At 37.2% G+C, this 62,585-nt stretch overlaps 2 protein-coding genes across 6 annotated transcripts; one reads left to right on the forward strand and one right to left on the reverse strand.

Moving 5' to 3' along the window:
* The first annotated feature begins 14,763 nt into the window (after window positions 1-14,763).
* Window positions 14,764-53,532, forward strand: CIBAR1 (CBY1 interacting BAR domain containing 1). 3 transcript variants are annotated; one of them, XM_033125849.1, is made up of 10 exons: window positions 14,767-15,030; window positions 15,535-15,769; window positions 18,023-18,091; window positions 19,204-19,305; window positions 21,884-21,889; window positions 22,849-22,953; window positions 31,134-31,247; window positions 36,318-36,437; window positions 37,988-38,079; window positions 40,239-40,362. In XM_033125849.1, exons 1-9 carry the CDS (start codon window positions 15,005-15,007, stop codon window positions 38,066-38,068), a joined length of 858 nt encoding a protein of 285 aa, XP_032981740.1. In that variant the 5' UTR covers window positions 14,767-15,004; the 3' UTR covers window positions 38,069-38,079; window positions 40,239-40,362. The 3 variants fall into 3 exon arrangements, 2 of the variants coding, with proteins under 2 accessions (XP_032981741.1, XP_032981740.1); XR_004424938.1 differs by adding an exon at window positions 53,437-53,532 and having other exon boundaries at window positions 14,768-15,030; window positions 37,988-40,306; XM_033125850.1 differs by lacking the exons at window positions 31,134-31,247; window positions 40,239-40,362 and having other exon boundaries at window positions 14,764-15,030; window positions 37,988-38,577.
* RBM12B (RNA binding motif protein 12B) lies at window positions 41,162-49,318 on the reverse strand. 3 transcript variants are annotated; one of them, XM_033125848.1, is made up of 2 exons: window positions 48,985-49,318; window positions 41,162-44,650 (listed from the first exon to the last, which is right to left on the reverse strand). In XM_033125848.1, the coding sequence occupies exon 2, from the start codon at window positions 44,620-44,622 to the stop codon at window positions 41,785-41,787; it is 2,838 nt and encodes a 945-aa protein (XP_032981739.1). In that variant the 5' UTR covers window positions 44,623-44,650; window positions 48,985-49,318; the 3' UTR covers window positions 41,162-41,784. The 3 variants fall into 3 exon arrangements, with proteins under 3 accessions (XP_032981739.1, XP_032981737.1, XP_032981738.1); XM_033125846.1 differs by lacking the exon at window positions 48,985-49,318 and adding an exon at window positions 46,758-46,841; XM_033125847.1 differs by lacking the exon at window positions 48,985-49,318 and adding an exon at window positions 48,740-48,841 and having other exon boundaries at window positions 41,163-44,650.
* Window positions 53,533-62,585: the final 9,053 nt, after the last annotated feature.

The raw sequence follows: 62,585 nt of genomic DNA on the forward strand, positions 1-62,585 counted from the left end.
ATAAAGACCTTTGCAGACACACAGAAGCTGAGGGAATTTTCTAATACATGACCTGCACTACAAGAAATACTAAAGGAGGCTATTCGACCGCCAACAACAGGGACAATTTGTGGCAACCAAAACATAAAAAGGGGGAGAGTAAAGGTCTGAACCGGAATATGGGAATGGAGAAAGTAAGCTTGCTGAAGAAAATGGAATACTCTAAATATAAAACTTTCTTTTACATAAACTTAATAGTAACCGCTCAAAAAATATCCAGAACTGTTATAAATACTGTAAATAAAGAAGAAACAGAGGGAAACATCATAGAATACCACCACACAGAAATAATAGACAATGACAGAAAGGCAAAGAAACAATAGAGACACAGTCTTACAAGAAAACTAAAGACAGAATGATAGGAAATCTTCACATATCAATAATCACCCTAAATGTAAAAAACTGAACTCACCAATAAAAAGGCACAGAGTAGAAGACTGGATCAAAAAACTAAACCCAACCATATGCTGTCTCCAAGAGACACATCTCAGCTACAAGGACAAACATAGACTCAAAGTGAAAGGTTGGAAATTGACAATTCAAGCAAATGGTATCCACAGAAAATCAGGTGTATACACACTGATATCAGATGAAAAGGTTTCAGGGTGAAAAAGGTAACAAGAGACAAAGATGGACATTTCATAATGGTAAAGTGGGCTATACAACAAGAAGACATAACAGTCATCAATATTTATGCCCCCATTCAGGGAGCACCAAAATATACCAAGCAGCTACTAACAGAACTAAAGGGAGAAATTGACCAAAACACAATTATACTAAGGGACCTAAATACATCATTGACAGCTATGGATAGATCATCCAAACAGAAAATAAATAATGAAATAGCAGCCCTAAATGACACATTAGATGAAATGGACATAATTGACATATGTAGAGCACTTCATCCTAAAACATCAGACTATACCTTTTTTGGTAGTGTATATGGAACATTGTCAAGGATAGATCATACAATGGGGCATAATACTAGCCTCAGCAAATTTAAGAAGATTGAAATCATACCAAGCATATTCTCTGGTCACAAGGCTTTGAAATTCGATATCAACTGAAAAAAGAAAGCAGGAAAAACCACAAATACTTGGAGATTAAACAACATACTATGAAACAGCGACAGAGTCAAAGAAGAAATTAGAGTAGAGATCAAAAGATAAATAGAAACAAATGACAAAGAAAATACATCCTATCAATATTTTTGGGATGCAGCTAAAGCAGTTTTAAGAGGGAAATTTAATCATTACAGGCCTATCTCAAGAAACAAGAAAAATTCCAAATAAATAACCTCATGTTACACCTTAAAGAACCTGAAATAGAAGAACAACTGAAACCCAAGTTCAGCAGAAGAAAGAAAATAATAAAATCAGAGTAGAACTAAATGAAATAGAGAACAAAAGGACAGTAGGAAAAATGAATGTGACAAAGAGCTGGTTCTTTGAAAAGATTAACAAATTGACAAACTCTTGGCTAGACTCACTAAGATAAAAAGAGAGAAGAAACTAGCAAACAAAATTGGAAATAAAAAAGGGGAAGTTATAACGGATGCCACAGAAATACAAAGGATCATCCAAAAATACCATGAAGGACTATATGCCACCAAATTCAATAACCTAGAAGAAATGGACAAGTTCTTAGAAACATATAGCCTTCCTAGGCTGAACCAGGAAGAATTGGAAAATCTAACCAGACCGATCATCAGTAAGGAAATTGAATCAGTCATCCAAAACCTTCCCAAAAGCAAAGGTCCGGGACCAGGTGGCTTCACTAGTGAATTCTACCGAACCTTCAAAAAAGATCTAATACCAATCCTGCTCAAACTCTTCCAAAAAATTGAAGAAGAGACAGTACTCCCTAACTCATTTTATGAGGCCAATATTACCCTGATACCAAAACCTGGTAAGGACAACACAAAAAAAGAAAACTACAGACCAATATCTCTCATGAATACAGATGCAAAAATCCAAAACAAAATTCTAGCAAATCGAATGCAACAATGCATTAAAAAGATTATTCATCACGACCAGGTGGGGTTCATTCCAGGGCACAAGGATGGTTCAACATCCGCAAATCCATCAATGTGATCCATCACATAAACAAAATAAAGGACAAAAATCATATGATTATATTAATTGATGCAGAAAAACCATTTGACAAGATACAACATCTATTTATGATTAAAACACTTAATAAAATAGGTATAGAAGGAAAATACCTTAACATAATAAAGGCCATATATGACAAACCCTCAGCTAATCTCATAATTAATGGTGAAAAACTGAAGCCCTTTGCTCTACGTTCAGGAACATGACAGGGCTGTCCCCTATCACCTCTGCTTTTCAACATAGTGTTGCAAGTTCTCGCCAGAGCAATCAGGCAAGAGAAAGAAATAAAAGGCATCCAAATTGGGAATGAAGAAGTTAAATTGTCACTCGTTGCAGATGACATGATGCTATATATAGAAAACCCTAAAGACTCCACCAAAAAGCTATTAGAAACAATCAACAAATACAGTAAAGTTGCTGGGTACAAAATCAACGTACAAAAGTCCATGGCATTCCTGTATTTTAACAATGAAATCTCAGAAAAAGAAATTTAAAAAAAAAATACCTTTTGCAATTGCAGCAAATAGAATAAAATACCTAGGAATAAACTTAACCAAGGATGTGAGAGACCTATATGCCGAAAACTATAAGAAATTTTTTAAAGAAATTGAAAGAGACACAAAGAAATGGAAAGACATTCCATGCTTATGGATTGGAAGAATCAACATAGTTAAAATGGCCATATTACCCAAAGCAATATACAGATTTAATGCAATCTCCATCAAAATACTAATAACATTTTTAAAAGAAATAGAACAAAAAATCATCAGGTTTGTTTGGAACCACAAAAGACCCCGAATAGCCAAAGCAATCTTAAGAAAAAAGGACAGTGCTGGAGGTATCACACTCCCTGATTTTAGCTTGTACTACAAGGCAACAATAATCAAAACAGCACGGTATTGGCAGAAAAACAGACACATAGACAAATGGAATAGAATTGAGAACGCAGAAATAAAACCACATAAATATGGACAGATAATTTTTGACAAAGAAGCAGAAAACATACAATGGAGAAAAGACAGCCTATTCAATAAATGGTGCTGGCAGAATTGGAAAGCCACGTGCAAAAGAATGAAACTGGACTGCTGCTATCACGATGTACTAAAATTAATTCAAAGTTGATCAAAGACTTAATTAAGCATAAGACCTGAAACAATCAACTGCATAGAAGAAAATATAGGTACTAAACTTATGGACCTTGGGTTCAAAGAGCATTTTATGAATTTGCCTCCAAAGGCAAGGGAAGCAAAAGCTAAAATAAATGAATGGGACTGTATCAAACTTAAAAGCTTCTGCACAGCAAAAGAAACCATCGACAAAATAAAGAGGCAACCAACTGAAAGGGAGAATATTTTTGCAAAAGGTGCCTCCGACAAGGGGCTAATATTCAAAATATGCCAGGAACTCATGAAACTCAACAACAAAAAAACAAACAACCCAATTGAAAAATGGGCAGAGAACCTCAAGAGACATTTCTCCAAAGAGGACATACAAAGGGCAAATAGACATGAAAAAATGCTCAACATCACTAATCATCAGAGAATGTAAATAAAAACCACAATGAGCTATCACCTCACCCCAGTTAGAATGGCTATCATTAACAATATAAACAGTAACAAGTGTTGGAGAGGCTGTGGAGAAAAAGGAACCCTAATACACTGTTGGTGGGAATGCAGACTGGTGCAGCCGCTATGGAAGGCAGTATGGAGGATCCTCAAAAAATTAAAAATAGAATTAGCATATGGCTGCAATCCCTCTCCTGGGTATCTACCCAAAAATTCTGAAAACATTTATACACAAAGACACCTGTGCTCCAATGTTCATTGCAGCTTTATTTATGGTGGCCAAGACATGGAAACAACCAAAATGTCTTTCAATAGATGAATGGATAAAGAAGTTGTGGTATATATACACAATGGAATCCATTTGGCAGTAAGAAAAAATGAAATAGGACCATTTGTGACAACATGGATGGATCTTGAGATTATAATACTAAGCGCAGTAAGTCAGACAGAAAAAGCGGAGAACTGTATGATTTCACTGATATATGGTATATGAACCAAAAACAACAAAAGAACAAGACAAACAAATGAGAAACAAAAACTCATAGACACAGACAATAGTTTAGTGGTTACCAGAGGGTAAGGGGGGATGGGGTTGGTAGATGAGGGTAAAGGGGATCAAATATATGGTGATGGAAGGAGAACTGACACTGGTTCGTGAACACACGATGGGATTTATAGATGATGTAATACAGAATTGTACACCTCAAATCTATGTAACTTTACTAACAATAGTCACCCCAATAAACTTTAATTAAAAAAAAAAGTCTACCTCATTTCTTGATTTTTTTCAAATTAGAAAACACTGGTGCATCTATGATATTAATAACAACAAACTTTTGTGGAGCACTTACTGTGTTAGGTACTGTGGGGACAGAGCCCTGGAGGGCAGTTTCCAGGCTCTGGGCCTCACGTGGAGGGGTGCTGGCTCGGGTAGTAGATGGCTGTAGGCTGTGGCTAGTTGGCCATCAGCTGTAGCCAGTGAGCCAATTGGCCACTGATATAACTGCTGTGGCTACGCTAGTAGGAAAAATGGGGGCTAGCAACAAGATGGTGGCTGAGCTAGCAAGAGCGGATTGCAGTTAGCACTGCGGATTACAGCTAGCAAGTGAGGTTGGTTGGCAGAGAAAAGTGGACAGCAGGTCGCATGTCGTGTGAATCCAGCCTCCAGTGAGACTGTAGTGGTATGAATCCCCTACCTATGGCTCCGTGGGTGTTCCTTTTTGGCCTAGCCATATCCTTCATTCTTATGTGGGGAGCAGGAGCTGAGACCCCGCAGGCCACCCCACAGGACACATGGCACAGCGAGCAGGGTGTGGTGTCGGCCGAAACTCTCCGGAAAGTACTGGAGCAATTTATACACATAAAAGCTCAGTTTCGAAAGCAGGGTACGATGTCAGCCAAAACCTACCGAAGCATGGTGGAGCGGTTTGTGCATGTGAGAGCTCAGCTTCAGGAGGCCCATGAGGAGCGACACCGGGATCGGGAGGCGAGGTCTGCCTGGGAGACTCAAGCCTCCAGCTGACACACCACCCTCTTGGCCATGGAAGGCGTTGCCTTCATTTTGGTAATCTGCTGCGGCCTTAGGCTCCCTCGGTTGTGGACATCTTACACGGAGGCCTCCACCCACTCAGACACCTGGCTCGGTGAGCAAGATTCCAACCAGGGTGGAATGGAGTATGACTCTGGGCAGGAGGACGTGTGGCCCCCGCACAGTGTGTGGTGTCCGGTGGCCACTGTTCTCAGGAGTTGGACACCCAAGGAGGGGTGAGAGGACATGGATGGCTCTCCGGCCCAGCGTGGAGAGGGCCCTGCAGGCTCTGGCTGAGCGGTTGCCGGACGAGGCGAAGGGTACAGCCGGCCGCATGGGCTGGATGTTCCTCACGGCCTTGAGTCTCAACACGGAAAATGCGCCTAATGAAATGGCCCAGGTGCTGGACCAAGTGTCCTGGTTGGAAGCGCTGGAAGCCCGGGTCCGCCTGTTAGAAGAGGGGCTCCACAGAGACTCTGATGCAGACTCTGAGACTCTGATGCAGAGGTGGAGGAAGCAAGTGGAGACAATGTAGCTCCCAACCCCCAAGCCCGGCCAATCTTGAAGCAAAGGGTTAAAACGTGAGCAACCTTTGGGCCCCGGGGGCGGGGGCGTTGCTCCAGGCAACCCAGCTGTGACTGAATTTACAACCTACACCCTTTACACTCCCACTGAGTTGCAGGAGCTGGGGAGGCGGTACTGACAGCACCCTGGAGAGCCAGTCTCAGCTTGGCTATTACGTTTATGGGATGAGGGAGCAGACAACATTCTCTGCTCCCCAGGTGAGATGGAAAAGCTAGCCTTTGTGACAGTGCATCTGTCCCTGAGACAAAGGTTACAGAACTGCCATAGGTTGGCCCAAAACCAGGGCAACCATTCTCTAATGGAGTGGCTCACTGCTGTGGTACGCACAGTATCGGGACAGGCTGGCAAACTGCCAGACACTGTGAGTCAATGGCAGTCATATACGGAACTTACTCAAATCATCCGTGAAATGGGTATGAGACACGCTATTTTCAACCTTAATATGCAGGGGCCAGATGACGAACTTTTTACAGCTAGCATGAGAGATCTGGTTTTGGATACTGCATCTGCGAGTGCTGTTGGATCCTTGGTTGCCATTCTTACACCCTATGTGGGGAGGCAGATCCATGAAGTTACAACTGCCATGGCCACCTTAGGGGATGTTGAAAGCTGGAGGCGAAGGAAGTTAAGACAGGAGGTCTGCGCAGTTGAGACCTAGAAGCCAAAATCAAAAGTAAAGAGGTGATGTCGCAGGCCTCAGAGAGTAACACGTGCACAGATGTGGCGTGATCTCGGGGCAGCAGGGGTCGATCAGGAGAAAAATAGACTGACAACCCAATGCACTGTTGTTGGAAATTTGGAAACAGTTGTGTCTGGAACAGCATTCCGGAGAAGCCTAAAGGAGAAGTCTGGGAAAGCACTACCCATGTCCCTCCAGGACTTCATGAGGCCGCTTGAGGCCGACTCCTTTCAGCTTGATTAGGGGTGGGGCGAAGATACCCAGTCAGAGGGGACAAGTAGAGACCAGAGGCCCCATGTGGAACTGTCCATACATTGGTCCCCTTCTAATGTGCAGAGGGTTTTAGCCCTAGTTGTCACTGGCGCAGACTGCAGTCTTGTTTATGGGAACCAAGAACTGTTCTCCAGATCAGTAATCTGCATTGATGGCTACGGGGGAAAGACTGTGACTATAAAAGCTGTTTCCTTACCACTGGGTATAGGAAGGCTTCCCCCTCGTACCTACAAGGTTTATGTCTCCCCCGTTCCGGAGTATATTCTAGGGGTGGACGTGCTACATGGCCTCAGCTTCCAGACGTCGATAAGAGAGTTCCGTCTCCGGATCCGGTTGGTGAAAGCAGTGACATGCAGGCATGCTCATCACCCTCCTCAAGTGTTGCCACAGCCCTGGCACGTGGTTATAGTGCAACTATACTGTCTGCCAGGAGGGCAAGAGGAGATTGATCGTACAATATTGGAATTGGAGAAGGCACATATTGTGAGGCCAGCGCACAGTCCCTTTAACTCCCCAGTATGGCCTGTCAAGAAGCCAGATGGGACCTGGCAAATGACTGTGAACTACAGGGAGTTAAATAAGGTGACGCCACCTTTGCACGCTGCAGTGCTTTCAATTCACGATTTGATGGATCGTCTGAGTGTCTGCCTGGGGACGTATCATTATGTAGTGGACTTGGCCCTGGCAGGTCAAAACCCCCCACTGTCAATGATTGGGCCTGATAGCCCCATGGGGGGCCAGTTTGACTCATGATTTGCAAGTGACGCCAGGGGTGGTGGCTGAGTGGCCACCGCAAGTGACTGTAGTATACGGAGGTCCCGATACCGGGATGATTTTGCGGGGAACCTATGTGCTCTCACTATGGCCTATTATGGGGTCCCCTGTTCTGTTACATGTTGAAACTATGCAAGGGACCCCAAGCACTGCCATAAAGGTCTGGTACCACAAACCAGGAAAGGTGCCAGTGGCAGCAACCCTCCTTTCCCAGGACAAAAACCTAGCATGTATCCTCCCAGATGGAAGGGATTTGCCATTGTTGGTTCCTAAGACTACTGTCTCTTTTCGTCTGTAGGTGCCTGTAGGCTAATATGGCACAAGGACCCTCGCAGAAGACGCTTGTGGTGTAGATTGTGAGGCAAGACTCTGTAGGGATGGAGTGTGGGGACAGAGCCCTGGAGAGCAGTTTCCAGGCTCTTGGACTCATGTGGAGGGATGCTGGCTCGGCTAGTAGATGGCTGTCGGCTGTGCCTAGTTGGCCGTCAGCTGTAGCCGGTTAGCCAATTGGTCACTGATATAACTGTCGCGGCTGCGCTGGAGAGTCGAGTTGAGTCGAGGGGAGTCAGTCGGTTAGCAGAAAATCAGACAGCAAGTCGCATGTCGTGTGAATCCAGCCTCCAGTGAGACTCTAGTGGTATGACTCTCCTACCTATGGCTCCGTGGGTGTTCCTTTTTGGCCTAGCCACATCCTGCGTTCTTATGTGGGGAGCAGGAACTGAGACCGCGCGGGGCGCCCCGCACGACAGGTACGATGTTAAGCCCACAACGTCTACTGTTCCATTCAATCCCCACAACAACCCTATCGCTAAACTTTGAGGAATATAAGGCTTAGTTTCATCACTCTAGGAATCAAGGACAGTGCTTCTCGAAGTGTGGTTCCTGGACCAGCAGCGTCAGTATCACCTGAGAATTTGTTATAAATGCATATTCTTGCTCTCACTCCAGACTTCTTGAATCAGAAACTCTTAGGCTGGGGCCTAGAGAGATGTGTTTTAACATGCCCTTCAGTTGATTCCGATGCATTCTAAGAACTTTTGAGACAGTGGTGGAGCCAGACTTTAAATCCAGGTGTAAGACCTTGGAGTCCACCAAAGCCATGTGCTTTGTTACTTAATGATACTCCCTATATAACAATAATAAAACCAATTATAAGTAATTTCTACTTAAAAACTGGTCATAAAATATAGGAGTCTGGCACAGTTTCATTCTGTCTGCTTGGCTTCTAGTGCTTGACCAAATAATTTTACTTACTAAATTCACCACTAGAGGGAATACCTATATCCCCTCAAACCCTGAATCTTTAAAGAACAAAAGCTAAAAACCAAACAAAAAACTAAATCTTTTGCTGGAGAGAGGTTTTATTTCTATTATTAGCATTAAAACAGTTTACTTAAGCTACTTAACATGGAACAGATTATTGTATAAGATGTATTTGAAGTTATATTGTTTAGGTATAATCAATAGTAAATAAATACGATATATCATAGTTATTCACTTAACATCTATCTTCATTTCCAAAATGGGACAAAGGGGGAGGGGAGGAGAAAGCTAAGAATGACAAAATAATAACCTAATTTAAATAAAATAATCTAATTTAAACTACATTATTACCTGTAAAATTCCAAATAAGATTGGAAATTTTTTCCCAAAGTAATCCAGTTGTGTATCTGCTTCCACTCTATGCAGAGCACTTAGATTAAAGAATGGTAAATCCAGCACTTAGTACATGACAAGTTCTCAGTAAGTAGTGCTGAATAAAGGAATGAATGAAGTTAATGTGATTCTTTGCCTCTACTGGATCTCTCTTAAACTATTCTAAATAAATTTGAATTCATTTAATGTGATGCAAAATAAGATTATGCTGTTTTTACAATAAATGTACAAATATGTAGCAGTTTAAGAAAACTCACTAGTAATTTAAGAAACGTCATTGAAAAATCAGGTTATACTGTTTATAACTTGGAACAATAATTCCCAGAGATTTTGAAATATTACACCCAATGATTGATTGATCATGGACACACAATTTCCTTATTACAAATAGGGAATGGCACTCACTGACTACTTAAAGTAATTTATTTATGTTTACATTTGTTTAAGAACTTTGCAAAAAATCACGAGAGATAGAGTGGGAAGAGCATTGGAGAAGGAAGACAAAAGGTTTAATTCCAGACCCCCTGCTATCTCATCATGTAACCTAGGCCAAGGCACTTGGCCTCCCCATACCCCAGCTCCTACTCTTTGAGATGATGTGTCTTAGGAGAAAGCATAGCCTATAAGTAAGTGCCTCCAAGCAGTGAAGATTTGAGAATAGTTGTGCTCATGCATGTTTTGAAATGTCTGTTGTAAGGAAAATAAAAGCCCAGACCTCAGCAGAAGGGTTCCTAGAACACATTCATTCCATATATTGGGTTGAGACTGAATAAGTGCAATTCAATAAATATTTGTTCAACAATTACTGTCCTATACATGACACATTTGCTAAAAGATTTAAGTTACATGATGAATAAAGTCATCCTTGCTATAACACATCTATACCTTCACATTGATACTAAGAAAAGGACTATGACATTTAATTTGTGTCGACTGGACCACAGGATGCTCTGACATTTGGCTGAGCATTATTCTGGGTGTGTTTATGAAGGTGTTTCTGGATGTGATTAACATTTGAATTGGTAGACTGAGTAAAATAGATTGCCCTCCCTAAGGAAGGTGGGCGTCATCCAATCAGTTGAAGACCTGACCAGAAGGAAAATGCTGAGAAAGAAGGAACTCCTCCTGCCTGACTATGTAAGCTGAGATTTTGTTTGTTTGTTTGTGTTTGTTTGTTTGTTTGTTCCAGCCTTCAAACTCAGCGAGAAATACCCATTTTTCTTGGGTCTTGAGCCTGTTAGCTTTTGGATTGGAATTTGTACCATCAGTATTCCTGGATCTCTAGCTTGCTGACTGCATATGTTGGGACTCAATAACCTGTAATGATGAGCAGGGAAAAGAGAGAGGAGGAAAACACTAGAGAGGAGCTCACTGATTTATTTAGCAACATATAATCTATTTATTTAGCAATATGTAATAGCAAAAGACAAAGGCCCTTAAAAGAATGTGCTAATCACAGAATGTAAAGGTGGTTAAAACTAAACAATATATATTGATAACAATGTCACGTCAAAGGAGTGTACATACATATTATTAAGTTTAAGAGATCTCAACATGTTTACTATTGATCAAAAATCACCTGGCTAAATACACAAATAACATCAATAAGGAATACACAAAAGCAGTAATAAACTTTATAGGATAGCAACTATTACAGTAGATGCCAAAAGCTCATCAAACCATATGAAAAACAACACTGGGACAGTCAGGAATCAAAACCTTGCCAGGTCTGCAGCTGAGAGAAACTCAGGTGTCTTCCACTGCTGCTTGCTAGTTCCCCAGAATGTTGCTGCTGTTGCCATTGCTGTTGTAAGTTGGGGCGTCTTCTGATGCTGCAAGCTGCATACAAGTTTCCAAAATGCTGACAAGTTCTTAAGAAGGCTAACCGTGGGGAACAACACTGGAGAGGTTGGAAACCAGCCAGACCTCACCAGGTCCATGGCTGGAAGTCAGGGTGTCTCCAGGTGTTGTAAGCTGCATATTGTATACGAGTTTTTCAAAATGTTAGAATGATGAAGAATCACCAATGACAAATGACAAAATTACGAAATTTTTTCACTGCCAACTGAGGTCTCTTATACATTTTTTCAGATGTACCCTAGAGTCAAGCTCCTCGTTCCTGCCTTCCCCTCCAGGAATGGCCAGTTCTGGGAGCATGAGGCAGTTACTGTGATAAGAATATTGTTTATCTGGCTGAAGAGCCAATTCATTCGAACAAACAACACCTGTTGTTCTTGCCTGGGACCATCAGCCCAAGGCCTTCCAAAGCCTGGCAACATGCCTGTTATGTCATTCTGATATAACTTAGTTACTTCTCCCCCTCGTCTGCTGATGCGGGCAAAACAGACAGAAAGCAGCATCCTCCCACATCTCTCCTGCTGGGAACGAAACAAGGGAGAAATTTTCCTAACCCTAAGCAAACCAATAGCTCACGTGCAGTCTCTCATGTGAGGGAACAAAAACTAACCTCAATCTGACCAACCACTCAAATGGGGGAGACTAACATCACCCCACAAGAGGGAAACAGACAAACAGAAAAAAAAAAAAACTAACGTCAGCCAATGAAAGAGACTTTTCCATCTTCCATACATAATCACACAGCCAATTCTTTATAATAAAACCATATATTATATATATTTATATATATAAACCATATATATATATTTCTATTGGTTCTGTTTCTCTGGACAATTGTGACTAATAACAAGGACGAAACTCCTTAGCATGGCCAAAATGCCCTATGTGACCTGGCCCCTACCTACCCCTCCAACTACATCACGTCATGACGCCCACCTTCTCCACTCCAGCCTCTTTGGTTTTCTCCCATTTCCTCATACACACAATGCTTTCTGTCATGGGGTTTTCACCCATTTACTCATTCATTCACTGATAAACTCAACTAATTATTGAGTTTGTACTGTGAGTCAAAGACTGTGATGGTAGGGGAATAAAATGTGAACAAGATAGCCAAATGCTAGTTTCATGCAGACTATATTCTAGTCATCGGAGACAGAAATGGCATTTAAACAGTTTAATTTCAGAGTGTGACATGTGCTTCAGAGAAAACAAAACAGTGTGATATGGCAATAAGGTGATCAGAGAAAGGCCTACTCTGTAGGTGCCTTTTAAGCAGAATTCTATGTTATAAGAAGGTGTTAGCCATGTGACAAGGAAGGCGTATTCTAGGCAGAGAAAATAACACAAAACTGACTCTGAAATGAGCTTGATATATGCTAGGAATAGAAAGAAATATATTGTAGCTATAGCACAGTGTGGCAGTGAGAGAAGGTAGATGGGTAGGCAAGGATGAGATAGAGCCTTAATAGCCAGAGTAAGGATTTAAAATTTTACTGGGAGTGTGTCTTAGTCCATTTGAATTGCTATAACAAAAATACTATTAACTGGGTGGCTTATGGAAAACAGAAATTTATTTCTCATAATTCTGGAGATTTTGAAGTCCAAGATCTGGACTGGCAAATTTGATGTCTGGTGAGAGCCTCTTCCTCACTTGATGGCTATGTTCTTAGTGTAACACAGCAGAATAACCTAGGGAGTTCTCTGGGGTCTCTATTTATAAGAGCATTAATCCCATTCATGAGGTCTCCACTCTCATAACCTCAATAGCTACCAAAGGCCCCATTTTCTAATACCTTAGGTGTTAGGATTCCAATATAAAAATTTGGGGGAGACACAAACAATCAGACCAATCAGCAGAGGCTTTGAAAGGTTGGCATGATCTGATCTATATTTTTTTATTTTGCACTGTAACACGTAACTGTAGACATGGAGAGAACAGTAAGGAGGTTTGTAATAAAGGTGAATGATGATAGTAGTTTGTATTATGCTAATGTAGAAGAAGTGAAGAAGGAATGATTCAGGACATGTTTTGGAGGTGCAACAAATAGGACTTGTCAATATGCCTAGGGAAAAGAAAGAATGACTCCTAGGTTTTTGACTTGAACAATCAGCTGGAGGGTGTTACCATTTTCTGAGAGGTGGAAGTTGGGTAGAACTAGGAATGTGGTTGGGGAGGGTAATTTGTCTATACTGTCCCTCTCTCTGGACTGGTTTTCCCTTTATCTTCACCTACTTAAGCTCCTCCCAATCTTTGGATCTCAGCTCAAATGTTACTTGCTTGTTTTTTAGTTTTCAAATGTCACTTTCTTAATGAAATCCTTTCCTCGACTACACAGTTCAAACCAAATTTCTATATTAAATACATACTCTCTTGGTGCCATGTATTTTTCTTTAGTACTTGTGCTATGTTGCAAAAGTGGACACTAACATGCTGTCTCTGTTGTTTCTGTGAGTGAGGACATCCTAGCTCATCCAGCCACCAAGCAGACCCTCCAGCTGACCAGAAAGGTATGAAAGATCCCAGCTGAGTAGATCCAAAGTAGAATGACCCAGACCACTCACAGAATGCTGAATTAGCTAAAAGATTGTAAGCCACAAGGTTTTGTGGTGGTTTGTTATACACCAAAAGCTGATACAGTAGCACATACCTCAGTTGCAATTTCACATGTATTTGTCTATTCCTCCAAGAGACTGTGAGCTCTATAGGAGAAAATATCACACTCTTCTGATGTTAGATTACCACTCCATGCTCAGAGCTCAGAATAATATCTGGAATATACCAGGCATTCAATAGATAACTTGTGAAATGAATGGAAGGGGAGAAGAGAAAGGTATACACTGTAACATGATAGAATAAGAGTTCTATAAAAAAGGCAAAAAAAAAAAAAAAAAAAAAAAAAGACTTGGGACATACATTTGTCCAAAACAAACTTTTATCAGTACAAGGTGCTGAGAAATATATGACAAAAATTAAATTTCCTCTGCCTCCAAGAGCTCAAAGTCTAGGCTACAGGAGACAGTACAAGATCAACAGAATATACTGCAGAGGAAGGGGCCTTCTCACTGTCTGGAAGTGTGGGAGTTGTCAAGGGAGGTTTCTTGAGAGAGACAAAGCTTGAATTTCGTCCTAACGGTATTTACTTGGAAGAGCAGCATAAATGCAGGCCAAGAGGGCCGAAAGGACATGGATGTTCAAAGCTAAGAAAAGTCTCCCATTTATTTTTCTCAGGGAACTGCTATGGTTTAAATGCTACTCCTAGTCAAACACTAAGGCCCTTCAGGGTGGGGAACCCTTCTTCTTATCTTTGAATTATTCCCAGTGTACAACGTAATCTTTTCTACGAAATAGGAACTCAATAAATAGTATTTGCCGAATAAATGAAAAGTTAAAGATGAGGCGGTAAGCACTGCTCCTCCCAAAGGCAGCTTCTAAGAGCCCACATTTTCAGATTTGACACGGAGAATCCGACAAGTTGAGCCTATGTTCTAAGACCAAAAGTCTCATAAACAGAGACTGGACCCCACTGGTCTTTAATTTTGCGTTTCCATTTTAGAGACTGGTGGATTGGCTTGGAATTGTCCTTTGTTCACAGCCCAGCGGGTCAGCCTAAAGACCCGCGCTGGGTCAGCGCTGCTCTCCAGATGGATGAAAGGCGGGGCAGAGGCCACTGGCGTCCACGAGGTGCAGATACAGGATACCCGCAGGAGCGCGCGGCAGTGGACGCCACCGCCCCTGGCTGGCCCTAGCCAAGCGGCCCTCCTGGCGCCCGGGGCGCGCGCAGGGTTGCCATAGAAACACCAGGAAGGCGTGGCGGCGCGTGGGGCGGGCTCTCGGGCTCCGGCAGCAGCCGCTCGCGCCCAGCGCGCGCCGCTGCGTTTCAGCGCTCCGTCGTTGGGCCCCAGTCCAGGGTCTCCCCGGTGGGCGAGGCAAAAGATGTTGAGGCGCAGCTTGGAAAACCGGTAAAAGCCACGGGCCCCCAGTTCCCCTGGGTGCCCCACACGCGAGGTCTCGGTGGAGGGAAGCGGAGCCTCTCTTCGTGGGGCCTCCAGCGCCGAATTCCGACCCCGGGCCTGCTGCTGCGCTCTGGGGCCTACCTCCCCGGGCTGCAGCGGGCCCTGGAGGCTGCGGGGAGACCGGGAACGGGCCGCCTGTCTCCGCGTTCAGGCTCCCCGGGCTCCGGTCCCCGCATTGCCGCGGCGGTGCAGATGCCCGGGAAGCAGCCGGACACCCTGCCTGAACTAGCAGCCGCCACCCCGCAACGACGCGGCGGCGAGGACCAGGCCTCTTCGTGTGCCTACACGGTCGGGATATTAAGGCCAGGCCCGATTGGGGACTAAGAGGAGGGAATCCGCCTCACAAGAAGCTGCAAAATGCCCCGGAACGTTTGCATATCAAATTAACGTGAAGATGAAGCCATCTCGTCCCTAATAATGATTTGCTTTTTGTGTCACCTTTTTCTCTAGGGACGCTCAAACCAGACAACTGCAAGATGCTGTCACAAATGTGGAGAAGCATTTTGGAGAGCTGTGCCAAATCTTTGCTGCTTATGTGCGGAAAACTGCCAGACTGCGAGACAAAGCAGACCTCCTGGTGAATGAAATTAACGTGTATGCCTCTACAGAGACCCCAAATTTAAAGCAGGGCCTGAAAAACTTTGCTGATGAGTTTGCCAAACTTCAGGATTATCGACAAGCAGAGGTATGGAACGAGGTCAGAGTGTCATTGTTATGAATGAGCCCTGAAGTAGTGGATGAAGGAACCATGAAGACTCACTTGTCATCTGCAGTGGTGAACACACTTGATAAACCTACCTTTTCATGTCTGTAACACTGTGAGTCTATTAAAGGCAAGCTTCCTGTGATTTTACTGTTTTCAGATTAAACTTGAGGATGTCTTGTGGTCCTGAATTTCCCCATTTCATTTCCCAAATTTTGGCCAAGAGGTGGCTATTTACAGGGGGTAGTCAACATAGTGCTCATGTAGAAGAAAAGGAACATGATTTGTTTTGTGTGTATGTAAGTATATTTTAAAGTATGTCTGAAGATGGAAAATGTTGGGAATGATAATGTGAGTGAATATATAATGAATAGGCAAGAGATCTTTGCTGCTTCTGTGCTCTGAAAAGTTGACCAATGTTTCATTGGGGGGAAAAACCATTTATGAATTATGGATGCAAACCAGTAGTGAGGCTTTGTGGAGATTTTTTTTCCTTGGTTGGAGGGAAGAAGGTGGTGGTGTAACTGTTTTCTTTCTAAACGCCCAATTTATTCCTTTAATACCTCATAAGCATTTTCACTTGTATCCGTATTAGGTTTCAAGATACAGGTTAACTTGTCAGAAGTTGCCCAATTAAAGCTGCATTGCTTCTTTGGCACTTTTCTCATCAGTGCTTTTGGTCCTTTCTTAAAGCCTAAAATAAAAATTTCAATTATCAAAAAAACCTACATAAACAAAATGAGTATAATGATCTTTGAAATTACAAGTGCTATTCATTTAGTAGTAATTACATTTGGGTGTACTTTTTGGAAAAGGTTCTTGTCATATTTTTTCTGTAATAAGCAACTCATATATAACTGGGTGTGCTTACTATTTCAGAAATAATTTATACTCACAGATAATCCTAAAATCTCACCTTAGTCAGTAATTTCAGTACCCGTTTCTAGAAAACCTTTATGCTGTTTATCAAATAGCAAGGTGAATTGATTTACATTTGTTCTCCTTTTTATTTCCCTTGTTTACCAAATGGTGGAGGTGCTAATGAACAATGAATAAAAGGTACATGACAAAAAGAACAGAAATAAGACTTGGATAATCCTTACACTGTAATCAGTGTAAGGATTATTGAAAGTGGTATCGATTAAACTATCCTGAATATTTATGATTTTAATTTAGTATTTCTAATATTTAAATGCTCAATAAGAATTATTTTGTTTTCCTAAAAATCTTTTAAAATGAACAGTCATATACATTTTATTTGTAGAGGCTAGAGAAAAATCAATGAAATGTACTTACTGTTACATCATCAAATGTACTCACAAACATGTATCATCAGAAAAGCCTTTTTTCCTGCTACAAAAATAATACATATTCATTTTAAACAGGTAAATACATGTCATCTTGCATTATACCTATCCTGAAAAATTTTAACGTCCAAGAATTATTTTTCTTATGCTATATACTTGCTTTAAAACGAAATCCATTTCTTTAGTGCCTTCCCCTAGTGCTATTAGTAAAAGAAGTAGCTACTCAAAATATGGTAAAAATTGTAATGTTTAAGAAAATCTGTTTAATTCTAAATAAGAGATCAGTCATACAGTTTGACAGCTTAGCAATACTTGAAACAATTTATCATGTTTTCTAAGCATTGATAATTTACAAATGGCTTCCCAGCGGGAAAAAAAAAAAAAAACACAGCTAATACTGTAGTATTAAGCTTTCTTCTTTTTGAGGATGGTGTTGCTTTAAATGTTTCCAATATGCTGTATCTTTCAGCTTTGATTTTCTTATCTGGAAGTTAGGCTGTTAACATTTTGGCTATAATGTATATAAAGTATCCCATACAGGTGAAACACACTAAAAGTGGTAGCTATATTAAAATTTGAAATATCTTAAATCTTACCCCAAAGCTACTACTTTGAGATAGAAAAGTAATACAGAGATGATGGTGTGGCAAGGATGAACTCCTTGGAAACCTGAGACATTTTCTTGTCATATTGCATACCAGGTGCTTTTCTGCTTTTATTGTCACTGTACAGCTTAACTGTACAGTAATATGTTTTTAATATGTTTGAGTTTATATTTGGAATCTTATAAATTTCTGGTGATTATTCTTTTATTTATGAAGGTAAGTTGAATGGTGACCTTCAGGTTAAACAGCATAGGTTTTATTTCAGAATTAAATTTTGACATGTCTGTTTCTTTTCAGTTATATTTTATAATAATTTTCAATAGGTTGAAAGACTTGAAGCCAAAGTAGTTGAACCACTGAAAGCTTATGGAACCATTGTAAAAATGAAACGAGTAAGTAAATTCATTATTTTTCTATTATTATTAGGTATTCTGGCAAAGAATGTAAGGTTACCAATAGTTGTCCTTTCAATAAAAAGTACAAAGTAATGTTTAGTCATTTTTACAGTCTAAAGCTTACTAAGTATACTGTATACTGCAACATAAAGCATTTTATTATGGCAGCTTTAAAATATTTAATATTTATAGTCATGAAGAATATATAAACAGAAATTATTTTACTAAATAAATATAAGTTTATACTTTTGTTTCAAAGCAGCCAATAGCATGTAGACTAAAACTGAGTGTGACAAAGTTTTTTTATTGAGGTATAGTTGACATAGCATATTAGTTTTAAGTGTACAACATAATGATTCGATATTTGTATATACTGTAAAATGATCATAAGTCTAGTTAACATCCTTCACTATACATAATTACAAAAGTATTTTTTGTGATGAGGGATTTAAGACCTCTCTTAGCAACTTTCAAATATGCAATACAGTACTATTAACTATAGTCATCATGCTATACATTACATCCCCAAAGTTCTATTTTTTAAATCAACTTTATTGAGATATAACTTACATGTAATAAAATTCTCCCTTTTTAAGTGTTCATTGAGTTTTGACAAATGTGTATGTTATGTATATATATGCACATGTGTTTAAGTGTATATATCTTTACATATACATATATATACACACACAGAGGGTGCCAAAAAAATGTATACACATTTTAAGAAAGGAAAACTATTAAAATTGTAATACTCAATATATACCAATAACAAAAGATGAATACAAGTCATGTATATACATTTTTTTGGCACCCCCGGTATACATATACATACATAATATGTAACTACCACAATAAAAAATTTACATATATATTTATATTTATATGGTTATAGTTTTGCATTGAAATTATCTTGTCTGTGTCATCATTTTGAGAGGACACTAAAGAAACACATATGTGTGCACACACACACTAATTATGCAATAGTAATAATTCCTTTGGTAATGATGCCTGGATCAAACAAGGACCACTCTTCAATTCTTAAAACAGAGTGTGTGTATTTTATTTCTTAAATTACAGATTTTTGTTAACAAAATAATGCCTATTTGTAGGATGACCTCAAAGCAACATTAACAGCAAGGAATCGAGAAGCTAAACAGTTAACACAGTTAGAAAGAACACGTCAGCGAAACCCATCGGATCGACATGTTATTGTATCCTTTGAATTTTGGTCTTTAAAAAAACATTTTGTAAGGTATGCAGTACAAAAGTAAATGTGTATGGAAATTATGCATTTCTACTTTTAAATATGCGGAGAATTTGAAGATAAACGTTGAAAGAAACGCATGCATTTATGAATTCTCACTATAGAAATTATTTTAAAGAGAATACACTACCTAATTCAGTCCCCTTATATTATTTTCCATGATATTCAAAAAATAAAATTCATAAATGTAGATGTTTTTATAAAGAATAAATTCAAACTTCTGAATTTTTTTACATAATGACTAAATATTAATTCTAAAACTTAAAAATCTGTCATTTTTCATAATACATACATCAGTGCTGTCTGCCCTGCTTTTAAGAAAAGGAAAAATATTGTTTCCCCATTATAATTCCCTTCATCTTTGAAACCACAATAAATAACTTCCAGCCAAGACCCTCAGGAGACTCAAGAGTATAGTTGATGTCCATAGCTGGACACAAAGAGATCTAGATGGGAGTGTCTACTGTAACATGGTTCTGTTAAGAATGACTATTGCTTAAACTGGAATGTACCTTGTTCTTGACTAAAGAATAAAAAATAGTGTCTGGTAAATTGCCAGCAACTGGGATAGGTACAATTGTATAGAAAGTACTAACTGATCCTGCTGCCTCTTTTTCCCATTCCTATGTCTCCTTCCTACTTCCTTAAGGTTTTTACTGCCCAGCTCAGCCAGAAACCACATGAGGAGTGGCTCTTTGGGGGCATTTGAGGTTCCAGAACACCTCCATTCCTGAGGGGAATCCCTTGAGCAGTGATTTGGGGCTACGCCAGTTGCCTGGTCCTCCTTCCTTTGGACCAAAGGTACATATGCCCAACCTTGTAATAAAAATGGGCAGCCACAAGGCTGGGACTACCCGTTGGAGGCTGGGACAGGAACATCTAGACAGTAGTTGAGGCTTAAGATCTACGAACTGGAGATTAGAGAGTCTGGGTTTTAAGCAAGTCAGACCAACCAGAGAATGCTGCAAAATTTATGATTGACAAATAGGGACTAAGGCAGAGGCCAGGGAAAGTCACTAGTTTTTAAGAAGTAAGCCAGAGGTCAAAATTTTGTTGTTTTGTTGTTTGGAGGAGAGTATATGAAGGCAGAAAAATGTCACATCTGGAATCTCAAGCAGTTGGCCAGGTGGAATCGGGAATTAGTATGGACACTCAATACGGAAATGAATTTATTCTTAAAACAAAGGTGTTTCTGACTTAGATGTTCTTTAAACACTGCTGTGAAGGATATAGTTTTGTGCTGTAGATGAAGCAGATCTGTAGGTTCACATGGAATAGAAAATGCAACAGCTGAATAGATTAGTGCAATAGGTGAATTGCTATGTTCATTGGAAAAGATCTGTGAATCCAGTGAATTCTGACAACCCGAGACAAGTAAATAAAGGCCAATCTACATATAAATGTTATATGTGGGTGTGGGTGTATTCAATCATAAATCATGGGATATTTACCAAGATAGACCCTTAAAATTCATTGCACTATTTAAAAGAAGGATGTTAAAGTTCAATAAATAAAATAAAATGGAGTGGCTCTGGTACAAGAGGATGGGGTAAAGAAGAATCCCAGGGCTCTGCCTACTCACCTCCAAGGTCTCTAGTGGCTTCTAACATGCTGCCTGTGGCACAATTTGTAAAACACCAATCTGGCTCATCCTTTTATAAGCCATTTTGCACTCATGAGTACTTTTATTAAATATACTGATATTCACAGAGTCTTCTTATAGTATTTTAATCAAAACCATTTCCTACACAAATTGGTACATTATAGGATTTTGAAGAATTTTCAAAAGGAAGAAATCTGTGTCCTCTTTGATAAAAATAGCTGTGTGACTTTAGTTAAGTTGCTGGAATAAGAGGATTTGAGACTTTAGAAAATGAATAATAGTTCCTGGAGGGTGGTAGATTAAGATTCTGATGTTCTAGCTTTGGCTTCTGCTTCCCCACTCTTTTCTAGTTTAGCCAAATATACCTACCCTTCCAAATTTTAAAATTGTCAATAAATGGGGAGGGGAAGACATAAGTCAAAAGGAAGTAGTCACAACAATTGCATGAGTTACATGTAGTAAACAGTATTAGTCTTCTTGAATATGCTCATTAGTAAAAGGTTAACCTGCATCTAACTGTTAGACATTTTTTCAACCTGGTAAATCTTCAAAGGTGCTTCTAGTTTATTCTTGAATTTCCTGTGATGAAGTTATATTTTTTAAAATCCCAAACCCAGTAATATAATTATTTTTGATTACTGGTTATGATTAAAGTTAAAAGTTTTTATGGTTTAAAAAACTTTACACCCTATATGGCAAGCATACACACACACAGGTATAAATGAATATATTTTTAAATGCTTAGTATCTTGAAATTGTGTTTGAATTTACATTATTGTAAGTGTATATAACCAATATAAAGTTACAATTAATGTAGAATCTAATTGCAAGAGTATATAATTCTATAAAAGTATATGGTTTTAATTTATTGAAAATAATTGTTCTCTTTGAAATGTATTTTTTCCTTTATGAAAAATTTCAGTCACAGGTGGGTAATAAAGTGGTGTGTCGAGATGGAGCCTTTATAGTAAACCCTTTTACTTGTTTCAATTTATACATTTTCTTGAAAAAAACAAAGCAAGGGCTAAATGTCAGAATATTATGTGTCACAAAACATTGATGATAGATGCAAATTTTTACCATGGATTAACTATTAATGATCATATGTGATACTTTGAGCAAATATAATACTAGTATAGGAAACAAAACTTTATTAGAAAGAATTTAAACAGAAAATTGTGCTGTCTTTTCAAATCTCTCTGTTACTGTTTAACAAAAAATCTTAAACATTTTTGGGCAACTACTGTCCTAAAGGAAGTGATACTTTAAGAGATATACATGATCAAATTGGAAAAGTGCATGTTATAGTACTGTAGCCAATAGCTATATATGGCTATTGAGCTCTTGAAATGTGACTAAAATAACTGAGAAATCAGATAAATTTTAATTTTAATTAAATATAAATGGCTGCATGTGGCTGGTGCATATTACAGAAATAGAAACATTTAATACATTTGGAGAACTAGAAAACTGAAAATAAATCACAGGACCTTTGTATCTTGGGGAGACAAGGTTAAAGGAGAGAGAGAGTGAAGAGAAAAAGAATAGTATGATAGATGGCACAGTGAGACAGGTGAAAGCAGTAGAAAATGAAGCAAATAATTTTATAGTAAATTATTCAAGGGTGATTTAGGGGAAAAATCGTTTTGTAGAAAGTGAGTTTTGTTTTGTTTGCGATCATGAATCATTTAACTTAATAGATTTAAAGTTCTTTATTCTGCATGTGCTTATTACATATTTTGTTTTATGTGGCAAAACATATCATTGAACATTTACACTGTTATGCCAAAAAAATCAATACTGCAATGGTAGCATTTACAAATAGATTCAAAAGAAGGGATTCTGACTTAATTTTTTTCATTTTTTTTGTTGGGTAATACTGTGTAGGCAGAAACTGAATTACAGAGAGCTACAATGGATGCTACCCGAACAACTCGTCATCTGGAGGAAACTATTGACAATTTTGAAAAGCAGAAAATAAAGGATATAAAGGTAATGAAGTAACTGTTAAGGTCCAGTACATGTTTTTTAGTCTTTTTATTTCAATTTATGAAAAATTTAAATTACTCTGATTTTTTTTTAGCCTATAGTCTGTATGAAGATAGTATAAATAAAAATGCATCAAATGTTATTTTCTTGTGGAAACAGTGGTATATAAACGGGCAGAGTGAGTGAGTGCAGAATTCTCAATTCCAATTCCTACTACCTGGGATTTCCTGAAGCAATAGAACATGGAGTGAGGGACTGCACAGTGGAGGGTACACAGAGAAAAGGGCTTCCAAGTTTTTCTCTTTACCTGTTACATCTTGCCCCTGGAAAAGGGAAGTCTCCTGGTGGTCACAAAAAAAGAAAGATAGGAAGAAACCCACTTTTTAAAATACTGATATATAATTCATATGCCATACAGTTTACCCATTTAAAATGTACAACTCAGTAGTTGTTAGTGTGTTGATATATGCAAACATCACCACTCAATTTTAGAACACTCTCATCACCTCAAAGACCTAGTACACTTTAGCTTTTACCTCCCTGCTCCTTTCACACCCCTACTCCAGCCCTAAAGCAACCACCTCTAATCTCATGTCTCTGTGAATTAGGCTATTCCAGACATTTCATATAAATGGAATCCTAAAATACATGGTTTTTGTAACTGGTTTGCTTCACTTAGCATACTTCTTCCAAGGTCCATCCATATTATATAGCATGTATCAGTACTTCATTCCTCTTTACAGCCGAATAATATTCCATTGTATAGATATTGTCACATTTTGTTTATCTGTTCATCAGCTGCTGGACATTTGGGTTATTTCTACCTTTTGGCCATTATGAGTAATGATATAAACATACATGTACAAGTTTTTGTATGGACGTATATTTTCATTTCTCTTGAGTATACAACTAATTGAATTGCTGGATCATATGGTAACTATCTTTAATCATTTGAGAAACTGCCACAGTTTTCCAAAGTGGCTGCACCAGAAGTATATGAGGGTTCCAAATTTATCTGCATCCTCACTAATATTTGCTGTTCATTGGACTTTTTCATTATAGTCATCCTAGTGAGTGTGACGTAGTATCTCATTCTGGTTTTGACTTACATTTCCCTGCTGATGCTTATTGGCCATTTGTATGTCTTCCTTGAAGAAATGTCTATTCAAATTTTGTCCAATTTTATTTTAGTTGGGTTGTCTTTTTATTACTGGGTTGTAAGAATTCTTCATATATTCTGATATGAGTCCCTTATCAGATGTATGATTTACATTATTTTTTCCCATTCCGTAGATTCTTTTTACTATCTTGATAGTGTTCCTTGAAGCATAACTTTTGAATTAAGGTCCAGTGTATCTATTTTTTCTTTTGCTGCTTGTGTTTTTAGTGTCATATCTAAGAATCTACTGCCAAATCTGAGATCATGAAGATTTATCCCTGTGTTTTCTTAACAGTTTTTGTTGTTTCATGTCTTTGATCCATTTAATTTTTGTATATGGTGTGAGCTAAAGGTTAAACTTCATTTCTTTGCACATGACTATGCAGTTGTCCCAGCACCATTTGTTGAAGGGACTATTCTTTCTCCATTGAATAGTTTCAGCACCCTTGTTGATTTTTTATTATTTTAAATATTTGTATCAGTTGATATGATTTTGTTTCTGGACCCTCCTTTTCTTTCATTGACCTATGTCTATCCTTATGCCACTACCACACTATCTTGATTAATTAGCAATGCTTTATAGTAAATTTTAAAATCAGGGTGTGTGTTTTTAACGTTTTGCTCTTTTTTATGATTGTTGTGGCTACTCTGGATCTGTTGCAACTCAGTATGAATTTTAGAATCAGCTTGTCAGATTCTGTAAAAATGTCAGCTGGGCTGATAGGGATTGTATCAATTTGGTCAATTTGGAGAGTACTGCCATTTTAAGATTAATTCTTCCAATCCATAAATATGGGATGTTTTCCATGTTCCTTAATTTCTTTTAACAATGTTTATAGTTTTCAGAATATAAGTTTGTGCTTCTTAAACTTTTTCCTAAGTATTTTAAATTCTTGATATTATAAATGAAATCGTTAACTTAATTTCATTTTTGAACTGTTCATTTGTACAAAAGGCTTTGTACATAGGCTTGTACAATAGGCTTTGTTGTCAATAGGCTTTGTTGTACAATAGGCTTGTTGTCAATAGGCTTTATACACTGATCTTATATCCTGCAACCTTGCAGAAGTCATTTATTAGCTCTAATAGATTTTTAGTAGATTGCTTAGGATTTTCTATATACCAGATCATGTCATCTGCGATAACCTACACTTTTAATGCTGACCCCCACGACTCTAGCAAACTCTCAGAAATTAGTTCCAGAAATCAATACTAGAGTCTGTTAGGGCTCTGAATCTCTGTTCTGTATGTCCTTCACTACTCATAACTGTATTACCATGTTTGAGGTGGGGTTTAATGGACAAGTCCATCTGAATTTTGGTTAACAGCATTAATCAGCAAGGCAACACAATTTTTAGACGAAGAGTTTTCATAGGAACCTTGCAAAGAATTTGTCTTTTTGAGAAAAGCTGGTATGGAGCTTAGTGTACAGAATGTAGAAGACAAATCACAGTCCCATTTGTTTCCCAGGTAATAGGAAAAGTCACCAGCTATAATGGTGAGTGTCAAGGGAATCTCGGACTTACAAAAGGATCTTGACCAGGGGTCACTCCTAAACAGATAGGGACAGTTGAGTATGTGGTAAAGTAGCTAACATGAACAAGAAACATCTTCTAAATTTAATTTTTAATAGCTTTATTTTTCTTATAAAAATCACAATTTTTTAAAATAAAATTGAGAAAAATATAATAATCCCACTAATCAGAAATAGTCAGCATTTTGGTTTATATCCTTTCAGACTTTTCTGTGTACGTATACACAAGAGATATGGTAATAATAACAACACACATTTCTTAGGCATTGAATATGTCCCACATTCTAGGTATTTTACGTGAATAAACCTCATGTACTCCTCATAACATCCTTGAGGAAGGTAATATTATTCGTAGATAGTTATATTACTCCTATACAGTTAAATGGAACACTATATGTGGCATCTCTTTTTAAAATTTAATATATCAGGGACATATTTGTGCTAAGAAACAAAGATCTACGAGTATATTTTCCTTTTTGGTATCCTAGTATTTTGCCATATGGATATACTAGTTTATTTAACCAGTCCTCATTGGTGGATGTTGAGGTTATTTTTGGAGTTGTAGATCTTACTGCATCATTAAACATCAGCTTTTTTGCTGGCCCATTTATTCTTTTGGGATAAATTACCAAAAGTGGTACTTCTGATTCAAAGAACACATACTTTCAATTTTAATAGCTATTTTTAGACTTCTGTCCACCAAGCTCAAACTAGTTTACATGCCTGCAAAACCTTCCTTGAGCACTCCAATGTAACAATGATGAGTAGTAGTAGTTTTAAAAGCCCATCTGCTAGGTGAAAAATTTAGTGTCTTAATTTGCATTGTTACTACTATTGAAGCAGAGTATTATTTTCATATACTTAATGACATATTTTATTTTTTCCTTAGTAAATTACTCACGCTTATCCTTAGCCTATGTTTTTAAGTGTTGGCATTTTTCTTGTTAATTTGTAGAGATTCTTTATATTTAGAAAACTTAATCTTTTATATTAAAGAGAAGATATGTTCCAAATATATTTTCCCATTTTGTTGCTTATTGCGTGTTGCCAATTTTAAAGTTTTATTTTTGTTGCCAAATCTATTGGTCTTTTTGGTTTCTGCCGTGGTGTCATGTTTAAAAAGGTTGTTTTCATCCTCAAGATTACATAAATATTTGCTTATATTTTCTTCTGATATTTATGACTTTTTAGTATTTTAAATATTTAAATATTTTATCTGGCAGTTGTGTTTTACATATGGTATGAGGTAGATATCTAACTTTGTTATGGATAGAAAGTTCTTCTGACATCATTTATTGAGTAGCTTCTACTTTGGAGAGCTGTTATTTCCCCTTTGTTTGCCAAAATAAGGCCATTTATAACTTCTGTTAAATATCCTGCTTGCTAATTAAACCAAATAGAGGCTTTAATATTAATATTAGGATAGGGAACATTTTCTAATTTAACTGGTTTACTTCTTGAGCAATAAAAATACATAACTTATGTTGAGTACATACTCTGAGCCAGTTACCATACTATACCTTTTCTTGAATTAACTCATGTAATCCTTAAGGCAAAACCTATGAGGTTGATACTATTGTTATCCTCATTGTATAGATGAGGAAAATGAGGGGAAAGAACAGATAAACTGTTTAATATTACATAACTGGTATGTTTCAGTCATGATTTGAACCCAGGTTTATCTTAATCCACAGTACATATTCTTAAATACTATGCTATCCTTCACAGCATACTTGTGGATGGATAAAGAATTTCAGATTAGCTCCCCATCCCCCACCAATAAAACTTATGTGCCTTCTAGTCACACAAAATAAAAAGGAAAAGGGGGAAACAAAGTAACTCATTGATGCCTCTGTCCATGACCATACTGACCCATTCCAGATAAGCAGATCACATAAAATCATTGAAAGTTAACTGTATTTAAGGAAAATTATTTCTATATATGATTGGGTCCTACAAAATTCCACCACCTTTCTAGTGACTCACCGCACCTATTTTATTTTAAAACATAATGCTTTTCATGTTCTTTTTTATAGCAGTTGTCATCTAACCTTATTCTCCCTTTTGCCCGTTTTTGGTTGTTATACGAAATTCTAGCTAGAAACATAAGAGTATAACTGGCAGATTTCCTCCTCATTGTCCTCAGGGATATAATTTTCCTTTGTGATAATCTTTAGGCTTAATGGCTCTTTGGTCAAAAATTCCAAATCTAAGACTAGCTTAGCAGGGCCACTGATTCCCCATCCCTGTTTTTCACATAAAAATAAACAGCATAAAAAATTAACACGGCCATTCCCATCTTAAAGAGTTATATAAGTTTTGTCAAGAAATAAGTTCAAACCACAAAGAACTACACCAAAGTATCAGAAAACTTAAGATTTCCCCCATCTTCCAAATAGTAAATAATAGTCATTTATACATTAAAGATACACTTTTTTTAAAGTTCTTTTTTATCACTAACTGAAGCTAAATTTTGAGATTGGAAAATGCTAACAGACTCAAAGTTGATCACTGTCTTAAAATGAGAATGTAATACATTCTCTTATCAGAGGATATGAATAAACACAAATAATGTACCTTTCTTTAGTGACAGATATATCTACGTATTTTTCAGGGCTTATAAACTACAGGGAGTGTAACACCTAAAAATGCTAGTATTAAAAAATTGTTAGTTCAGAGATGACATCACATTCAGAGATTTTCATCATCAGGAATTTAATAACATTCAGATATTTGAAAATGTTTAAATGTTTGCATATTCTACAAAGTTACTGCAGTGGAATAATTTGAATTAAGCCTAAACCTACAGATTTAGGTGTAATAAGGTTGTAAATGTTTGGATTTTACTAGTGTGATGGTCTTTTAAACACTTAGAATGTCCATTCGTAGGAATATTTAAAAATAGGAGATAATACCCCACTTATTTGAGTCATTTAAACTTAATCCCTTACTTGAGGCTATTTTATTTCTCAGGTGGTTTTATAGAGTAAGGCAAACACCTCTTCTCTCTCCATGTAAATACAGGCATACCTCGGAGATATTGCGGGTTCAATTCCAGACCACTGCAATAAAGCGAATATCACAGTAAAGCTAATCACATGAATTTTTTGGGCTTTCCAATGCATATAAAAGTTACGTTTACACTATATTATATTCTCTTAGGTGTGCAATAGCGTTTAAGTCTAAAAAATGCTAACCATCATCTGAGCTTTCAGTGGGTCATAATCTTTTTGCTGGTGGAGGATGGTCTTCAATTTGTAAAAAGTAACAATATCTGTGAAGCATACTAAAGCAAAGTGCAATAAAATGAGGTATGCCTGTAAAGATATCCATGTAAGTGAACAGAATTGAGTATCTGACAGTCTAAAATACATATTCACCAGCTCCCTCTACTCACTTGCAACAAGTCGGAAAATAATTCACAGTATATTTTCGCAGTATATAATTCACCTATACTGCAGGTGAATTAGAGAATTAGAATTACTCTCTAATTCTAATTTTAAGCCTAACTGAAAAAATTTCTGTTCTAGCCTTGAATAAAGTCGAACTATGTCTATATTTAGCTCTTTATTTACTAAATGTAGAGAGTCTTTAAGATTCAGAAGGAAAGACGTAAGCCTGTGCTTGATTGTTCCTATTACCTAAAATGAGCTGCAGACCAAGAGTCTACAACTAGGGATCCTTAGTATTTTGGCTTGTCACTGACTCCTAGTTCTGCTCTTTACCCTCTAGGAGTTTCCATGCTCCTAAAGGGCACCTGACTCATTCTAGCTAGCCAACTATCTTAGGAAGACTGACAACTAAGAGACTAAGTCCCAGCCCTAGTCAAAAGCCATTTCACCTCTAAGATATTGCTGGATATCAGGAGATTCTTGGTGTGAAATCCAAGATTGTATCTTATCATTATGTTGTTTATTGTCAGTTGCCAGTCCAGTATAACAGAGCCCTCTATGACCTATATGAAGTGACAGTAAGTCACTTCATTGTTAGTCATATAGTTCTGAGTCTCTTATCCCAGAGCCCAATCTTTGCAGTCAGAATGACATCTGTGCTTTACAGCCCAGAAAGGATACTTTCAACTACAGATCTGTTTCCATTGAGGAGCGATCAGAAGCCTGTTAGTACTTCCTTAAATATTTTTTCAATCCTTAAGAAAGAATAGAAATGGAGAAAACACATCACAGGACACTGAGGGATATCTGCATGGCTGTCTTCCAAGGGCAGGAACACTCCTGTCTGGTGGTTAACACGGAACAGCAGGAATAAGGAAAACAGGTACCGTGTTTCCCCGAAAATAAGACCTGCTGGACAATCAGCTCTACTGTGTCTTTTGAAGCAAAAATTAATATAAGACACAGTCTTATTTTACTATAAGACCAGGTCTTATGTAATATAATACCCGGTCTTATTTTACTATAAGACTGGATCATATATTCATTTTTGCTCCAAAAGACGCAGTAGAACTGATTGTCCAGCTAGGTCTTATTTTCAGAGAAACACGGTATTTGACTGTTGCCTGTGGCTTAGCCCATCCCTTCTGTCTTGCCCCCTTTAAGTAGAATGCTTGATTATTTTCTACCCTGTTCTTATTCTGCCCACTTCTCTCTACATTAATGCTCTGATTTTTCATTTGATAAGGGAAAAGATAATTAAAGGGTAAGATCCTATTTTATTGAAAACTTGTCTGTTTTGTATCCTTCCCCTACCTACCAATTATCTTACTTCTGCTTAGATCAACATGCACATCATTCTTGGCTCATGATCTTCCTTGTCATAAGTTGTCATCATGCTCATAGAGATTACCTGCAGTTTATTAGTGAAGAAAATGACTGTATCCAGCAAGAACAGCACAGTATAATGAACAAAAGCTGTAACTTTTGAAGAATCAGATCCAAGCTTGAACATTCTAGCTGTGAGCAACATTGGGCACATCATATATTTATTTATAAGCTAGAAAGCGCTTTGCAAATGTATGCTGCTATTATCAGTGGTAGGAATATCATTATTAACAAGGAATTCAGTTACGGTTAGAGAATATAAGTAACATAATCAGAAATACGATGGGATATAATTCCTGTTTAAAAAACATTGTCGTTTAAACTAAAATCGATTAGAGTTGCTAAAATACCAGCTTCAGAACTGAACTGCTTTATCTAATACTTATAGGCATGTGGTAACAGACTACATAATGGCACACATTTTAGTTATTTATCTTTTTCTTTATCACATATATCAACAACAAGATGTAAATAGAACTAAGAAAATAAGTAAATTGTGAGATAGGAAATATTTTGTTTAATTTGAAGATTTTGCTGCAAAAGGTCTTTAAAGCAACTATTTTTATTGTTTCCTTTTTATACTTTATTTGCCCTGTAGAAAAACAGATAACCTATTTCATAAAATGGCAAGACTATAGTAAGGAATAAATTTACTACACTCACAAAAGAAAATTTTTATATGAGTTTGAATTCAAATCTTTGTGTTTTTTAGGCTATATTTTCAGAATTCATCACTATTGAAATGTTATTTCATGGCAAAGCTTTAGAGGTCTACACTGCTGCCTACCAAAATATACAAAAGATTGATGAAGAAGAAGATTTAGAGGTAGGACTATGTCTATGTTAGCTCAATTCTTCTATTAATATGGAAATGTTTAAAAGAGAGCATTTGTTTGGTTAAAAATATCTTTATTTAGAACACTACAATGGTTTATTTGTTATTGTGTGCAGTCCCAAATAGCTGAACTTTTATGATTTTCTATTTAGTTTTAATTTTTCAGTTTAACCATGGTAAAATTCCAAGAGTTAATTGATTAATAGCTAGTAAAATATAATCTGAATAAAGCCATTACATGAAATGTATCATTTTGACTGGTGATTTAAGTCACTTAAGTGTGCTAAAAATAACATTCATTGATTTGAGCTAACATTTGAGTGCACAGTACCCTAAGTCTTATGTGCATTTTGTCATTCACTCCTCACACAACCCTGTGAGGCAGGTGCTATTATTCTCATTTAAAATACAGAAACAGGTTTAGAGGCTTAAATAACTCCCCCATGGCCACTTAGCTAATAAATAGCAGAATTAGGATTCTAACCAGTTTTGTGTGACTTAATCAGTAAACTATGAAATAAGTGTAGTTTTATATATGTCTTGCTTTGTACTGACAGTTAAATGGAAATAAATGTGACTGGTCAGCTAACGTTAGAGTAATTAAATATCAAAGCCTGGCTTCAATAAGCATATCTGAAGAGTAAATGTCCTACCCTCTTACCTTCAAAGAGAGAGAGAAAAAAGGCACAAAACTGTTTTTTGCTGAAACAGATAAAATATTCAAGACATACTTTGTACATGTCATCTCTATAGAAGTGGAAAAGGTCATGTATTCTCAAGATATAACCAGAATTCTGTATTAAGTGATAGAATTTGGGAGTGTCTGTCATTTGACAATTTTGAAGATCCCAATTTTTTTTTTAACTAACCTAACTATCCACAGAAATCCCTTGGGTCTTCTTTTCCCATTAGTTCCAGGAAACTTACTACAGTAAAATAAGATTATAGCTTGACCTAAATGAAGGCACGTGTTTTTAGTATGTGTATGTTTTCCATGCCAACATCTGTCTCACAGTTTTATATTATTTATGCATGCATGATATTTCTATTTACTGGTTGTCAATGCATGACTTCCTAAGTGTCCATTCTTTTCAAATATTGAACCTAAAGTTTCTTAATTTTCACTCCTTTTCATATCCTATTTAAAAAAAATATATATTAAGCTGTCGTTTTTAAAATAATAGCAAATATTTATATAGTGATTACTTTGGACCAGCTACTTATCTATGTACTTTGATTATTTTAATCCTCCAATCAACTTTGATAAAAATACTTATCGCCCTCATTTCTATAGATAAGAAAACTGAGGCACAGTGAGGTTATGAAACTTCCCAGAGGGTCCCATAGCTAAGTAACATTGCTGGTAGCCAAACCTAGAAGCCTTACTACAGATAGTTTTTATCTTCTCTACACTATACTGCCAGAAGAGTGGTTCTTGATGAGTGACACAAACCATTTCCTGCGTAAACGATACTGCATTGAGTAGCGGGTTCAAAACTGATCCCCCACTTTTCCTACAAGACTGGAATCCCCTTTACAAGTACTTTCATTCTCCTTTTTCTATTAATAATTCTCTTGGCATGCCATTTAACTGACACTAAAGTTTCTTCAAGCCCTTTGTACCCTAAGATTTTCCTTCTCATTCCAGGGGTCCTAGGTATCTTTTTTGTCATACTTCCATTACAACTTTTCTTACCACTACTTTTAATCAGCTACATAGATAGCTTGTGGGAGGAGAGATTCATAAAAAACTAAAGCTCTCAGGACTATGTGGTAGGTGTGTTTTTGAGTGTCAACTTCACCACTTTCCCCAGTGGGAAAATATTGAGCAAGTTAACACTTCAGCATCCTACTCTCTAAAATGGAGATGGTTATAGTACTTACCTCATAAAATGTTCATTCAACAATTATTTATTGAACACCTGTTAAATGCCATTCTAAGTGTTGAGAATTTAGTATTATAAGTTGGAAATGGTCCAAGTTGTCAAACGGAAACTTAAAATTTTACCAGGGAGTTCAGACATTAAAATATACTGTTCAACTATTTAAGTTTTATTATGTGACCAGTCCCAAATAGTGTGCTGTGGGTGTAATGTGAATGGAAGATTCTGAATAGTCTGAAGAATCAAAGAATGGTTTCTTAATTAGAAGCTTAAGGGACATATAGGAGGATGCCTGACAACAACTTTTAGGCAGAGGGTACAGCTAGATACACAAAGGTCTTGAGGCATAATGAATTATAGGCATAAACTATTACTGTTGTATCATACAGAAATTGTGGAGAAGAGGGAACAATCTGGGGAGAGTTGTAGAACCAGGGAAAGTAAAACTGTATCATATAGGTACCAAGAAGAGGAAGGATCCCTTAAATACAAGATTTGATGGAATCACACAGAAAATATGTAGAGAGGGACAGAGATATAATTTGCTATTCTTCTTAGGTAGTCCATGCTTTATGAGAACTGCCGAGACATTCTGGCAGCAACTACTCTTTTGCAGTTAGGCATCTAGGTATATCACAAACCATCTTACCTTATTTGTTCTTCATATAAAAAGTATTGTCAGGCCCATTTTGTCTGTGCAGTAACTTCAGAGCATATTCAGATCTTGAGACACTCCTAGAAAAGATCTTGGACCATACTGGAAAACGCATTATTACCAATAAATTAATATTCCTGTAAACCTGTTGTTTTATAGTAAGAGATTAATTTTTAATACTTAACTGGTTTAGACTTTTATCCCAAGGGCTGTATATTGTCTTTCATTTCCCACTTTTAACTTCATTTTGCTAGAAAAGTTAAAAAAGGAATTTTGTTCTAACAAAAATATATCCATTCCAAATACCAGTTAATAAGTCATCTAGTTTTTGTATTATTCCAGGATGCCAGTGTTCCATGTCTGGAATTAGGTCCTTAGTAACTTGCTAACTAACCTAACCGCATGCCTGAATTGCCCTAAAATACAAGTCTTGCCTCTTAAGTTTCATCCCTTGATTCCTTTTGTTCCGTACTTCTCTAAGGTTTAAAGAAATGTGTAAAGACATCCTCTAGTTTGTCTTCTTTTCCCAAAAACATGGGGATTAAGTTCATGTTAACATTTCTTTCATTTACTAGGTTACCGTCTTAAGCTAGGAAGTTACCAAGATAGAACAGTGCTCCTTGCTCTAGAGGAACTTAAAACTAGTTGTGGAGACAGATGTGTATCGTAATTACAAAACAGTGAGATGAAAGTTGTACTGAAGTACTGAAGGTATGAACAGTAGCAGCTACTGACTAGAGAATAGGGGAAAGTAGAAGACAGAATTTGACTTAGCTCTTGAAGGATGAGTAAGTTTACTGAAATTCCAGGATGAGGATCCAGCACTAAAGAGTCAGAGTATAACATGTTCTGCCCATAGGTATAGAGGCTAGAAGTGAAGCGTGATGGGTAGGTTTGGGTGATCTTAAGCCTTAGATGTCACCTAAGGCATCTGGACTCTGGGTAGTCAGGAGCCACAAAGGTTTTTGGTATAGGAATTATATTTTGGTCTTTAGTAAGATAAATCTAAGTAAGCTATGAAGAAAAATGTAGGGTCAAAAATTAAATTATAAGTATCTCAAATGAGAAGTTTAGGGAGAATGCCCAGGCTTCTAGCTTGGTCTACTAAGTATATGGTAATGTCTTTCATTGTAAAGGTGAATCTAGAGCTACACTGTCCAGTATAGTAGCCACTATGCATATGTAGGCATATGTAGGTATTTAAGGTTAAATTAAAACAAAAAACTTAGTTTCTTAGCCACAGGAACCACATTTCAAGGGCTCAGAAGCCTCATGTGGCCTTTTTGGATAGCACAGACAGCAAACATTTCCATCATCTCACAAAGTCCTATTGCACCGCGCCGGTCTAGAACAGAAGGTAACTAGCTGGGAGCATAAATATGGCTACCAGAAGATAGTCTACAGAGAATTGGTTGAAGGGTAGCCATTAAACACTGCATAAATAAGATGTTCAGAAACAGATGTCAAAAAAGGAAAAGTGGCCTGAGGAATACCTTTAAAAATATTTATGGTGTAAGCAGTAAAAAAAAGAGAGAGATGTGAATAAGACAGCTAGCACATAAAAAGAGTTTAGTGATGGGATGAATGGAAAAATATGTTTCAGGACAAGATGAAGACAAAAAGATGATGTTAGTGATTTGGGGCAAGAGAAATTTCAGTGGAAGGTGAAAGCCTAATTGTAGTTTATTGGCGAATGGAGATGAAGTAGAACATTTGAGAAGTGTTTTAAGAACTAAAGTTATACCTTGAAGCAAATAAAAAATATATAAATATCTTGAGCTTGTTTGCTGAGAGAGGGACCCTGTGAAGAAAGCTTTTGTGTGTTGAAATTTTGGACAAAGGAAAAATACACCTTAGAAAGAATCAGAATGACATTACTTTAAAGAAAAAGATGGGGTGATGACTTGAGAAAGGAAGGAAAGTTGAGCAAACTCACATCTGATTCCTCCCATTTCTCTAACATACAAACCTTATTAGTCTGTATGTTAGAGAAATGGGGGAAAGATAGGGAGGCTTAAAGTGGTAGGATTTGGAACTACTGCTTTAAGGAAAAAGAACTGACAAGTAATGGCATTTAGATCCTAGAGAGATTGGAATCCATAAATTATAGTAGCCCCAGTTTACTCTTATGTTATGTACTATAAAACTGCAGTGACATTAAATTGCTAAGAGTTGAGGGTAGGCAGAACAGAAAGAATCAGTCTTGACCTACAGCCTCCCCACTGGCTTGCATATTCTTTGAGGGTAGGAACTTTCACTTTATCCCAGCAAAATCTCTGAAGTGACTGTTTCAGGACCCATCATCATATTACATCCTTCAAATAGAATTTTTTAGCTTTCCTCTTTACAACTTAAAATATTTTTTTGTTATTTTAAATTTACAGTAAGTAATTGAAATTTTGTCTGGGGGTGTCGGGAGGGGGGACGTTGCTTAAAAAAAATCTTAACTGAAAGGAATTTAATATGGCTTTCTAGATTTACATTGTTTAGTATGTACTTTATAATGTTTTATCATTCCAACAGGTTTTCCGAAATTCTCTGTATCCACCAGATTATTCATCTCGTTTAGATATTGTAAGAGCAAATTCAAAGTCGCCTCTTCAGAGATCACTGTCCACTAAGTGTGTATCTGGAACAGGACAGGTGAGCTAGAAACTGTAACTTAAAGGAATTTGAGCTGCTTCCTTTGGAATTATTCAGTACTAAAAACGTTTCTTTTAAGTCATATGACTTCATATAACCTAGCCTCTTACTCTTATGTAAAATACCAGATTGCATTAGGTGCGGCTGTTACATTATTTTGTATACTATAACACATACTCCTAAAGCAGAATACTTGAGAGCAAAGGGAGAAAGGACAGAATACTATACTAGATTTGTTCTCTGGTATATGAAGAGCACAGATTCTGAAGTCAAACTGACTAGGGTTTAAGTCCCCCACCACAACTTAATGGAAATTATACCTAAAAAGGGCTTTTCCTGAACGGAATCACAGATCTTTTAAGTAAAGAGCCAATATTCTCATTTCTTTTATACCCAGAAAGCCTCAGTTACTTGGTATCTAGAACAGATCCCTTTTTCTCTTAAGGGACCACAGAGAAAAATACCAGGTTTTGTGGGCTATGTGGTCTCTGTCCCAACTAAAAGCAGCCATAAACAGTACAAAACAAATCAATATGGCTGTGTTGTAGTAAAACTTTTATTTTAAAAAACAGGCACACTGGGCCATAATTTGCCAACTTCTGATCTAGAGAGCTATGTCCTTTTTCATATCTTGCCTTCAGAATTTTAAATTGAGCAAAATATTTTCAAAATATAACTTTTACATAAATTTAACCCAATACCTTCTATTTTCATTTGACTCTCCTCTAAGCATTTATTTACTGCTTTATATTTATGCATCTCTACAAAGTTTTGACTATTTAGAGCTAATGATGTTACCTAAGTTAGCTAACATGTATGTAGCACTTTAGAATACGTTATCCCAGGATTTTTCAACTTCAGCACAATTAACTTTGGGGCAGATAATTTGGTGGGGAGAGGGGAGTACTGTCCTGTGCATTGTAAAGATGTTGAGCAACATCACTAGTCACTACTGACAAGATGCCAGTAACACACACAAACACACACACCCAGTGTGACAATTAACAGTGTTTCCAGACATTGCCAAATGTCCCCTGGGTTGTATAATCACCCTCAAAGAGGTTTGAAATAAGATGACCTAAGTGGTAACAGTAGAACTTAAAGCCAAGTGGTGAATTCAGATTCTCAACTCATTCCATGTAAATCACAGTATTTTTAAAGTTTTATATTTCAACTGCCTAGTTGAAATATCTTGTGTTTTTGCCATACCTTTGATGATTCTCAAATGTGTTTTTGCAACCCGAGAATTATTTATCCTAAAATATTTTTGACATTTATAATATACTGAAACTATACTTTTCTCTGAAAGTACTGGTAGCCAACTGAAATCAAATGGTTAATTTCACGTTTTTATTAAAAAATAACATGAGTAAAAAACCCTTTTCACTGTTTTCCACCTTAAAATACAATAATTCGTAGGGAATTTTCGTTACTAAAATGATTACTTATGGACATGTTTTATGTGCCCTTCTCTATAAGGACATATTAAAAAGATACCAAGCATGTAAAAATATTTTTAAGTTAGAATGTTTAAAAATGTTTTTTAACAGGTATCCACCTGTCGACTAAGAAAGGATCAACAAGATGATGAAGAAGATGAAGACTTAGATGTAACAGAAGAAGAAAATTAATTTTCTTAAAAGTAAACTCTGAATTTCCATTTTTTCTTAAATGACTTGGAATCCAGAATTACTAAATTGCAAAACTTTATACTGGCTTCATACATTAAACCTCAAAATGAAATTTACTGGAAATGGAAAATAATTAAAGGAAATTTATGCTGACAAAAACGAAGGCTTTAAAAGCTATTACACACCAGTTTTGAACATCCTGTCTAGCAGTATATGATCTTTTTTATAGGTTCCATTTAAAAAAACAATTACACATTTCAAAAGTATTTCATATTAATTAATGCACCATACCTAGTTGAGGTTGTAATAGGAAGTAGATGACAAAAAACAAAATACTTAACAGTTCCACTTGCTTCTTTTACGTTAAGACACCATGCTTTCGTTACCAGAAAGGGGTCCTAGATAGTTGTTCTGATTAAATGCAAATTCTATTCTGTAAAGCCTTAATTAAAAAACAAGTCTTTTTTCCCATTATTTTTTTCCCACTTTTACTACAACCTGAAGTTTCATCATTTAATACATAAACTTACTTTTTAACAAGAGAATAATCACTCTTCATTAAAGCTAATGGAAACCTAGGATATCAATGTATTGCAACTATACATAAAGCATAAATTTTAGCTTTAAAAAGAAAGCTACATTCAGCCTGATTCTGGTTTTAAAACAAAACTATCATACTAAAGCTATACATAGTACTACAACTTTTGGAAAGCTGTAATTTGGTGGAATGTTGCCTAAGAAAACATCATGGAAAACCATAAATCACTAAAAATTCTATAAAAGCTTTACCAAATTACCATCTAATAAATGAGTATACATTCTTATTCCTGAAAATGTAAAACAATTTCATCAGAGCCTTTCAGTCTGTCCTATTTTGTTTCTTTGGATGGGGAATTATACTTTATTTCATGGATCCCAGTCAGGCACATAAATATTAAGAAATTTATAAAATTTGGGAAAACAACAGAAAGCAACTATTTGTAACAGAAAAATACTTTCTAGAAAGCTTTTTCTGACTTTATTATTCATGGTTCTCTTAACAAAGCACTGCTTCCTGAGAATATAATTGATAAAATTACTTTAGTAATTTTAAATAAAATATTTATTAACTTCTAAAATGAAATATTTAAAACATTTAAAGATCCTCAATAACTTGATATTCTTAAACTGAGGATATCATTGCATTTTTATTTTCTCAGTATTTAAATTTGGTGGTGTTGCACGGAAAAAACAGGGTTATAGTACTTCTTTTGCAGCTTACTATAGCAACTCATTTCTCTTGAGCATTAATTGCCCAATCTGTAAAATCAAAATAGCATCTAATAAAGCAATCAGTAAATAATTTTGATATAAAATGTATGATCTGCCTATCTCAAAGAAATATTTTAAGGACAAAAGGAATACTATACATAGTAATACCTTCATCATGTAAAATTAAGTTTCTTTTAAACCAGACAGTTTGGCAAACTTCTTAAAAGGCTAGACAGTAAATATGTTTACAATAAATGGGCGAAGAGACAAAAGCAAGGCTATTACATGGGTACTATTACATGGGTACTTATATAGCCATTTAAAATGTAACCACCTTTAAAAATATAAAAACTTCTTTTAGCTTTCTTGTAAAAAAAACAGGCAACCACCCTTACCAGTTACTTAGCCTATAGTCCTCCATTACTTATCTCCAAAATCGATGTTATTAAGGTTATTGGGATTAAATGATATAGTTAATTCATATATAATTACAGATCATAGATATATAGTATCTATTGCAGCTCAATAAATGATAGCTAACATTTAAAATACATGGAGGTGACAGGGTCACCACTTAATAGGTGATAAATGGACCACTGCTTTTGACACTGTTCTCAGTGACACTGTTCTCATTAAGTGATTAAAGTACACTCCTAATATGATTCTTACCTACCTGTTGGTTATGGGATTAAGTTTACTTTCTAGACATCTATATTTTTCACATATCCTCTACACAAAAATGTTTAAGGTAACTAAAATGGCACTGATGGTATTAAAGAACCAATATGCCCCTAATGTACCTGATATATCTGGGAGTGGGAGAAAGGAAACAAAATTGGCTATGAGATGATAATTATTGAAGCTGGATGATGGGTATATGAGGATTTAGTACACTATTCTCTTTTGTGTTTGAAATTAGTGGTGTGCTGGTAAGCTGGCTCTCTGGGATATAAAGCGCCCTGATTTGCTGCATTTGCCAATTTCCATGTAAGTTATTTTGTCTTTTATTAACGTTTGAGAATACTAATTTTATTTTTAACGCTATTTTTAAAACAATGAAAGTTTAAAAAATATGCTTCACTCTTGAAAATATTTTTACCATGGTCTTGGTCTTACTAAAATTAAAAATACCATTTAACAAAGTTAGTAGGCAAAAGTGTTAAGAGCATGAGCTGGGGTCAGTGGTGAGTCTGGGTTGAAAATGGCTCCATGATTTACTAGCTATGACTTTAAACAAGTTATTTAACCTCTCTAAACTTCATTATTTCATTTGTGAAATAGAGGTAAATAATACTGTATGGTTCTTAAAAAATATTAAGACGGAGATCATGCATGTAAAGTGCTTATACTGCCTAGCACATAATAAAGTGCCCAACATTTATTAGCCTTTAATATGGGTATAGATCCAATATTTAGAAAATGTCTACACTAAATGTTGAATATCAAGTCAAATGCAATCTCACAAGTCTTATTATAGTTATTGAGTCTTTTGATACAAAGTTTTGAAATTAAAAAATGAGATCCTAATAAAATATAGCAGTAAATTCTAACTAGAAACACAAATTATATCCACTTATTAGGTATTCCCAGCGTAAGCCTGAAAGTCCCCTTCTACCTATAATTACTTTCTTATTTTTGGTCTTTTAAGTATTTTGTGTTAATCTTATCAGTTTGGTTGATGAGATGGTGAAGAAACCACAGAACTAAGCACTTTACACTAGTATTATAGAATGTTTGGTCCCTCATATATCATAAATATTGTTTAATGTAGCTGTTGAAAAACTTAAGAAAGGAAGCTGTAATGCTTTTTTCTTTTTATACAGATACAAGTAAAGTTAATTAGTTGGTCTATTCAGTTGCAATTTTTTTATTTTTATAAAACTTTGCAAGTTATGAACATGGAAACTAAGAATATCCTAAGCTTTTTACATAAGTAAGTTTTAAGTTCACAGTCAGTTCATTTTAAACTACTTATAATTAATGGGAGGCTTAATACAATATCTCAGACAAGGAAGAGGGCATTAATTCTGCAGGCAGTTAGCAATGAAAATGCTAAACCTGATCAGTTACTGATCATTTCCTTATACAGTTTGAGTAAAAGCTGTAGAATGACTACAGAATACAAACAAAAGTGAATATAAAAGTTATCTTACCCCAATACAGCTCTACTTTATACAGTTCTTGAGGTTTAACCAAGACATCAACAAAAAATAATGCACTCAGGGAATTAGCCCTCTCCCCCAATGTCAAAAAAAAGCATATATAATTTTAAATTAGAAAAAGTAAACGGCAATTTGCAAGCAAAAGAAAACTAGATTCACATTCTACTCTTTACATTTGTTCTATTCACAGGTCAAATCTAAAATGTTTCTCTTCATTAGGTAATTAAAAATAAACACTTTTAAACAAATGCATTTTAGTGCATCGATACTGTGGGGAGGTAACTCTGAATTTAGAAGTACTCTCTAGAGCAAAATTAACTTAACTTTGCGTGGGCCAACTGGCCTATCATTTAGATCTTTAATAGCAGCCATAGCTTCGTTATAGTTTATCATAGCAACAATGGCTTCCCCTGTAGGTAATCCTTGCTCATTATACTGTATCGAAACTGAATCAGGTATGATTCTATAACCATGGAAAAAGTCTAGAATTTCATTAATGTTAGCTTTAAATGGAAGATTCATTACTTTAATAGGTGTTACTCTACCTGAACTACAATTTAATTTTGCATCAGGCATAAATCTCCCCTCAGGGAAACTTCCCATATTACACTTTCCAAAATCAAATTTGCCACCTTCTGGGCGACTAAAATTCACAAAAGGACGAGTTCTAAAATCATCAGGTGGGTTCCTAAACTCCTCACCAGGAGGTCTAAAATCATCAGGAAGTCTAGTATCCTCCTCCAGAGCTTCCCTGAGGTTTTCCTCTCGAAGCCGCCTGAAGTCCTCATCAGAAGGGCATCTAAAATCTTCCTGGGGGCTCCTGAAGTCCTCATCAGGAGGGCCCCTGAAATCTTCATCAGGTGGGCGCCTAAAATGCTCCTGGGGAGGCCGTCTGAAATGCTCCTGAGGTGGCCGACGGAAATGCTCCTGGGGCAGCCGCCGGAAGTGCTCCTGGGGTGGCTGCCGGAAGTGCTCCTGGGGTGGCTGCCGGAAGTGCTCCTGGGGTGGCTTCCGGAAGCGCTCCAGGGCCGGTCGCCTGTAGTCCTCCTCGGGAGAACATCTGAAACCCTCCTCAGGAGAATGCCTGAAGTCCTCCTCAGGAGGCCGCCTGAAGTCTTCTTCAGGAGGTTGCCTGAAGTCTTCCTCTGGAAGTCGCCTAAAATCTTCCTCAGACGGCCGCCTGAAGTCCTCCTTAGGTGGTCGCCTCCATTCCCCCTGGGGAAGCCGTCTGAAGTCATCCTCAGGGGGGCGTCTCCAGTCCTCCTCGGGGGGCCACCTCCAGTCCTCCTCAAGGGATCGCCTAAAGTCCTTGGGAGGCCGCCTGAAATCCTCCTCAGGTGGCAGCCTCCAGTCCTCCTCCCTAGAGTGCCTGAAGCCTTCCTCCCAAGGGCATCTGAAGTCTTCCTCAGAAGGCCGAGGGCACGTGAAGTCTTCTGGGCAGCACCTGAAGTCCTCTGGGGAATGTCTAAAGTCTTCAGTATGATAATGCCTATCATACTGTTGGAAATCCCCCTGGGGATGCTTGAAATTATCCAGTTGCCTCAAGTCCTCTTGCTGATGCCCAAAGTTTTCAGAAAGGCTCACTGCGTATACTGGTGCATCATTTGAGTCAAATGAATAGGACCCCTCATCCCTAGCACATGACTGTGAATGTTCTTGCATTCTCTTACTGGACAGCAAGGAAAAATTTACATCAAACTCCTGCATTTGTGCCTCAGATATAAGTCTTAACAATACTTCTGTCCCCAAGAATCTTCGACGGTTTAAACGTTCAGCTTTCATGGCCTGTTCTTCAGATTTGAATTTCACCAATGCTTCTCCCAAACCGACTCCTTTGTCATCATAAAGCAAGTAAATATCATCCTCAGCAAGAGAAAAGCCTGCAAAGAACTTTTGTACTTCAACTTTCGTAACATCAAATGGAAAATTTCTTATGTATATGCACAGTTTCTGGCCAGAGTAGCCTTCTTGAGAATATTTTTGTGAACTATGTCCAAGCCTCTCTTTTTCTATTGACGCTGGTCTTTTCTTTTCATAACATTCAATGAACTTCAGCATTTGTTTTCTAGAAATTGGATCAACAAGAACTGGACGATATTGTAAAACAGTCTTATGTAAACCCAGAGCAGTGTTATAGTCTTTCAGAGTCTTGAACATCACAAAGGCATATCTTGTTCTTCTTTCATCTTTATGTAAAAACCTAATCTGTTCATTAGCCAAATCAGTATCTCTAAAGAAATTTTTTAAATCTCTTTTGTTAATACTTAGGGACAGATTTTTTAGGTGAACATAAAATCCGAGAGGGGAACGAGAACGTGTTCTTCTGGGAGATTTTGAATGAGATTGTTTTTGAAAATGTCTATCATTTGTTCCTCTTGGTGGAGAATGTTCTTCGATTCTCATAGGAATGTCACCCTCAACTGTACTACCACCAAACTCAATCCACTGCTGTTCTGAGCCTTGCATTACTTCTATGAATCTTGAACCCATAAAACTTCTGTGACACTTAAGACCTCCTGAAGCATCAATACATGAAGCAAATTTTACTATGGCATCACCATTATTTCGGCCATCATGATGTTTTAAAAAAATTACTCCATCCACACACAAACCAGAGAAAAAGACACGTACATCATCTTCATTTACTAAGTAAGGCAAACCTCGTAGAAACAAATAAGGATTCTCTGCCTTCAATGGCCGTGTCTTTCTTGGCCTTAACTCACCATGTCCTGTACCATTAGTATGAAACCCAGCATCTTGATTAATCGGAGAGCCATATCCAGAATTACTTGCTTCTTCTTTAAAACCCTCAACAAAATTAGATAAGCATCCAACCCCTGATGCCCCAAATCCTGGTCGCTCTCTTCCTATGCGGTCAGTTCTTTTCATTTCAATAGTCTTCTGCATTTCTGCCTTACTGCTAAGAAAGAGCTCTACAGATGAATCCTTGATAAACCCTCCTGAACGACTTATGGCACGTCTTGCATCTTCATCTGTTGCAAAAATAATAAATGCCTCCCCAACTTCCCCTCCAATTATATGCACTCCTCCATCAGGAATAGTCAATCCCGTGAAGAAGTGACGAATATCCACAGGCCCCGCAACAAAAGGAAGCCCCAGTAAACGGATGACTACAGCCATGCTGAGCTCAAACCACAGCAATAATGACCTGCAGACAAAAAGGTACACATAATAGCAAGTCTTATTTTTGAAGAAGCTTATCCCAAACTAAGTTCAATAATTACTTGGTTCCTACCTTCTTCAGAATTTATAAATAAAAACAAAATACATGTTCACAAAAATATTGATTGTATCTAATTCTTAAAAAAAAAAAGGAATAAACTTTCTCCCTTCTACACACCAACTACTTTGAAGATACATTTTCATATCACCTATCCTATATAGTATGAACATGAAAAATACCAAATCTTCTTTGTAAGTCTGAGAAGTGCTGCTGGTTCACAAGACCAAACTATATTCAGACTCACTAAGAAACGTATCTTCTACTGAAACATGAGATAGAACTTTGTGATTTAAAATTTTTACTGTGAATTTTACATATTTATAAAAGCCATCTATGGTCAGTATATAATTTTTGTTCATAATAAACTGCTTACCACTAGTGCATCACTGGCCAGACATAGAGTGCAGAAGCCATGTGTACCTAAGATGTACTATTCTACTTTACATTTTTTTGTCAAGCCTATGTGAAAAGGCTTAAGCTCTGTATAGCTTTTTCTTTTTCTTTTTAATTTCTTGGAGACCTGTTAATTCTGTGAAAGCAACTTAACTGTGGAAAGAAAATGAAAATCCTCAGACTCGTTGATCTTAAACAATGCCAGGTTAGGATAGTCACTTTAAAATTATACCTATTATACCTATTATACCTATTAAAAGCGAAGCAATAAGCAATCACAATTATGGGCATTACAAAGTGGTCTTCTTTGTTCCAAGGGGAAATGAATCATCCTTCAGCAAAATGAAGGTGCAAATTCGGAGTAGACATCTACAAATTATTTAAAAACAAAAAAACTATTAATTGGAAATGGTACAAGGACAGGGATGATGGAAATGTTATATATTTTGATTGGAGTACTGGTTACGTGGATGTATAAATTTATCAAGGCTAAATGAATTCTATCTTTAAGATCTGTGCATTTCACTGTATATAAATTTTACATCCACTTAAAAAAAAAAAAACAACTGTTCTATAAGTAAAATGACAATTTAAAAACACCAAAAAATTCCCAAAAACTTTCTATCATTTCCACCTATGAAAAGACCAAACACCTAACTCATTATTATGCCCAACTCTTGCAATTCTCCTCCATTTCAAACATAAGACCAAATCAAATTAAAAAGGCAACCATTCAAAATGATAACATAAATGAAAACACGAATATTTAAAATTCAAAAACCAATTTTTAAAGCAAAATCGAAACAGTGGCTACCATCTAGATACAATTTTAAGTTCTGGATACAATTTTAAGTTCTACATATACAGCTCACACTTCCAAACATGGAACCAAATCTCCTGACTCCCGTATAATTAAGGCAAATACTAAAATATCCCTAAAATCGAAAATCTCAACTACTTATCTTAAACTCAACTACTACTCCATAAACTCCCACAATGATTACTGTTAAAATTCATCTCAAGGCAAACAGAAAACGTTCAGATAAATATAGAATCTACTTATGCTAATAAGTTTATTCCATTTCAAACAACTGTCCTGGGTTCTACTGAGGAAACCCAATGACAATGTAAAAAAGTGAAACCATAATAAAAACACATTAACTTGGAATATGTGGGGACTATCATTATTAACTACTGAAAAAAACCTCAGTATTTCTTTAAGCAAAGTCACATCTAATACTTTCAGATACCTAAACTAATAATATTTAATGTAGTCTTACCAAGTAATTTTTTAAGATCCGCTAAATTAATTGGAAATGGTACAAGGACAGGGATGATGGAAATGTTATATATTTTGATTGAAGTATTGGTTATGTGGATGTATAAATTTATCAAGGCTAAATGAATTCTATCTTTAAGATCTGTGCATTTCACTGTATATAAATTTTACATGTACTTAAAAAAAAAAAGTGTTCTACAAGAAAAACGACAATTTAAAAACACCAAAAAATTCCCAAAAACTTTCTATCATTTCCACCTATGAGAAGACCAAACACCTAACTCATTATCATGTCCAACTCTCTTGCATAAGTTTATGTTTTTAATGTGCAAATAAATGTTGTTTTAAATTAGTACTTACACATAAGTACCACTCTTCCACAAAGTAGGGTCTGAAGACATATTCTTTGAGGTCTACAAGGTTTATTTTCCTTTGAAAAGGAGTCCCATAGATTAAATTTTTTAAACTACAAGCTAAACTAACACTAAACTAACAAAGGTATCAAGAAATTACTTGGCACATTCCACATCTGAATTATCAATGCCAAGTTGATAATTAAAAATATTGAGATTTACTATTACTATAAAAATGTAATTTAAAATATTAAAAATATTAATGAGATTTACTATTAAAATATTTGCACAGTATGTGTAGGGGTAGGGGACATATGGGAAATCTCTATATCTTCTGCTCAATATTGCTATGAACCTAAAAAACTGCTCTAAAAAAGTATTTTTTTAAAAAAGTCTGCACAGCACCAAAAACAATCGAGTTCAAGCCTAGTTTCCTCAACAAACCAGTATCTACACCAACATTTTAACAAAAACTATAAATGGCTTCTGAAATAGTCGTCCACATTCAAGTTCCAAGACTCCTTCCTATGCAAATTGACTTAGCTCCTTTTTTACTTTTAAATTATTTTAGAATGCAATGTAAGGTGCACATTATTTTTCCCTTCTAAAATTGTTTTTTTTAATTTAAAGGGATTTACCAAGAACATACATCTACAAGAAAAGTTAGGGATGTTTCAAATTCAAAAGATTTCTAGTAATTTATCCTCTCTAACTTAAAAACAGTATTTTAACTAAGTAGTTCCATGTGTACAAATCTCATGAATTCCAATTCAAGCACTCTAAATAAAAAAAAAAAAATTGCTTCTAACTTGCCACAGTTAAATATAACTAATGATTAAATATTTTTGCCCTTTGGATAGTAGGGTAATGTACTATTTATCACTCTACAATAACACAGGTAGGAGACCACCTATGAGAGACCAGCTCAAAATGAGCACTTCTCCTGTGGTTGCCATGTTATTTCCTTAAGCAAATTCCCCAGAAAGTCTATTCTCACAACATTACACAAAAGGCAAAAACACAAAATACTCTCAAGTACTCTGCACTTAAAAATTTTCTACTTATGAATGCAACAAGTATTTTTCACGACTGTGTCAACTTAAAGACAGTAATCAGAACTTCTAACCTAAAAGAAGGAAGTGGGTCCTTAAAAGCTCATTTAACGTCAAGTCACCGAAATTAATAAACTCATTTTAATTTTGCTGTAATTTTATACGATTCATGCCACTTGATCCTTATCACTAAACAGTACAAAATGTGCATCCTCTTTTCAAGCCTGAGAGGGAAACTGGAGGGAGGCTAAATTTAAATAGGTATTATTTCAGACCCATTTGATTTTAGCTAGCCAATAATTCATTTTCCAGACATGGTGAGGGAGAGAAAACTGCGACTATATTTCTTAAAACCCAAAATTATGATGAAGCACATTTAAATTCTAAAAACGCATGAGTTTCCCCTGCAGAAAATAATCTACCCCCAGTCCACAATTATTCTTTATGATGACCTTTAATCCTCTTATAATGTAGATGGTTAAAATGGAAACCAAAGGCATGACGACACAAGAGCCATAGTCCCCAATAGGAACTGTAAATGAAGACGAATCCACACGACACAGGATTTCCCATAACATCCATCATCCTCAAACGGAGATCATCCGAAGGCATCGCTTCTATAGCCCAAAGCCTTTGTCCAGATTCCCAGGGGTCAGAGCTTCCTTTTTTCACGCCTGGCCAAAGTCGCTACGTACGATCCGATGCCGTCGCCAGACCTTCAGCCAAAATCAGCTTTCAAATTAACCTGGACCGCCCAACATCCGTGCCTTTCCGTTACGCCGTCCCAAAGGCAAACATTCCACCCTAACTAGCCACAGGGCGAACTGCTCCCAAATCTAACTGAAACCCTTTGGCCCCTCTCAAGCCCAAAGAGTCGGGCCTTGAGCGCTTTCCTGCCACCAATAACTACGATGACATAGCAAAAAAAAAGAAATACCTATGAAATCCTTCGAGATCTTCACTCTCAAGAAAACTGGGAAGCGAACACACAACAGCACATGGAGGCTGGCGGAAGAGTCGGTGTTTAGCAAGAAACGAGGGTGCCCTAACGGGAGAAGCTACGTTAGCTCCTGGCGCGGCCGCCGGCCCCGCCTTTCCCTGTTCTTCCGCCCCCGTCACCAACTCCTCCCCACCCCCGACGCCCCAAGGGTAACTGATTCGCACTTGGCAATAAACACACACCACTGCTGCCGAGTTGGGCACACAAGGCCAGGGGCAGGTGGCTCTCCTCGTCGCAGCAGCCTCCCCAGAACAGGATGAGAGCCCTCAGAGAGCCTAGAAGATGGCGCCCACTCTCCCCTCCGCCCCGGACAAACGGACGTACACTTTGCCCATGCGCTCTCCAGGCGTAACCCACCACCCCGGCGCCCGGGCCACGTTTACGCACGCGCCCTGACGCTCACAACGCTTCCCGTTGTCAGGGAAAGGAGGTGCCCACTGGCCCCCGACTTTGCTGAGTTTCTGCGCATGCTCAGAGTCCTGCCAACCCGGGAGCCTCACCAAGGAAAGGAGAGATTCCGACACTAAGTTTGGGATCGACCCTTTGCTGTAAAGAGTAGCTGCAATAAATGATTGCCTTAGTATACTGGACAAATGTTTATCATTTCCAGGAGTTAAGGAAAGAGATGTACAGCAGAGAAAAGCTGGCGATTTCTTTGTGTGGTGTAAGCATCTTCTGAAAGGAACTTTGGCTCTAAAAGGCCGCAGAAATGTTAGTTTTACTACCTTAGATATTCCCCAAATACAATTCCAACACCCAGAGGTCTCAATAAATGCATGCTTATTTAATTTCATAGACATTAATAACTTGTTATTCCTACCTTCTGGTGTTTTGAGACATGAGAACAGATAGGCCACTCATGAAAATTGGGAAGTGGAAAGCACAGTTACAGGCATGTTCTGTAATGCCTGTTCTGTAACAGCTGATGAACAACCTTGTGTTTGATTTTATTTTATTACTTACAAAAAAACAAAGCAGCCCACCACTTTTATAACTACTTATGCATTTATAGGTGGATTCAAAGCTCACTAAGAAAACAGAAATCCCATCTTTAAAACAGTAACGGATGAGAAAAAAATGAGTCTTCAATCCCTCTCTCACTGCAAAATACTCATTCTTTAATGATATGATTGTAGGAAAGAACAGGTAGTTTAACAAGTGAATAATAGGTGGTTCCTGGAGTGAGAACCATCATTTACTCACTTGGGCAAATTACTTAGCTTCTCTATGCCTGTTTCCTCATCTGTAAAATGGAGATAATAACAATGTACCTGTTAGGACTGCTGGAAATGTTGAATGACGATATAGATATAGATGTATCTGAGACCATACTCGTGTAAATATTAGTGACTTGTTTCAAATAGTCAAACAGAGGATGTCACATTGTAGAACTAGGCTCATTGATTAGGTAGCATTTACTTTGATTATTCCCCACAGTCTAGGGTTTGGTCCTGGCCAGGCAAGCTCAGGAAACCAAACTGAAAAGCTAACATTTATTGAGGGTTTATTATATGGCAGGCCCTGTGCATTATCTTATTCTTACTACTTTTAGTGGTAGGTACTATTATTTTTCCTACTTTACAAATAAGGGAAACTGAGTCATAAAGGATTACATAGCTTATCCAAGGTTACGTAAATAGTACAAGCCAGGAATTGAACCCTGGTGATTTACTTCCAGAGGATACTGCAGGCATACCTCAGATATTGTGGGGTCTGTTCCAGACACTGCCATAAAGCAAATATCATAATAAAGTGAGTCACATGAATTTTTTGGTTCCCCAGTGCACGTAAAAGTTATATATATACTATATCCTATACTATATCCTATTAGATATGCAATAGCATTATGTCTAAAAGAAAGTACATACCTCAATTAAAAAAGACTTTATTGCTAAGAATGTTAACCATCATCTGAGCCTTCAGTGAGTCATAATCGTTTTGCTGGTGGAGGATATATCCTCAATGTTGTTAGCAGCTGATGGATCAGCGTGGTGGTTGCTAAAGGTTGGGGTGGCTGTGGCAATTTCTTAAAATAAGATAATGAAGTTGGCAGCATCGAATGACTCTTGCTTTCAAGAATGATTTGTCTATAGCATGTGATGCTGTTTGATAACATTTCACCCACAGAACTACTTTCAAAATTGGAGTCAATCCTCTCAAACTCTGCCACTGCTTTATCAACTACGTTTATATAATATTCTAAATCCTTTGTTGTCATTTCAATAATCTTCACAGCATCTTCATGAGGAGTAGATTCTATCTCAATAAACTACTTTCTTTGCTCATCCCTAAAAAAACAACTTCTCATTTGTTAAATTTTTATCACGCAATTGAAGCAATTCAGTCACATCTTCAGGCTCTACTTCTAATTCTAGTTCTCATGCTATAACCACCACATCTGCAGTTACTTCCTCCACTAAAGTCTTGAACCCTTCAAAGTTGTCCATGAGGGTTGGAATCAACTTCTTCCAAACTTGTTAATATTGATATTTTGATCTCTTCCCATGAATCATGAATGTTCTTAATGGCATATAGAATGGCGAATCCTTTCCAGAAGGTTTTCAATTTCCTTTGCCCAGATCCATCAGAGGAATCACTTTCTATGGCAACTATAGCCTTACAAAATGTATTTCTTAGGTAAATAATACCTGCAAAGTGCAATAAAGTGAAGTACAATAAAATGAGATATGCCTATACACTGTTACACAGGGAGAAGATTCTGTCGTTTGAGGCAGACTCCCTCTAAAAAGCACACAAAAGCAATGCTTGAAAATGTCAATATTGTCAATGTTTATTCACAAGAAGAAACACTAATAAAGTTAACCTTAGATGAACTCAAGCTGACCAGAAGTTTCCTGGCTATATACACTCTCTATATGAAGTTAAATGATCAGAGTTGTTTGCTAAGCACAGAAATAGAACATGAGTTACTTAATCTCAAAAAATGTTTCTCAGTTAAGGGTACCTGGAAGCATTTTCACCCATGTTAACAAAAATAACAGCTATCATTTAATGAGCACTTAACTATGAGACTCATCTGAAGTGTGCTTACATCAGGCTGCCTCCCTTGGACAGGCTTAGATAGGTATTGCCAACCTCCTTTGTAGTTCTGGATGACCATCCCTTCTATTTACCCAAATCTCCTCCAAACAGGACACCATAGTGCCTACATATCTTTTCTAGTCTGTCTGTGCCTTTCTCAGATGACCATGCCAATAAAATAAAATAAAAATCCAGTCAAGTTGGTGGGTTTAATTACATGGTATTCTTGTTATTGAAGAGTTTCTTGAGCCTTTAGTGTGCTAACATGAAAACCTAATCATTTTAGAGAACAGAGAGAAAACTAAGTTTCTGGAACATCAAAACAGAAGACTGTACCCTGAAACATGGTAACCACACCAAGCCAGGGCCATTCTGTGGCTCTGCTGGGCAATCAGACTCCCCAGCTGGATTAACACAACTACAGCACCACCTCCCCCTGAATGAGTCTGGTACCACAGTTTCCAGTGGCCCTTCCCAGCTTTTCAGCATTCCCAGGCACAGTCTCACCCCACTTTGTCTCACTTCGTCCATCTTGTCAACTCCAAGGACTTTCATGCCTCTTGCACACCTTGACTTCCATTCAACTGGATCTATTGAGCATGGACTGTGTGTCAAACACCTTGCTTAAGGCTCCTGACAGACACAGGTGAAGAACTCACAGTTCTCTTTATTCAAGAAGCTCATACTATAGCAGAAGAGAGTACCCATAATACAGGACTATTATGAGGACTAAGTGAAATAATGCTGTAAGCATTTAGCACAGTCCCTAATACACAATAAACTCCAGTACATATAACTTAGAAATCAAGAAGCCTGGCTCAGAAATCAGAACACCATAGTTCCAAGCCTGACACTGCCACTTGCTAGTTGCCACTTCAGTTGCACTCTCTGTGCCTCAATTTCTTCACCTATTGAATGAAGATGACAATAGCAGGGTTGCTGTGTAGATAAAATAATCATACACACAAACACAAACACACATACATACACAACACACACACACATTAAAGACACATAATAAGCACCAATAAAGGCATAACATGAAATCTAACATGTTGCTCGGGTAGCCTGGATGATCTTGCCTGTTTTTCCCCTGCGTTAGTCCTCAGAGGCATATCTGCAATACCCCTAGGGATTGTGGGAGCACTGTTTGGACACTACTGATTAAATAAAGCTTCCTCAGTTGTGTGTGACAGAAGTCATATACACTACTGATTAAATAAAGCTTCCTCAGTTGTGTGTGACAGAAGTCATATCCAAGAGACTAAACAGAATCAACAAATGAATGATGTTGGTAAGTAATAATTGAACAGAACCTCCAGCATTCCAATTTAGATAACTCCTTGCCTGAGGTAAATGGGAGTTTTGTCTTCATGGTAGAAAGATGGAGGATAGTGAGATCCTGAATATTCTTTTGATGCTCTACATTAACAAAGGAGGCATGCAGAAAGGGTATTATACAAAAATCTTTGTGTTTTACTGATGAGATGAAGCTTTGGCCCCCAAATGTCAATGTAGAACCCATTTCTAATGAACAGTCAGGACCTCACATGAAACAGGATGTCTCCTTTTGCTTAAATTTCCTTTCCCAGGGTTCCATCCAGCCCCAGGAACATAAAACAAAAGAGCAAGAGGAAGACCTAAGAATCTACAGAGAAAAATCTAAAAAGAGAATATAAGAAGAAAACCAAAACAAAAAGAGAATCCAGAAGACATTGTGTTAGAAAAGGCAGTCTCGTGCAGTACTCCCCTTGGCCACATAAGATTGGGCCTTGGGTCTGAAATACTTCTTACCAAGAGTTCAAGAGCCCACACAGATGGTGTCTGTCTTGTCACCTTGTGTAGGAATAACTTTCCTTATTTCAGCCTCAATGAGTACTCTTTTGTCTCTGCTTAAAGTGTGTGTATCATATGGCCCTTGGTCAACCCCACTGTTATATCTGTCCTCCAAGGAGAGGACACAGGGTTCTTCCACTGCAGCATGAGTGAGGTACAGTGCCTGGGCCTAGCACCTTGTGTCAACAACCAGGAGAGACCCATGGCTATGAGAGACTGACAGCCACTATTGAAGCTGATCTTGTTCTGTCTCCTCTCTGTGTAAGTAAAGTTTTCCCATTCAGTGCTTGACTGCACTGTTTTGTTGTTGTTGTTGTTGTTGTAGTTGTTGTTTTTGGGGTTTTTTTGGCAACTCTGATACTAAGCAGAAGTGTTTGGAGTCTTCATCTGAAATTGGTAGCTGGCGCATGGTACTCTGCTTGATACCATGCTGCACGAACACAAAAGAATTCTGTTCCTTAGGAATATGGCCAGAGGCCTTGTGGTTCAGGCTTAACCCACATTGTTCCTCAGACTCTTCCCATGAATGAAATGAGGGGAGACAGCAATGAGCTCCCCTTAGGAGTTTAGAAGATGGCAGTAAACTAGAGAAAGAGGAATTGAAGCAAGTTTGATTTATTCTTTTCCATTGAAACAATTGTGTATTAAATGCTTACAATGTATTATGCTCAACTCCAGGTGCTAAGGAGACAATGGTGAACAAAAATGGATATCCTCCTTGCTCTCATGAAAAACTGATAAGAATAAAAATATTAGTGTGGAAAGCAATAACAATAAAACTTTACAAGCAGGAAGCAAATGGATAGGTGGTAATTTCTTTCATGAAGGGCTGAATCCTAAATTGACAGTGGGAAAGCTAAGAAGCAACTTGAGATGCACCAAAAAAGTCCTCAAAGGCTTAGGAGACCTCAATATCTCTTTTTGGGGGAGGAGGTGAAAACAGAGTTGGTTGAATATCAAATTTTGAAGCATTAAAGACACACTTACGTCTCTTTTCTTCTAGTGTCAAGAAACCTATCTCTCCCCCACTAGAGCAGAAGATTGAAGGTTTCTACTCTAGAGAAATTATGACTAGAGGACAAAGGATACACATGAGATCAGGGGTTCTATGCACTAAAAAAGGACATTATGTGAATGATGAAACTGAATGTTGAAACTCATACCCTGTTTCCCCACTACACCTGGAAGCCAGGCTTAAATCCTCTAGAGAGAAAATTCTTTCTGGGGAGTTTAATCCGTACAACAGAGGGGTGGGAGGAAAGAACAAATACTGACATTGGGGAATGCCCTATGAAACAGCCAAGGCAAATCACCCTACACGTTTTAGCCCAGTCAGGAAACCCCATTTATCTTTGTAGAGCATCCGATTAGCTTTGCAGTGTGTTCCACTCTAATATGCATATATTACATAGGTATAATATGCATATACCTAGATATAATATACATATACATAGATAGCAAAAAGGGTCACTAGTTTTATGAGGAAATCCTTTAATACAAAACATGACTTTGAAGAGACAGATTATATAGGCAAAAGAAAACTTTAAACCCAATGTCCTCAAAGAGAGAAAATATTGCATCTATGAAAGAATACTAGGGATTTTATAAATAAGATATAGTCAGAAAACCAAAAAGGGCTTTTGGAACTTGAATTAATAATAGTGGAAATGAAAAGTTCAAGAGAATGTTTAACAGGAAAAGCTTAGAAATCTTCCAGAAAGTAGAATAAAACAAAATAAAATGGACAGTGCAAAGATAATATAAGAAAGATAAGTCCAGGAGGTCCAATATCAGAAAAATAGGGTATCTAGAAAAAAAAATAGGAAAAAAGGAGAGGAAATCTTCAAAGGAATAATTAAAGTCCAACAAGTGCTCAGCACTAAAGAAGGCAATGAAACATCCCAAGACACAGCACTGTAAAATTAAGAAAAATAAGGATGGGGGGACATTCCAAAGACTTCCAGAGAATAAAAAAACAAATCACACCAAAAGATGAAGAATCAAAATGGCAGCAGATTTTTCAACAGCAATGCTAGAAATCAAAAGAAATAGGAGCTGTGCCTTCATAATTGTAAGTGCATTCCATATTCAAGTAAACTATTAAGTAAGTATGAAGAAGAAATACATTTTCAGATAGCCAAGGTCTCAAAAATTTACATCTTATGCACCCTTTATCAGGAAATTGCTTAAGTACGTGCACTTCCCAAATGAGGAAATAAACTGAGCAAAGGATAAGCGATCCACTAAACTTGAGATCTCTCTTTAACATCACTCCATTTCCCCTTCCAGTTTAATAGATTGCATATTCTCTTCATTCTTAGTTTACTTCCTTGAGGAGAAACCACATAACATAGTGGTTAGGAACATAAATGCCTGAGGCAACAAAAGTAAAATTAAATAAGTGGGACCATATCAAACTAAAAATCTTCATAGCAAAGGAAACCATCAACAAATAAAAAGGCAACCCATAGAAAGGGAGAAAATATTTGCAAATCATATATCTGATAAGCAGTTAATGTCCAAAATATATAAACAACTCATACAACTCAATAGCAAATAAACAAACAATCTTATTAAAAAATAGGCAGAAAATCTGAATAGTTATTCCTCCAAAGAAGACATCTAGATGGTCAACAGGTACCTGAAAAGGTGCTCAACATCACTAATCATTAGGGAAATGCAAAAACCACAGGAGATATTACCTCCCACCGAATAAAATGGTTATTATAAAAAAGATGAGAAATAACAAGTATTAGCAAGGATATAGAGAAAAAGGAACCTTTGTACACTGTTGGTCGCAATGTAAATTGGTGCAGCCACTATGGAAAACATTACAGAGAATACTCAAAAAATTAAAACTATATGATCCAGCAATTCAACTTCTGAGTATTTATCCAAAGAAAATAAAAACGCCAACTTAAAAAGATATATGCAGGGTGGCTGGTTAGCTCAGTTGATTAGAGCATGGTGCTAATAAAACCAAGGTTGCGGGTTCAATCCCCACATGGGCGACTGTGAGCTGTGCCCTCCTAAAAAAAAAAGAAGAAAAAAAAAAAGATATATGCAGCCCCATGTGCATTATGGCATTATTTACAATAGCCAAGATATGGAAACAACAGAAGCATCCAATGATGGATGAATGGATAAAGAAGATGTAATATGTGTGTGTGTGTGCATATATATGGCACACCAGTGGTGCCAAAAAAATGTGTACACATGACTTGAATTCATCTTCTGTTATCGGTATATATTGAGTATTACAATTTTAATAATTTTTTCCTTTCTTAAAATGTGTATACATTTCTTGGCACCTGCTGTGTGTGTGTGTGTGTGTGTGTAATTTTTCCATAAAAAAAGAATGAAATCTTGCCATTTGCAACAACATGGATAGACCTTGAGGGCATTATAATAAGTGAAATAAGTTAGCCAAAGAAAGACAAAGTACTATATGATTTCACTTATACATGGAATCTAAAAAACAAAAACAAAAACAAAACAACCAACAAACAAAAAACCCAAGCTCATAGATAAAGAGAACAGATTGGTAGTTGCCAGAAGTGGGGGTAGGAGGTGAGCAAAATGGGTTAAGGGGGTCAAAAGGTACAAACTTCCAGTTATAAAGTAAATAAGTCATGGGGATATAATGGACAGCATGGTGATTGTAGTTAATAATACTGCATTGAATATTTGAAAGTTGCTAAGATAGTAGATCTTAAAAAGTCTCATCACAAGAAAAACAATTTTTGTAACTATATGTGGTGATGGATGTTAAATTAACTACTCTTATAGTGGTCATTTCACATTATATACAAATACTGAATCATTATGTTGTACACTTAAAACTAATATTAATATAACGTTATGTCCATTGTAACTCAATAAAAAATAATTAAATAAAATTGTGACCTTAAAAAAAAAAAAAGGACATGGATGCCTGGATCCTAATACTAGTTTTTATTGGCTCTTTCTTTGTCTAAATTCCTCATCTATAAATTGGGGATAACAAGTACCTACTACAGAGGACTCTTATGAGAACTAAAAACACTTAGAGGAAAACCTGGCACATACTAAATGTGTTAAATATATTGAAAGGAGATTAATAGTTGTGAGGAAGAATTTAGGGATTAATTCATTTAACAAGTAAAGAAAGAAGACACCTATTCACATTAAAGAAAGATAAAAAGTGTGGTATGATACATGACTCAATTGTGAATATCACTTAGTCATGATAATGTAAATGTGATTACTATTCTAACTCCAAATTTTAAAATAAACATATGAGAAATATGAAGGGGTTCAGAAAATATGGTAGAAAGCAAATCTTCATCTTCCATAGTGGGCAGTCAATTGATAATGCCTAAAACTGAAAAATAAAGTTTTAAAACAGGTTCATTGCAGTAATTCATATGCGAGATGATAGCATTTTGGGATGGTAGAGGTTAAGAAAAGTAAATTTAAGGGATATTTGTATAATAAATCCAAGAGATATTTAGAAGATAAAAAATCAAAAGGTCTTCTTAATGGACTGAAATGGGAAGATGAAGGAAAGTGTCAAAAGTGACTCCTAGATTTTATAGGCCTATATTACAGGTAGGATGATGTTGCCCTTAGCTGAGGTAGTGGACACTGGAAAAGGACAAAGTTGGAGCTGGGGAAGGGATGGAGATCATGAGTTGTTTCTGGACATCTTGAAATAAAAAAGCTTAATTCCACCCAAATGGAGTTTTCAAGCAAGCAGTGGAAACACTGGCTCAGGGCTCAGAAAAGATACTTGACCTGGATATATATAAATATGTGAGTCATATGCAAAAAGTGGTCATTGAAGTCATGCACATTGTTGACATCACCTAGGAGGGAAACCAAAGAATGGGAAGAGAAAAAAGTCTAGGACTGAGTCCTCAGGGACTCCACATTTAATAGCCAAGTAAAGGAGGCTGAGCCTACAAAGGGCAGAGAGAAGGAATAACCACAAAGTTTATTCTAGGAATAACCTGGAAGAAAGTCAGGAGAGTGTTCCATCATGGAAGCCAAACTGAGTTTGTAATATACTGAATATGATGTTTTTATCGTATAAGCATTAGCACCAAGAGTCTGGAGATTGGGGGCCGGCCCGGTGGCTCAGGCGGTTAGAGCTCCTTGCTCCTAATTCTGAAGGCTGCCGGTTCGATTCCCACATGGGCCAGTGGGCTCTCAACCACAAGGTTGCCAGTTTAATTCCTCGAGTCCCGCAAGGGATGGTGGGCTCTGCCCCCTGCAACTAAGATTGAACACGGCACCTTGAGTTGAGCTGCATCCCGAATGGCTCAGTTGGTTGGAGCGCATCCTCTCAACCACAAGGTTGCTGGTTTGACTCCCGCAAGGGATGGTGGGCTGCACCCCCTGTAACTAGTAACGGCAACTGGACCTGGAGCTGAGCTGTGCCCTCCACAACTAAGACTGAAAGGACAACTTGAAGCTGAATGGCACCCTCCACAACTAAGATTGATAGGACAACAACTTGATTTGGAAAAAAGTCCTGGAAGTACACTGTTCCCCAATAAAGTCCTGTTCCCCTTTCCCAATATAAAATCTTTAAAAAAAAAACAAAAAAGAGTCTGGAGATTGAGGAAAAGTACAGGGCTCACAACACGAAGTCCCCCAACCATAAGATCTTGACTTCACTAATTCCCCTTTCTGACTACTACCTCCACTTCTGCACTTTGAATTTGTTCTTTATGTTCTTTATAATATTTTAATTCATTAATGGCCTCTTGGGCTCAGTTGTCTTTTCTTTTTTTAAATTAATGCCTAGAAATGTACATCCAAGGATTCAAGAACAGCAGTAAAGAATCAGTTATTAAGAATGTAGTTTCTGGTATCAAACTCCCAGGGTTAGAATCATGATCTGAGTGTGACCTTAGGAAGTTACATATGCTTTCTTTTTTTTTTTTTTTCAAAGATTTTTTTGGGGGAAGGGGAACAGGATTTTATTGGGGGAACAGTGTGTACTTCCAGGACTTTTTTCCAAGTCAAGCTGTTGTCCTTTCAATCTTAGTTGTGGAGGGCGCAGCTCAGCTCCAGGTCCAGTTGCCGTTCTTAGTTGCAGGGGGCACAGGCCACCATCCCTTGTGGGCGTTGAGGAATCGAACTGGCAACCTCATGGTTGAGAGCCCACTGGCCCATGTGGGAATCAAACTGGCAGCCTTCGGTGTTAGGAGCACAGAGCTCCAACCGCCTGAGTCACCGGGCCGGCCCCATATATGCTTTCTAAGCTTTGGTTTTCTCATCTGTTAAAGATAACGATAATGGTCCTTGGTTTATCAAATGAGATATTGCAGTGACTGACATATTGAAAGCCAGCAATTAATATCAATCATTTTAATTATTATCCATGGCCCTAACCTCCACCAACATATTAGATAATTCCTATAACTTTAATTTCTACCTTTAATATTTTTCTTTATTCAATATGAAACCTTTATCAGTACCAGGTCCTTTAATGTCATAATCCACCCAACGTCACAAATCAGAAAGTGGAAGTGATCCTTGTTTTCATTTATTTGCTTCCTCTGTCCAAGTCATAACATTCTCACAATTCTTCCTCCTAAACAGCTCGTTCATTCATCCTCTCCTGCCTCTCCCTTCTTCCATTACCCTTAGACCCTAGATTTCAGATTTAAGCTCCCAAGTGATCTCTACGTCTAGAGGTTTCAATATACCTCTTTTCCAGGATATTTTCTAAAATGCAAATCTGATCGTGTTATTCCCTAGGATAAAGTTTTAACAAGCTTGAAACCATGGTAGGCAAAGATAGGCATTCAAGAGCCTTCATTTTTATTCCTTCCTACCTTTTTAATCTCATCGCCTGCCACTGACCATACACACCCTACATCTCAGGGATACTGAGAGATATGTCATTCCCCAGTGTGCCTGCTCACTCAAGCCTCTGGGTCTGTTCCTGCTGGTCCCTCTGCTTGACTTGTCCTACAACATCTCCAACCTCTATGACTTCTTCACCGATCTCCTTCCCACCCCCCAAGGCAGATTTAATGCCATCTTCTAGTTTCACAGTCTCAATTAGAAAAGTTATCTCAACATATTTTACTGATGTTTCTATGTTTCTCTACTAGATTATGAGGCCCCTGAAGGAAAGCACTATGGATAGCTATTGACCCTAAGAAGTGTGTACTCAATAACTCAGCTTGGGAATTCGAAAGACAATAGTCTGTGGAACACCCAAGGTGATTCCCATTTCTGGTTCCAACCTCTTCATCAAGCACTAGCCCTCCACATCTATTTCTGCCATACCTGTCTGAGTAGGCAACTCATGTTCAACATAACCACACAACACTAATCTCCACAGACTGTTCACCTTAACTTTAGGACTTTACTAGACCATCCTCTATCTGCTCCAACTCCAACATGATCTAGCCTTGCAGGCAAGATCTAGACTTGCTGACAATTTCCATGTCTAAATGATTTCCCTCTAATTATCCACTCTGCCTTTTCAAAATATTTCCTACTTTTATCTATGTTCTTTACTCAGGAAACTGATCTTGTTCAATTCCCCAGCCCAGGATTTCTTTATGGCTTCACTCTTCTTCCTCTTTTCTCCTAATCTGAGAAAGAATGACTCTTCCTCTGAGATGGTCCACCTCATACTCTTTTTTTAAAATTAATTTTTATTAAATTTATTAGGATGACACTGGTTAGTAAAATTATATAGGTTTCAAGTGTACAATTCTATAATACATCATCTATATATTGCATATATATATTGCATATATTGCATCTATATATTGCATCTATATATTGCATCTATATATATCCTGCTCTTATATCCAAGTGGTTGATCCTTCCTAGGAACTCAAAAGAAAGTCAATTATTTCTCTCTTTATTGTGAGTCTCTTTCCTACTATCCCTTTCCACTTATAGACATATCTTCCTTATCCTAAATATATATATATATATATATATATATATATGTGTGTGTGTGTGCGTGTGTGTGTTATATATATATATATATATATATAACACACACACGCACACACACACACACACACAAGGTCTGACAATTAAGTTCACAAACTTGTTGCAACAATGTTGACAACCTTTTTTGATATCAGAGGGATTATTCTTTATGAATTTGTACCAACTGGACAGTTAACCAACTTTACTATTTGGAAGTGTTGAAAAGGCTGAGTGAAAAAGTTAGAGGACCTGAACTTTCCGCCAACAATTCATGGCTCTTGCATCACAACAATGAATGCACCAGCTCACACGGCACTATCTCTGAGGGAGTTTTTAGACGGTAAACAAATAACTGTATCGGAACACTCTCCCTACTCTCCTGATCTGGCCCCCAATGATTTCTTTCCTTACCCGAAGATAAAGGAAATATTGAAAGGAAGACATTTTGATGACATTCAGAATATCAAGGGTAATACAATGACAGCTCTGATGGCCATTCCAGAAAAAGAGGTCCAAAATTGCTTTGAAGGGTGGATTAGGCGCTGGCATCAGTATGTAGCTTCCAAAGTGGGGTACATCGAAGGTAACCATAGTGACGTTCAGCAATGAGGTATGTAGCTCTTTTTCTAGGATGAGTTCACGAACTTAATTGTCTGACTGCATATATTATGTACATATACATATTGTGGGAAAGATGTTAGGAAAGTTTGCCTTCATTGGCTGATGTGAGCTTTTGTCTGTTAGCTTTTTGTTCCTTTGTTCCCCCATATGCGAGACTGCATGTGGGGTTTCTCACATGAGAGACTGCATGTGAGGTACTGGTTAGCTGACTAGCTTTTTGTTCTTTTGTTCCCTCATATGAGAGTCTCCATGTGGCGTGTTCGTTAACTTAGGGTTAAGAGAATTTCTCCCTTGTCTCATTCCTAGCAGGAGAGATATGGAATGATGTTGCTTT

Source organism: Rhinolophus ferrumequinum, chromosome 14 (genome assembly GCF_004115265.2).
Source record: "Rhinolophus ferrumequinum isolate MPI-CBG mRhiFer1 chromosome 14, mRhiFer1_v1.p, whole genome shotgun sequence".
Lineage (NCBI taxonomy): Eukaryota > Metazoa > Chordata > Mammalia > Chiroptera > Rhinolophidae > Rhinolophus > Rhinolophus ferrumequinum.

Coding starts and splice junctions, on each gene's coding strand:
- RBM12B (XM_033125846.1), bottom strand. CDS start 46,798: ATGTCTTCAGACCCTACTTTGTGGAAGAGTGGTACTTATGT. Junction 44,651..46,757: donor TGGAAGAGTGGTACTTATGT/GTAAGTACTAAT, acceptor TTTTGTCTGCAG/GTCATTATTGCTGTGGTTTG.
- CIBAR1 (XM_033125849.1), top strand. CDS start 15,005: ATGTTGAGGCGCAGCTTGGAAAACCG. Junction 15,031..15,534: donor AGGCGCAGCTTGGAAAACCG/GTAAAAGCCACG, acceptor CTTTTTCTCTAG/GGACGCTCAAACCAGACAAC. Junction 15,770..18,022: donor AGGATTATCGACAAGCAGAG/GTATGGAACGAG, acceptor AATTTTCAATAG/GTTGAAAGACTTGAAGCCAA.